This window comes from Pteronotus mesoamericanus, unplaced genomic scaffold, assembly GCF_021234165.1.
Source record: "Pteronotus mesoamericanus isolate MK-2021 breed Mesoamerican mustached bat unplaced genomic scaffold, CSHL_Meso_final contig_702, whole genome shotgun sequence".
Lineage (NCBI taxonomy): Eukaryota > Metazoa > Chordata > Mammalia > Chiroptera > Mormoopidae > Pteronotus > Pteronotus mesoamericanus.
The window spans coordinates 6756201-6825850 of NW_026555239.1; positions in this window are offsets into that span (position 1 = coordinate 6756201).

A 69650-nucleotide genomic window follows, 5' to 3' on the forward strand; every position below is an offset into this window, starting at 1 on the left:
CTCCGATCACGGCTCCCGTCGCACACGCGTGCACACGTGTGCACACACGGGGTTTCACCCCTAAGTGGAGACACTGGGAAGGCCGTCCTTGTCTCCCGCCTCCGGGGCGCAGCGCCCCGCTCCGGCGCCTGCCCGCAGATCCCAGCCCCCCAGTCCCGGCTGCTCACCTCTGGGCTCTTTCCGGCCGAGGGGAAGGGACGGGGCCGGAGCCTCTCCCCCGTGTCAGGCCCACGGAGCAGCCACGGGCCCTGACGCTGCCTCGTCTTCCCCGTGTCTGGGAGGGGGAGCCAGCCACGCACGGTGGATACCGCGGTCAGTATTTTCAGATCCGATTCTTTCGTTTTTGAAGACATTTTAGTGCTGGGTACATATCTGATACATATAAATCAATCCCGGGGCTGTGAAATAAGCTCTAAAACTCCCACGTTCTGTCTCTCAGGCCCCGGAAGCCCACGCATCCTGGGGAGAGGAGGAGGTGCTGCCACGGGCGAGCCAGACCCTGGCCGCAGCGGACGGCCCTCTCCGGCCCACAGGGCGGCCCCAGCCGCAAGGCGTCGGCGCCGGAGGAGGAGGCCGTGCTGAGACCGGCTGCCGCCGATGCGGGGGGTGGCCGGCCGGGCCTTTCTGAAGCCCCAGGCCGATGCCACGCCCTCCGCTCAGAGCCGAGGCCCCTCGGGCCTGGACAGGGTCTCCAGCCCAGAGCCACAGGCCTGGGGCGGTCCGTGCCGGCGCCGGCGCCGCCACCCGGGTTGCTCGGCCCCGCGGATGGGCGGTGCCGGGGGCTCCTGTCCTCGGGGACACAGGCTGGGGGCCGGACGCCTGGGCGGGTGCCCCGGGGAGTGATAAGTGCTGGGGGGGGTGCAGGGCAGGAACCAGGGGCCCCATCGGGACCCTGAGCCGTCGCTCTTGAGAGCAGAGCCCTGAGAGAGAGGGAGCCGGGGCGTGGGAGTGGGGAGCAGGCCCGGCAGAGAAAACGCGGCACGCCGGCGCCCTGCGGCTCGGGCCAGCCCTCGCGCCGCGTTCGCGAGCGGGAGGAGCGAGCCTCACATTCGCTGGGCGTCTGGTAGGTGGCGGGGGGCTGCGCGGGGGTGCCGGGCCAGGGCAGGCGGCCAGAAGCAGCGGGGGGCCACTGTAGGTTTACCCCCAGGTGGGGCTTTTCTGGAATAAGCTCCCGCCCGCCCTCCTGGGCCCTCCTGTCCCCCGGAGCCCCACGCCCCCTGCGGCCTGGGGGGAACCCAGGCCCCCAGGCCCCTCCCAGAGATACGGCCTTCCCACCCCTCCCGCCGTGGGCACTGCAACTTGGGTTCCGCTGGTTGGTGGTGGCACGTAGGTCCCACGAGCCCCTTTCCCCCCGGCTCCCCCACAGCCCAGCACAGTCGGCCTTCACTTCCCCCCAAATTTCTTTCCACAGAAAGTCATCCAAATGGTGTCAATAACGGTTTTTAGCTTATTTGGTTTTTCCTTTCGCATCTCTGTGTTCTGGGTGGTGTCCAATTTCATGCAGCAACGGGAGAGGCCACAGGGCCCGTAGAGTCGGACGGACCGTCCGGCGGCTGGGCCAGCGAGGCTGCCCCTCACCCCCGGTGCGCACCTCCGGCCTGGGGCCTGCGGGCAGGGACACCGGCCCTCCCCCGCCCTCAGACGGGCACTGAGCCTGCGCCGTCAGCCCTCCCAGGCCTGACGTCTCAGCCCAGGGCCACGCGAGCCGATTCCTTGTGATAAATCTCGTTTTACACGCGTGCGCGCACACTCCCCTCCTGTCAGCGCCGCCCCCCGGGGGACCGTGACAGTTAACACACTCTGTAAACAGGAAGAGTCAATACAGTCTGGCCCTGAGTGACAGAGAGGCGTAACCCCAACTTCAGGGGGAGAGAGACGCGCTGCCATCGGAAGACGCCGGAGACCGCGCCCGCTGGGGACCAGGCCTGCTCCGTGACCGTCGATCTGCGTTCGCTTTGTGCAGTCTGCATCCTGGAGAGTTTCCAGAGTGACTCTGCCTTTCTTTCCCAATTAATCTGTTTTCTTCAAAGGAAAGAATAAGCTCCGTATGAGGACGCATCGTACAAGCATTGCACAGAGCCCCGCCTGGGAGGCTGGCCGACCGCTGGCTGCTGGTTTGACCCCGAAGGGCGGCTGGATTCAGGGCAGCTGCTCACCCGCAGAGCCGTGCGCGGGCGCGGTCGCCCTGGGTGGGCGTCAGGGACCCCCACAAACCTCCCGTGCGCCAGGGCACGTGTGGCCCCCGCGCAGGCGGAGGCCTCCCCGGTGTTGCGTGTGGAGAGCGGGGATCTGGGGGTCTCTCCCGCCCCGCGTTTCAGCTCCGCGCTTTTCCCCGTCTGCACAGCTGACCTGGCCTCTGCGGGGGACGGGGGCGGGCAGTCCGAGCAGGCCAGGTCCCAGGTCCAGTTCTGCTGATCATTCGGAGCGACTTTCTGAGGCGCTGCCCCGCTCTCCACGGCGGCTGCTCCATCCCCACACCCCCAGCAGGGCGGAGGCTCCGTGCGCCCACATCGCGGGGGTCAGGGTCGCGGTGTCCCCTTAGGCGCAAAGCGCTGCTCCCTGGGAGGCGACGGTGCTTCCCCGGCAGCTGATCGCATCAGTTCGCCTCTTCCTGTGGCCGCCTGAGGACCTGCTTTGGGGAAGCCTCTCCAAGCCCTTCGCCCAGGTTCGAACTGGGTTCTTTGGCTTTTGTTGTTGAGTTACAGGAGCCCCTTATAGATCCCATTACCTTTATTTTCAAGACATTTTGTTCACTCGTAAGCAGACTGATTTCCTGCTTAGCGACCCGTGTGCGTGCGAGCCGGCCCGGCACGTCGCCGGACGAAGGAAGAGCGCGTGCACGGCAGGGCTTGGAAGAGTCGGAAGTGCCGGCGGCGGAGGCCGGGCCGCAGCCGGTCGCGAGCCCGGCCCCTTCCCTTTACCGTCTGTCCCCGGATTTCCAGTCACGGGGGTGCCTCAGCGGGCCTCCTGGGCAGCACCCCACGGGGATGCGGAAGCCGGGGGCTCGCGTTACTCCCGCCTGCCCCGGCAGGACGGACCCCGGCCGCCTCGGGGAAGGGGCGACACAGCCACAGACACCAGCCTCCTCCCGTCTCCAGGGCCCCGGCTCCCGGATTTCCGTGTGGCTCCCCCTCAGCCGTGCTCCCCGTTCCCCGGAAAGGCCTTCGCTTCGCAGGCGGTGTGACCGTCCCTGTTTCTGTGGGGGACTGAGGGTGGACCCTCCTCTTTCTCCACCCCACTGACGTCATCCTACCGCCCGAAACACTTTGCGGTCCCATCACCACCACCATCGTCTTCGCCTTCATCACCACCATCCTTCTGCCAATGAGGGAACCACGGTGGCTCCTTCCACGTGTCAGCCTGACTGGGCCGAGGGACGCTGAGACCTTCGCGTAAAGCTCCTCGCTGGGTGCGTCCGCGCGGGTGTGCCCAGATGCGACGGGAACCGGAGCCGGTGGGTGAGGCAGGCAGAGGGCCCGCCCCGGCGCTGGGGGCCTCCCGTCTGCGCGTGGGGGACCTGAGTAAGGAAGAAGGTGGGGGCCGCTCTCCTGCCCCGACCGCCGTGCCCTGCCCTCGCGCGGGGGCCTGCGGCGGGGGCCTGCTCGGCCTCCCGCGTGAACACGGCAGGCCACGGGCCGTCTCAGCCTCCCGGTCCCGTGAGCCGGTTCCTCGTAGCAGGCCGTTCTGTACACTGACTCTCTCTCTCTCTGTGTACACACGTCTCCCTCTCTCTACCACCCTATTGGTTCTGTTTTCTGCAGGTCACTGACGATAGTGACCGAGGTCCACTTTGGACAAAACCCCTGAGCAGGAGAGGGGTCCGGGGGAGGCGGGGGCTGCGACAAAAGCCTCCGTCCGCAGCCCAGCCCAGCCACAGACCAGCCGGTTGGGGCCCCAGGAGCGGGAACCCAGGGTTCTCCTCACAGCCCCATGTCCTTGGCCAGCTTGAAGCCAGCGTCATCCCAGCGGCCTCCTGGGGGGCTTCCACAGGAACCCCGGGCTCTCGCACACTGGGGGGCTCCTGTGGGGAGCGTTCTCGGGGTGAGACGGCAGCGCCGTGCTGCCTGGGACCCCTCAGAGCGACCTGTGGAGCCTGTGCAGAGGGTTAATCAAACACGTGCAGGAAGCGCCCGGCCCAGGTTAATAGCCGCTCTCGCCTGTAGGAAGAATCCGGCACACACGTCGCCCACCGTGTCCCCTTGCCGCTGGCGGTGCCTCACTTGGCATGGCAACCAGCTCACCGCTGCTAGAAACACGGGAGAGCGTGAGAGGGCACGAGGGGTGTGGACAGCGGGTCAGGGCGTGTTACCTCGTCCCTCCTAACCCCTTACATGGCAGAGGTCCCTGGGAGGGGGCGGAGGCGGCAGCAGCCATTCTGCAGGCCACAGCGAGGCCTCGGCGGGGCAGCCCAGCCTCGTGTCTCCGCCGCGGCGGGAGCAGCGTCCTGGAGGGCCCGTCCGCAGCAGGACCGGCCCCGGCCCCCGAGGACAGCGGCAGCGGCCCCTTTCCCTCACTTGGTTGTCTGGTGTTCTCGTGAAGGGCCACACTGGACCCCATCCGGTCCGTGACATGGGTGTCCCGTGAGGTGGGACAGGGTCGGCTGGGGGCCAGGCCAATGAGAACGCCTGGGACAGAGAAGGAGGGAGGCCCTTCCACACATCCGATCGCGTCATCTCTGCCATCGATCGGCATTCCAGGCCCGGAAAAGAACCCTAATTACTGTGCCGCTGGTGGCCAAAGTGACAAATCGAGGCCCGTTGAGGCTGCTGATGGGAAGGCCTTCCTTTTCAGAAGCCTCCGCGTGGGGCAGAGGCTGGGGGTCCTCCCAGGCCGTCGGTCGCCGAGGGCAACGCCAGCACCTCAGGCCCCTGCGGGAGCCGCTCGCCGCCCAGGCTCTCCCTGTTTCCGCCGCCGACCGATGGGTCCTCGGTGGGCGGCGCTCGCGTGGTGGCTCTTCCCCAACCGGAGACCTGCCTCCTGTTAACGCAGGGGGCGCCATTGGAACGGACTGGGGCCCCCGGTTCGGGACGCCCCTGGAGCCGGCATCTGCCGTCGGGGCCCTTGCCGTCCCGGCGCCTCAGAAGGGCTGGAGTGACAGCCAGACGCGGGAGCTGTCTGCGGGCACAATTGCGCAGGGAGCGCAGGTAACGCTTCGGCGGGCCGCTGGGGTAACGGTTTAATTTGTTACTGAAATCTGAATTTGCTCCCAGACTGTATATTTTTCTATCACATTAGATAATCAATCTGAGCAGAAAGCCAATTTTCACTCAATCAACACTTTTCTGGAGAAGGTTCCACCGATCAACGGCCCCTCCCCCAGCTGTGGGAGGCGGGGGAAGCATGGTGGCAGCAGGGTCGGCGGGGCCGGTTGGCGAGCGGTCCCCAGGCTGTCCCCCCGCCCCCACCGCTCTGGGACTAGCTGCGGGCTTGTGGGGCCCGCCCTCCCCGGGGCCGCGCTGGCTGCCCTCGGGCCGGTGTCCTCTTCCGGCTCCGCCTGCCGACCCAGGCCCCCGGGCTCAGGCACAGCCGCCCCAGCAGCCGCGGCATCCGCACCACTTCCCCTGGGGCACCGACGGCTCTCGGGGCAGCGCTGTCTCCTAACGGGGGGCACCGCAGCGCGACCCCTCCGCGGGCAGGCGACGCTGGGCGGCCGGGCGCCCCACCGGCTCGTGGCTCCTGCTCCGGGCTGTGCGTGCGTGTCCCCAGAGCTCTCGGTTCCCGGCGTGTACCCCCACACAGGGGAGGGGTCTCAGGCCCCCGGGCTAGGCGGCATCAGCGAGGAGCCGGGCAGCTCAGACCCTGGGCCGACGAGCCGCTCGGGCCGCAGCAGGAGCCTGGAGGAAAGCCCGGTGGCCTGGGGTCGCCACGTCCCCCCGCTTCCGTCTGGCGCTTTGACCTCAGAGGCCTGGCCACCCCGGGTGCTGCCCCTGCGGGGACCGCCCCTGTCGGGTGAGCGGGATCCTGGGGATCGCGACCCCCGGTCCTGAGAGCACACCTTCCACGTGCCCCGCAACCGACCCGGGCTCACAGCCCAGGCCCTGGTGCCCTAACTCCTTTGCGCCGAGGCTGTCAGCCAGGCCGGCCCAAAGCCCCACCCCACGCCCCACCCCCCGCCCCCACCCCCGCCCCCGCCTGCTGCCCGTGGCGCACTGACCAACCGTCACGATGGCCTGCGTCCTCCGTGGGGGCGCGGCGTGGCCCCTCCCAGGAGCTGGGAGGACCAGCCTCTCCTTCCAGCGGCCGCCGTCCACACCTGCTGGCCAGGCCCCTGAGGGCAGTGTGGGGCAGGGGTGCGGTGGGTGGGGGCGGGGTCCACGGGCGCACAGCGTGAGCCAGGCCAGGCTGGGGGGCTGCCAAGCTGCTGCCCGGAGGGAAATGGTCCCTTGCTGGCCTCTAGAGCACCGGGGGGGGGGGGGGGGCGGTGGCGATGGGGGGTGGTCCGGCCCAAGGCCCTGCCTCCGTCTGGGAGGACGTGGGCAGGCGAGGGCAGGCTCCCGAGCCCGGGTGGGGAGGGGCAGGCGGCAGCAGGAGGGTCCGGGCTGAGAGGGAGGCTGCGCGAGGACCCAGGGCAGCCTGCCCTCTGGCCCCGTCTCCCAGCCCCAGGCCCCTCCCCGGCCGGCTCAGCCCCCACTCCCTCCTCAGTGAAGTGGGGAGACGCAGGGGCGCCTGTGGAAGTGGGAACTCAGGGTTTCTGGCCCCTGCAGACCCTGGTCAGGGAGCAGCCCCTGCCCCCCGAGGCTCCAGAGAGCTCCCTGTTGGCACAGAGTGGCTCTGGGCATGGCCGGTGGCCCAGGGGCCCCCCTTGAGCCACGGTGCGCCCGGGTGCAGCACCGACTCGCCTGGCGTGGACCCCAGGGGCGGGGAGGCGGGGGCGGGGAGGCTCGTCGCAGGCCGGCTCTGGCCCGTGACCGGGCCGGTCTGCCCTCGGTCCAGGCAGGCTCCAGAAGCAAGCGTGGCTCCGCGGTCGCCCCGGGTTTTGATTGACGTTGCCAGGTGAGCAGACAGATGGATTCATTTCCCTTCATGCTTCAAAGCCTCCACCGCCAGACCCGCGCCGCCGCTGAGCTGCCCCCGCACCTGGGCCCGGCTCCCGAGGGGGCAGCTCTGGCTCGGACGCCGCGAGCCGGAGCCGGGGCGGGGGGAGGGCAGGGGGACTGGGGTGGACAGCTCTGAACGGCAGGGCCGGGGGTCAGGAGGCCGGGCTCCAGGCCGCCCCGTGGCAGAGGCCCGTGGGACCGGCCTCGCGCCTCAGTCACAGGTGCAGTGCGACCGTGGCCCCGTCCAGGCACCGCCTCGGCCACTTACTGCCCATCTGCCGCCCCCCGTGTCCACGGAGCAGCTACTCGGGGCCAGCAAGGGAGGGGCAGGCCGAGCAAAGCCCTCCCGTCCCCCGGACCCAGGTGACGGACAGAGGGACAGCCTTGCAGACGCCAAGCCCGGCGGGGTGGGAGGGACCAACTTCCTCTGTTCTCCTCCCCAAGCCCTGAGCACAGGGACAGAGGGCCCTGCAAGGACGGGGTGCAGCCGCATTCGCCACGCTTGCCTGACTCAGGACGCAGCTGCTGAGCGGGCGGGCGGGCGGGGCCTTCTCGGCCGCAGCCTGGGACTCCAGCCCCCCGGCTCCTGCCTCCAGCAGGGAATCCGGGACCCAGGCCAGGGGTCAGCCACCCGCTGCCCGGCCCAGGCCCTGGGGATCACCAGCCACTGTCACTTCCCAGGGCCCGGGCCCCCCGAGCCGGCACAGGGGCTCCTCTGTGCTGACCCTTCCGGTGGGGCAGGCCCGGCCCCACCTGCCCAGCTCTGTGCAGGTTGCAGCCACCGGGACACTCCACAGCGGCTCTGTGGCGTTTGCTTCCAGTGTTTGGTCCAGGTCACTTGGGAATGGATGTCCTCGGGGCGCAGCCTCTGCCGCCATCGAGGGGTCACCTGGGGCCGTTATGAGGCGAAGGGAGGCAGCACCCACGTGAGCCCCCCCGGGGACGGGCGCGGGAGTGGGCGGTAACGGGGGCGAGAAGGAGAGGCGGCCGCACGACCACGGAGCCGGCGAGGCCTCCCGACCCGGAACCGCGCATGGGCAAGTCATAAAGGAAACATGGCTACGTGCAAAAGTTCCCGCAACGTTACAACAAAAGCCACCGTAAATTCGGTGGGAAGACAGGTTCCTCGCAGAAGAAAGTATTGCAGCATATAAAACAGAAATCAGATTAACACTCGGAATAAATAAAGAACTGCTGTAAATCAATAGAGAAGAGACAAACAATAGGGAAGGTTTACGGGTGATTTACGGCGGGAGAAGCACGTGCCTGGCCGTAGGCACAGTCAAGCGCGTGGCCTCCCGCCACCGGGCAGTTCGCACACGGGGGGCGCCGCATGCTGGGGCATGCCGGCCGTCTCTTCCAACAACGCATAGTTACATCTGGGGGCCGTTTCCTAGAAACGTCTGGTGTCACCGAGATTGGCAACATCGTTTTGGAAGCTACCGCTCTGATGCTCCCAGGGGAGGGGCAGCGCCGGCCGGAGGGGCGGCGCCTGCCGGAGGGGCGGCGCCTGCCGGAGGGGCGGTGCCTGCCGGAGGGGCGGTGCCGGCCGGAGGGGCGGCGCCCGCCGGAGGGGCGGCGCCGGCCGGAGGGGCAGCACCTCTTGTTCTCAGGTCACTGGGGGCAGCTGCAGGACCTCTTCAGGCCGGTCAAGTCTTTGTCCCCAAGCCACCCTCTCGTGGAGTTTCCTGGCCACTCGAGGTGGCTCCTCCGTGCACGCCCTTTCCTGTGCCCTGCCTGGCCCCCCACCAGAAACCCTGGTCACACAGAGCCGAGCCCGCGATGCGAACCCTCCACGTCGCTGGCCGCGTGAGTAGGCCAGGGGGCCGCGCCTGGGGTTGTCGGGGGGAGTCCCTCACATGAACGTCCCGAGAAAGGACATGTTCGTCAAACCAGCCGGAACAGGGTGGGGAGGGGGCTGGGCAGGGGTCCCGGTGTGGAAAGGCCCCGGCGAGGAGTCCCTGGGCCGGGGGAGAGCGGGACACACTGGGGGGGCTAGAAGCGCCGAGGAGGGTGCGGTAAGAAGACTGTGGGAGGGCGGCAAGAAACGGGGCGAGACAGGCCGAGACGACCCGGGAAGAGCCTGGAAGGGAGGGCTGTGGTCACAGCCTGTCACTTGGCCCTGGGCCTGAAATCTGCATATTCATAAATGCCGCTGGCTCAGGCCTGAGTTTCCGCTGTCAGGAGCAGCTGAAAACCTAATAATACAGAACAGACTGCAACGCTACCACCTGGGCCAAGCCGACCAGGAGCCGGGGCCGAGGGAGGGGCCGGCGTGGGGGGCAGGGGGGAGCCCCAGCCGGCCTCCTGGGAGGACTGAGGCAGCGGGGCGGGGCGGGGGACCAGCTGGAGGAGGGGCAGGCCGTGGGGGGCAGCTGGGGCCGTGTCGGGGGGCGGGGGAGACGGGAGGCTCGGCCCACCACCCCGCCGCCACCGCGTCCAGGCTGGGCCTTTCTCTCTGCGCTGCACGTGCTGTGGAGGGTGGCTCCCCGAGCAGCCTGCGCTCCCACGGGCGGGCGGGTCGGCGCTTTCCTGATAGATGGCCAGGCCCCTCGGTTCCTGCGCGCCCCTCCCTTGCTTCCTCCTCAGAGAAGAAGTGAATTGTAAATACACATCTGCAAGCGCAGAACACCTGCCGTTGGAAGGCACCCTGTGCGCCTACTTGTGGAGATAGATTTCCTTGCTTCTGTGCCCGATGAGTAATGTCCCCTAACTGTATCGGCTTTGAAAATCCAGATTTTCATACATCATGTTCTCCGCAAGCAGGGCCTGAAGACAAGCCGTGTCCCCAGTCCTTTCTGAAGATAACATTCTCAGAAGGAATCTGTCTTCTGAAGAAGCAGGCGATTTATGGCGACTCAGACGCAGGCTCCACCTGTCCCGTTAAGACCGGACGCGGCTCGGCCCGGAGGCCTCGCTGAGACCACGGCGCCTCTCAGCTGGGCCGGGCATGCCAGTGACCTCCGGCTGCTTTATGTATAAGTCGGGCTCTCGTTTGTGACCCAGGACACTCCCTCCCTGGGGCCACGGGCCCCTCCAAGCACACGACCGCGGCTCTCAGGCCAGTCGCCGTATCCAACAGACATAGGCTCTCGCATGTCCGGACAACCCCGAGTGCTGGGGGCAAACCCGGGCCCTGGTCCCTGCGACCCAGAGCTTCAGCCTGCTCGGGTGGTGGGGGGAGGGGGATGAGAGACCGCGGGGAAGACCCCAGCAGCCGGGGGCTGGGTCCCGGCTGGGCCGAGCCTTCCAGCCGCGCTCCCTCCTCAAAACCCTGGGGTCATCGCAGCCCCACACCCGGAGGCGGCTGCCTGGCAGCGAGGAGACGCAAAGGGAACTGTCACAGCCAGGGGCTGTTCTGAAAGGAAGGGTTTCTCGAGCTCCTGGCAGCCAGAGAGGGCCAGGCCCTGGGACGGAGGCTGATGCCGCCCCCACGCTTACGGCGGGAGCCGCCCTGGCCCCACCCCAGAGCGGACGGGCACTTCTATACGCTGCTTTGGGGAAGATGTTGTGAGCTGTTTTGGAAAAAGCAAATAAGCTCCAGATGAGGCGTCAGGAGAGGGCAAAGCGGCAGGTCCTGGGGTCGGAGCCCAGCGTGTAAGGGAGGAGCCGCCGCCTCGTTGGCTGCGGGACACGGCCCGGAAGTCTCACGCGTCCGGTGGGCGCCACAGAAGTGGACCCGAAGCTCCGACCGACACGAGGCCCCTGCGGGCAGCACTTCGTCCTGGACGGCAGCCGCGATGGCGTTCCAAAGGGGGCTCGCGGGCCCCCGGCAGCGAGGGAGGTCGGGCCGCAGGGACGGCGCCGTCCCTGCCCCGAAGCACCGACGTGCGCGGTGCCGGCGTCACCCCGGAGCCCCTCAGAGGCCAGAAGTCCGCGTTGGAAGAAATCTCTTCACCGGGAGAAACACGAGAACCGCCCGCTTGCCCATGACAGATGGGACCCCGGAAGAGGGAGCTCGCGTCCCCCCCCAGGCCACGTGGTAATTAATAGCCAGCTGAGCGGGCTCGATTGCCGCGGCTGCCTGTAAAAATGGGCAAACAACGGCAACTGCCAGACAGGTCCGAGCATATTCATCACCATTACAGAGAGCGACACAGCCGCGCTTCCTGACCGGTCTCGCGGGGGCGCCGGCCCGCGGCCCCCGGACTGGACAGCGTGCCCGCCTGTCAGCTGCGGCCCGCGCACGACGCATGGCAGCTGCTCAGGCTCTGATCTGGACAGGACTGTCGGGGGGCAGGGATGGCTGCCCGCAACCCCCTCATGCATGACATGCAAACATGAGGGGGACAGAGGGCGGAAGGGGGGGCCGCGCAGACACACGCAGGGGAGCGCAGCGTCCAGTCCCTGCCCTGTGCACCGGCCTCAGCCAGGGCCCGGGAGGCCGGAGGGCGCTGCGGGGAGGGGCCAGCACTGCCAGAGGCCAACCCGCAGCGCCCCGCCCACCCGCCCATCCCACACACGAATGCGTCCTCCCACGTCCTCATCAGTGGGACATCTGCGGTCACCACAAGGACGCGGCGCCGGCAGAGAATGTGCCCTCGAAACGAACCAGCGGCCTCCACGTCCCAGCCAGGCCAGCCCCTCCCCCGCCCGGTCCGGTCCTGGGGTCGAAGAGCAAGAGGACAGACCCGCCAGCCTGCGAAGGGCACCTGGCAGAGGCAGCCTCCCCCCAGGGAACTGCCCCACGGGCAAGCCTTGTCCTGCTGTCCCCTCTGCGGGCGTCCCCAAGGGTGGGGCTCCCCTGCTGGGCCCCACAGGGCTGGATGTTGGGACAGCCCAGGGGCGGAGCCGGCCCCTCCCTGCTCCGTCTGCGGCCACGGGTTCCCTGCCCACCCCCCGGAGGTGCGCGCAGACCGCGGGTGTGGGGGGACGGCGAGAAGGTTCTGTGGGGGTGTCGCTGGAATGAACGCCGGCACGATGCGGGGCTAGCGTCCCTGTGAAGGGCATCCTTGGGTCCCCTGCAACGCGCTGAGCAGGGAGGACAGGGCAGCTGCGGCCGGGCCACCTGGGTCCCCGGCGCCTGCCCTCCCGGCCACCCCCCATCCCCACCTCCTCTGGTTGGTTGTCATCTTGGCTCCTTTGCTGACAGCGGCTTCGCCAAGGGCCTCCTTCATCACCGCCTCGTTCATCCCGCCGACAGGCCGGGCCGGCCCCAGGGACACAGGAGACACCGTGACAAGAACGAGTGTCCCGCGGGAGCGCCCCGGGCTGCCACACAGGCACTCGCACACGTGCACTCGCACTCGGACACACGTGTGCACACAGAGCGCGCCCAAACTGCCCCACGCTGTCTCGCGCAGCCGGGGAGGCCCCGACAGAGACGCCCGTGTGCACGGCGTGCTGCTCGTCCTGCGACTTGCGACGTCCGGCCCCGCTCCGGAGACCTGCCTGCGAACCAGGACTCACTCTCCTGCCGTGTGGCCGGAGAAAAAGCCGAAGGCAGGACTCCGATGCCCGCCTGCCCCGGGAAAGGCAAGTCTCAGAGGAGCCGCGCGCCGTCTTCCGCACGAGCGTGTCCACGATGCTGCGGGCACCGCGTGGGGCACACACCCCGCCTGCGGCTCGCAGCGCGTCTGAGGTCACAACGGCCTGGCGCCCGCTCTCTTCTCTGGGTCCCGCAGCCGGCTCCGGGCCAGCGCATGCGCCGGGCACGCCCCCGAGACCGGAAACCGCCGAGCAGGAGGCCGCCCTAGCTCCTCGGGTGCCGCCGAGCCCTTTGGGGTGTATTGGTTACCCCCGAATGTCCCCTAGCGCTTGCGGCTGGGTGGGCTGTGAAGTCCTGCGTTCCCTCCGCAGCCTTGCGCCGCCCGGACCTGGATCCCTGAGAACTTCCTGGGGAGCCCAGCCCGGGAGAGGGCGGAGCCAAGGGCGGGCCAGCGGTGCCTGGGTTACAGGCACACGACTCAGCAGGGCCCGCAGAACCGCGAGCTCCCCGCTGCGGGGGCGGGGGGGGGGGGCACGGGCCAAGGCCAAGCGGTGGCCCTGCCCCCGCCGCTGCCCGGAGTCCATGCACGGCCCCGCCCTCCCAGGCCAACTGACCTGCGGGGGTAGGGGGAGGGGCGCCGGAGCCAGAGCTCACTCTCAGGGTCGCAAACACTCCGCGTGCTGCGTCCTGCAGGGGCAAAGTCAGCGGGAACTGGGTCCAAGGGAGGGAGGGAGGGAGAAAGGGAGGGCAGCACCTGCGGGCCTCCCTCTGGCCGGGGCAGGGGTGACAGCGGCCCCTCCCGCCGCGGCTGCGGGTGGCCCAGCAGTGGCCTGGGCCCGGCTCTCCTGCTGGGACACAGTGGCCAAGGCCTCGGGCCCCAGGGCCCGGCCGAGACTCTGGGCTTGGGGCCGCGCCGCGGGCGCATCCGTCTCCCAGGCCTGAGTGACGTTAATTGAGTATTTCCATATTCGTGTCAGAAAGCGGAGGGCGCGCACCCCCATCGTTCCTGATTGAATTAGCCCAGAAGGGCTGCTCCGCGGCTCGGAGACATGAATACATTTTCAACTTTTTTTTTTTTCTGTTGAAGGTAATTTTCACGGCTGGTTTAACGCGTAAAGATGATAGAAAATATTAATAAAACATTTGATGTCTAAGTTTGGGTGGAAGTTTCATAAATTAGACGGGCAGAGTTCACTTTTGTCCACCTGACGTAATTGTTTTAAAAGGCACATTGTTCAAGGCACATTGTTCGAGAAAGAGCCGCGGCCGGTGAAGGGTTGGCGTCCCTGAGCGTCAGAGGGAGGGGCCCGGCCCCCTGCACGGGGGTCGCTGGGCCGCCTGGGCGGCTGGCGGGGCTCCCAGGTCCCAGGCCCGCGCTCCTGGCTCCTGTCCGAGGCCAGCGGGGCCGCCGTCGGCACCCACGGGCTGCCGGCCTCAGAGGCCGGACGGGGGCAGAACCCAGCAGGCGGCTCCCGGGGGTCGGCTAGAAGGAGCAGCTGACACATCTGCTCCCCGAGAAGCAGGGCCGGTCTGGGTGGCCCAGGTGACAAGACACAGTCACGGGGCCAAAGGGGTACAGGCCGGAAGGGAGCCCGCCTGACAGGAGATGACCTCAGTGGGGAAGACGTGGCTCTGCCAGCATGCACCCAGCTCATGTGGGCGCAGGCATGTAAACACACATGCGTGCACATGCCACAAACATACAAGCACACACACATGCAAATGCATGTACTCAAGCACGGCACATGTGCACACTCACAATGAACACAGACACGTGCATGCGTGTGCACACTTTCACAGACGTGTCTGTAATGAGGACACGTGGCCTCGTCACAGCGTGTGCGTGAGGTCCTGGGGCCGATTCTCCGCAGCGTGGTGACCAGAGCCCAGCCCGGCCACAGCCACCTTCGTGGGGGACCGAGCGTGCAGCGCGCCGGGCCCCCGCCCAGGAGGAGCCGCCGCGGGGGCGCTCTGCTGGCACCGATGGGACGGAGAGGCTCGGCAGCATTCGAGCCAGGGGCCCGGCCGCCCCGCGGTCCGCACCTCTCCAGGCGTGTGGCCGCTCATGCGGGTCACGAGGCACCGGTGGAGGTTCCCTCCCCAGCCCAGCCGCCCGGGCGGGAAGGATGTCGCTGCAGCGGCACGTCTGCTGCTCAGAGCCCCGGCCCGGCAGGCAGCCTCGCAGAGCTCGTCGCTCATCCGGAAATCGTCCGGCTGTCTATCGGGAGCGAGTCACAGGGCGATTAGCCTCCGTAGTTAAACAACCAGCCTTCCCCGTGCAGTTGGAATGTCACGATTTACAAACCACTTTTAATTATCTGAGACAATTACATGCTGGTTGGTACATTAATGCATCTAAAAATAAATCCCCGTACACTGAGCCGCGAGGTGGGCGCTCAGACTTCCCGCCCCACTGTCGGAGGTCACGGGGCGCCGCCGGGGGACGGGCGGCTCCGCCTCTGGCGGGCGCCCTCCCCGTGGGCCGAGGTCCGCTCTCCCTTCTCCAGCGGGGGCGCGGCCGGCTGTCCCTCCGGCGGGACGTCTGCCCCGGCGAGGGAGGCCACGTGGTGGGCGCCGGGCCCGGGGCCGAGCACACGGAGCTCCGGACCCCTGGGCTCCTCTGAGCGGATGAGGCGGGGGACGCACCAACGCCGGGCCCACCCCCGTCAGCGGGGCCATCTCACAGCGAAGGACGCGCGGCGCCGGCCCGCAGTCACAGCGCCCACAGGTCTCACCAGGTGCCCGCCGTCCCGAGGCAGCTGGCTTGGCGGACGCTGGAGCAGCCATCGGAGGGCGCGGTTACGGAGCACCAGGGCGACCCCCGCCCCCGCACGCTGAGCGACCCAGGGGCGCCTGCAGGGGGGCACACGCACCCCCGCCCCCGCCCGTGCCCACACCCGGTGCCGTCCTCACGCACAGCCTGGCTTCGGGCCCGTCTGTCGCACGCTCTGCGGGCAGGTGTACGGCCCAGGGACGAGATGCTCACAGCCCACAGAGAGCAGGCGGGTCGAGCGAGGCACCGAGCCGGCGGCAGGGGCCCTGGGCCAGCCTACGACCGGGTAACCCCCGCAGGCCGGCCGCCGCCCCGTCGGCTCTCAGACACGGAGCGTCCGCGGCAGGAGGGACGCCGGCTTCCCCCAGGCGCTCAGACGGTGGGCCCCGTGTTGGCCCACCTGTGGCGAACAGCTGGGAAAACGCACTGGCTCTTCGGTGCCTCCGGTGAGCTGGAGAACAAACGAACGCGCGAAGGAGCAGCGAAGGAGCGCGCGCGCTGGCTGTGCGGGGCGGGCTCGTGCCGTGGAGCCCGGCTTTGTGACCGGGGGGACGGAGGCTCAGCGGGATCTCGGGGGCCCCCCCGGGGTCCCTGGCCAGTGGCTCTCCAGTGGCCGCCCTGCGCGTGAGCTGGGGACCGGGCAGCGCGAGCTGCCGAGCGCGGAGTGGCCGGGCTGCAGGCTCCTGTCTCTCGGCTGCAGGGTGACCTGGGCCTCCTCAGGGCTCGGGCAGGCGGGATGCAGGGTCCCATGTCCCTCCAGAAGAGGCAGGGCGGCCCCAGCCCATCGGGGCCCCCACCCTCCGTCGGCTCCCTGCGAAGGGGAGCGGGGCCCAGGGTCTCGGGGCGGCCCTGGCCTAGGACGCCCTCCACCCTCCGGACGGCCCCACCGCGTGAGCGCCCCCTGCCCCCCCACCACGCGGTCACGCGGGGAGCCGTGGGGCCCCCTTAGCTGCCAATGCCCCCCCGGGCGTGTGGAGGCGAGGGACCAGGTGCCCCTCAGCCCATAATTTAACGGAGGGATTGATAATAGATTCAGTTAAGACGAAGGGAAAAAAAGGAAAATTGAATTAGAATGCATATTTGAGGCAAAATTAGAGTTTAATATAATTACAGTTAGAGATGAGACAGATCACAATTACCATGTTTCAGAGGTGGAATTTTTAATTGGATTATTTAACATCGAGGCTGGGTCCTTGCTCGGCACCCGGTCAGGGACGGGCCTGCAGGCCGGGAGGGCCCGCCCAGTCCCGCCGCCGCTGCTGCCTGCGCTGGCCACCGAGCAGCAGCGCCTCCTCCCCACCTGCTGGGGGACAGGGAACGGCTGCCGGGACAGCAGCACGTCGCTGGCCCCCCAGCCCAAAGCCCCCCGGAGGGAGGGATGGGCCCTTCTATTACTCCAACCTCAGGGACGCAGCAGCCCGGCAGGAAGGCAGCGCGGCCGGCTGACAAATATCCTCCACGGATTAGATTATCCCCAGAGCTGATCCAATCACCTGGGCAGAAATGGACTATTACAGCGGCCAAAACCTCAATTCCGCCCCAAATCAGGTTTCCCAGATGGTGCCCTCACTCCGCCGTCCTGAACCGCGGCGCTTCACAGCGCGGGCCCGCGTCGGCCGGCGGGGGCGCGCCGAGCCGCCTGCAGGCGACTGTGCCCTGCGGGGCAGCCGCGCTCCACGCCCACGGCGGCGTTTGCCCCGCGCGGTCCGTCCTGCGGGGGAGGGCCACTTAACACGCCTGTGCTCCTGGAAGAGGTGCTCAGGGTGCAGACACGCACAGGGGGACCGCACAAGGACACGCCAGGCGGGTGTCCCTGGCAGCCGGAGGAAGAGCCGGCCCTGCTGACTCCTGACCTCCGACCGCAGCCGCCGGACGGGGGACAATGCATCTGTGGTGTGAGCTGAGGGTCCGCAGACACAGGGCACTAATCCAGTCGCCTTTTACCCTGGTGAAGCAGAGTGCTTTCCAAAACAGGCTTCAGCGTCGCCAAGAAGCCGCGCCACGGGCCAGGGAGCCTGTGGGGAGATGCTCGCCGCTGTCGGCCCGCGAGGCTTGCCGATTCAAACCGAGAACAAAGCGTACCACGCCGGTTTGAATGGCAAAGACAAAACAGCCTGACCAGTCCAAGGGCTGGCACCGGCGGGGAGCCCAAAATCGGTGCCTCCGCTCCGCGCGGCGGCCTGGCCGGCTCACGCCGCAGCCCCCGTGGCCTGCCGTGCAACCCGGCCCTTCCCCGCCGGGCGGCCCCCGGGGCATCAGACGCCCGTGACCCACAAAGCCTCGTTCGGAAGTGGGCACGGCGGTGCGAGTCACAGAGAGGCCCCGTGTCCCCCACCGAGGGGGGGTGGGGCAGGGCTCGGCAGCAGGAGGGGCTTTCGGGGCGACAGGGAAGTCTCCCGTCCGGGGGGTGGCGAGGGGTGTGTGGGCGTGAATACGTGCCCAGCACCGTCACAGTGTCCCCTCGGAACGGGCGGGCGTGTCTGCGCGTGTGCGCGCGCCTTCTCTGGCATGATGACGGCTGACACCTCCCTTCTTCCCAATCCCCCCCCCGAAAATACAAAGGAGATTCTGAAAGAAGGAAGAGAGGACAGGCGGGCGCCTGGCGAGGAAGGCGGCCACCCCCCACCCCCCACCAGCCTCCTCCCTGCGCCGGCCCAGCTCCGCCCGGCCGGGCTCTGAGGTACCAGCCCGCGTCCCGCCCTGCAGCCTGGCCCTGAAAGGACAGGCGGCCGCAGCTTCCGGACCAGCGGCCCCTCGGAGCCCGGCTGCTGGCCTTCCTCTAGCCAGGGCCCCGCGGCTGGCCCCAGGGGTCAGTCCGTTGACACGCCCCCTGTCCTTCGCTCTCGGGGTCCCGGCTGGGCTGTTCAGGCAGGCTCCCCGCCGGCACGGTGGGATCTGAGCGCCCAGTTCCAAGGTGGCCTACGGCTCTGACCCGAAGGGCAGGTTCCACGCCGGAGGACACAGGCAGCGACGCCCAGGTGCGAGACCCCCCTCCCCGCCTCAGGTGCCCCTGCTGGGAGCCGGCGGGCTCCGCGGGCGCCGGGCAGGGGTGGGTGGCGCTGGGGTGCCGTGCGGCGGCCCCCACGCCCTGAGAGCACCGCGAGGCTCGGGCCCTGTGTCAGGGAGCCATGTGTCTTCAGGGACATTTTCGAATGTGATTTTCTCCCTGTGATTTAATTCCCGAGATGTGCTCGGCTTGTTAATCAATCAGTTGGCTCTAAAGGAATCGCCATAAACGGCAACTCGGGCACAATGTCAAAGCAAACCTCCCCCGCCCCGGAGAGAGGACAGGTCCCACGGCCCAGCGCAGAGAGGGAGAGAGAGGGGACCCCTGCGCGGGGGCGCTGGGCAGAAACGGCTGCAGGCCCCACGACACGCAGCAGTGGCGGGGCGGGGGCGCGGGGCAGAAGGCCGCAGCCAGACCTGCCCTGGGAGCCGCGCGGCAGGGAGCCTGTTCAGGAGGACCGCGCCCAGCCGCCCACCACTCCACTCCCGCGCTCCCTCCCGCTCGGCCAAAGGAGCGGGGACTGGCCTCGCCCCGCCCCGCCCCGCCCGGCCCCGCCCCGCCCCGCCGCGCAGCAGAGGCCTGCTCGACCCCCCTCGTTCCTGTGGCCACCCCCCGCACCAGCCACCTCCCCCCGCCAGGCGCTGCTGGGTGGGGTGCGGGCACAGGGGCCGGGGAGCTCTGGGTCTGGAGGCTGCCGGGTGAGGATGTAGGAGCCGATGGCCCCGGAGGGCACAGCCCCTTCCGGCGTGTTCCGATTTAAATAATGAAACATTGTGAAGGTACAGAAAGGGACGCCCATTTACTTGAACCAAGGTTAAGCCCTCGTGAACAGCCTGCCTTTTTTGTCCCAGGTCCCTCTTTTTCAAGAAAGAAGGCATCGCAGGCTAAGCCCGGATGCCCCTGCCTGCCCGGGGCCGCTGTCCGCACGCAGCAGCCGGCACGGGTCGCTCCAGCCCCCGGACCCTCGCGGCCGCGGGTGGGGCTGGGCGGCGGGCTCCCGCGGGCTCACCTGCTTTGGAACGGCCCCATCCACCGACGCGTCACTTCGCTCGCTTGCGTTCCAGCCCCGGGTGGTGACGTTCCACCGAGGAGGGCTGGGGTCGCCCGTCGCTGTTAGAGCTTGGACGCCGCGACTCCGAGCCGAAACAGAGCTTCTCGGCCACCCCCACGCCCCCCGGCCTCCTCCTCTGTCTGCGTCAATTCCGCCTTCCTCGGGGCTGTCCTGGGCCGGGCGCCTCCCTGACGTCGTCGATGCCGTGACAGCCCGATTACACGCCAAGCGGGAGGCACAGGCCGGCAGCTCTTCACGGGCTCCTGCGCGTTTCGGAACACGGCGACACCCTGCTTCTATTTTGTCGCAGAGCTCTTGTTTGGGCCGTAGCTCAATAGTTAGCAGTAGTTCAAGTGCAAGATAACTATGACCCTAAAAAGGCCGAACCGCGGCGAAGCAGATTGTCCAGGAGCTGAAGGGCACCTGCCAAACAACGAACCCCTCCTCGAGCCCCGACACCGACCCCCAGCTCCTCCTGCGTGGGCGCAGACACCGCGAGTGTGTGACGCCTTTCCTGCCCCAGTGTCTGGCGTGTGCCCTGGAAGACTGGTTTTATTTGGGCGCTGATGTTGCATCTGGCAACATTTTTTCATTAAATTCTCCATCCTAAGAATTCTTGCAGGTTTCCTAGGATTCTTCCAGTGCTCACTACCTCCAAACGGGGTTAGTGCGATGCTTTCCCTTCAGGTCTTAGGGCTTTTCTATGCACTTTCCTTGTCTTATTTCTGCAGCTAGGACCTCCCTGTTTCCAGCACAAGGTCAAGGTGAAGGGGCCCCAGCCAGCGGCCTTGCACAGCCCTTCACACCGGTGGACACGCTTCCGCAGGCTCACCTTTAAATAGGGCATTAAAGCGTGTTTCTGATTATGGCCACGTTTGCTGCGAGTTTCCGTGAGAGGGTGCAGGACTTTGTCGCCGGTTCTATCTGCGTGCGTGGGGAGGGGCCAACAACTGTTCAGTTCTGATTTTAACTGGGTTTTGGGTTCTGAACCAAATATAATATTTACTGGTCTAAAGTCATTCTCTGTGAGTTTTGAATGCCTCTACTATTTCAAGTGACCTTCACCTGTTCTTGTTAATGTCGTTTTTTTCTTTTCTTATCCATCATATTGGAAGTATTTTTTCTTAAGCTAAAAAAGCGCATGGGTTGAAAACCGTCTTGCTCCATGATGGGTTGTATTGACGCGGCTCCTGTTCCACCACCTTCTTCCGCCCTCGCCAGGGGGACTTGCTTCCCTTCGTTCCGCAGCTGAGCACCGTGCTGCTCGCTAGCAAACCCGGGCAGGCGGCCCCCGCCCCTGCGCCCGCGGCCAGGCCCTGTGCACGAGGCAGGCGCCCCGCGGCTCTCGGGGGCAGCGGGGAATGCGCATTTCCCTTGTGCTCACATCACTAAGAAGCACGTTTTTAAGTTTCCAAAATTACATTTATGTTGTATTTTATTGGTTGCATAGTAACCAAGGGGAAAAGGTCAATGAAAATATTAAGATGCCACCGGTGTTTATTGCAATGTTAATTTTATAAATGCCCCGTGCATCCCAGGAAAGAGTGTGTTAAATACATCCGTGCAGCACATACAGAAGCCTGCTGCTCTGCACTGGGTCTTCCTGCGTGTGTTTGGTCGAGTGCTGGTTTTGCTGCCCAGACCTTCGGAGGCACGGTTATTTTTCATTTGTTAACCCAAAAAATTCATGGACCTCAAACTCATTTTTATGATAGTGGGTACATCCATTTCTTCTTATAATTCTTTTAAGTTCTGTATCCGATGTGAAGGTTTTTAAAATAAGTATGGGTTTCTACGGCTTACATCTCCGTATACTCTGCACTCTTTCCCATTACCACGTGTCTGAAACCTGGGTTTGTCCAACCTCATTTTGCCCCTTCTGTATTTCCAGGGAGACCTTCCCATGCCTTAGTTTTCAGCCGCTGTGGCTTTGTTGGGCCCGGGCCCCGTACCGGTTCGAAGCCACACAGCTCCGTCGCGTGACCTGCTCCTGGTTCCGTTTGCTTACGTTCCCGGAGACGGCTGGGAAGACGTGCTTGTATTCGCCTCCTTATTTTGTATTTCCTGATGGCTGTTCTTTACATTCCCCTCATTTCTGTTTATCCTACCCCATTTCCCTTCTTCGTTCCCTTCTGCTTGTACTAAAGTGCATCCATTTGATGGTCATTTTAATGACGTTATGAACAAGTATTTTTTCTTAAATTAAATGATAGTAGACAGTAACTTCTTGAGTCCTGAATGACCCAAACTGGCCTCATTTTGCCTTAAATGAACACGGAGACTTGCACCAGTGTGGCTTTAGGGTGACAGTCACTTGCTCCCCGGGGGACAAGGGGGGCCCCGCCCCGGCCTGCAGGGCTATCCTCGGGCAGTTTCCGGGCCCCCCCAGGCCGGTTCCCCGGCCCTCGGGCTGCCCCCTGGGGGGGGCTCGCCTGCCCTCTCCCTCCCTCTGCTTCCTGGGGGCGCCCTCGCTCTGAGTGTGTGTCTGTCCAGCTGAGGACTCGCCCCGCAAACACGGCTGCTCGTTCTGGCCGTTCCGTTCCCCTGAACATGTCCCCTGGGAGCGCTGGGCCCCGCGCCCCCCGCCCGGCGCCCCAGCCATGGCCCCTGCAGTTCAGGCCCTGCCGTGCCCGTGCTGAGCGCTGACCCACAACACCTGCCACCTGCCACCGGCCACCTGCCCTTCGGGTGACTCCCCGACCCCGGCTGGTGCGCTGGCTTCTGACTTCTCCGCCCACGTCTCTATTCCTTTGCCAACAGTGCCCATTTCTAATGTTCCTAATACTTCTAACTGCAAGCGCTTCATAAGCTACCTTTTTAGTTTTCACGTGTTTCCATAAAAGCGATGCCTTTATTTATCTCTTTGAACCTCCTCAGGAGGTTTTATTTAAAAGATTTGACACATGGTTTTTGAAAATCGATTTCAGCTAAAGTCTTTTAATGTTTTCATCATTGCCTGTTGGTTTCTTCTCTTTCTTAATATTGGTTTCCTTTCCTGTTCTGGAATTTTAGGATGAAACTGCGTCCTGAGTGAAGGTGTTACTTCGTTTCCTCTTCTCACCCACAGCCTCCGGCCGGTGCCCCGCCCCCCACCCCGCCCCACGCTCAACCCGGCCCGCTGGGAAGATCAGAGCCGGCGGCGCGGGGCCGGGAAGCCTTCTCTCTAAAAGTCCAGAGACAGACGTCTTCTGCTGCGCGGTCCACGCGCATCGGGCGGCTGCCACTCGGCTCTGCCGCCGCGGCTCCAAGGAGCCTGAGCCCCTCATCACCTGCTGGCGAGGCTGCGCCCCCGGGGCTCCACCCACAAAACAGGCAGGGGCCGAGCGCCACCGCCTGCCAGCGGCCGCTCCGCGCACACGCGCGCGAGCTAACCTGTGAGCGAGACGCCGGGCCGACTGTGCGCGGAGCGCGTGCCCATGGGAGAAACGAGTGCTTCCGGCCACTTCGGGAATGTCTCAAAAACTCGGCCATCGGTTCGGTTAGTTTTGTAGAGTCAAGCCAAGATGAGAGAGTAGAAACCAAAACGCTAATCTTTCTATTTCTATTTTACTTACATATATACACATACATACTTTTTATTTTAATGAGTCCATGGCAATTACTTTTGGAAGGATTTCGAGGGAAATCTGTCATGTAATGGGTGTATCGTCATCTCACTCAGCGTTATGGAAATCGACAGTTTTTAATTAAATGTTTATAGTGTGATGATTGTAGATTGACATGCAATGCCGCAGAGAGAGCCCATGTAAATTTTATAGTTCCCCACAAGGCCAGCCTCCCGCAAAACGGTAACATAGTATCACAGCCGGGACATGACGCGGATTTGCTCTACCCCGACCCTGTAACATAGTATCGCAGCCGGGCCCCCCTGCAGACTCTCCCAGACCTCCTTGCGCCGCGTGTTTCTCCTTGCGCGGAGTGTTTCTTTGGTCCCGTGTCTGCGTTTTGTTTTTAAGCCAAGAAGATGCAGAAGGATGTCCAGGGACCGAGAAGAACGAGGCGCAGGAGAAAGTCCACATGTCACAGCCGGTTCCCAGCCAACATCGCATCGCTTTTATCTCTAGGACGCAATTATAAAAAAACAAACTCACTTAACCTGGGCTAATGACAGCAGGCAAATTGCTCCAATTCTGTATTAATGGAAGTCAAGCGGCGGTGAGCGGGCTCGATGGTAATTATACGGAGGTTAAAAGCTTTCCGAGCAAGCCTTTCAATAACTGACTTTTTCAAAGACCTCGGGGACCTAAACAGACTCCCGATGTTTATTCAGGCTGAAATCCGGCCTCCCGCTCAGACTGCCAAATTAACACGCGCGGAGACCTCTTCCCTTCCCAGCTCCGCTGCGCCGTTCCCTCACCCCAGCCCCGCGCTGCGTTCCGGAACGCCGTGCGCTATTTGGGATTATTAGTCCGTCAGTGACTCAGCTGCAAAATCTGATGAGTCAATAGGGCGAGTTGTAGGGAAAGCGTAAGCCCCGCCCCTGCAGTGAAAAATCAGCAGACAGCTTAGGAAATAAAAGTCAGGGAAGGCTAATTAACAAAGAGATTCCTTATAACGACATCGAAGGTGATTAAGCTCAGAGTCCTCCCGGAAGCCCCTCGTGAGGCAGGGCCCCGCACGGAGAGCCCGGGGCGGGGGGCGCGGATGTGGCGGCCAGGGTCCTCTGTCACGGCTTGGCTGGCGCCACGCAGGCAGGGCCTGGGTGTTACGGAGTCCACGTGTCCTCCCAGTCCGTGAACTCGCTTGTGACTCAGCTCGGGCCCGCCTCCTCCCAGAACCCTTGGCAGGAGGGGTCGCCTTCCCGCCCCCGCCGCCCACAGCGGATCCCGCAGGTGGTGCTGTGGCTCAGGGCAGGGGGTGGGGTGGGCGTCCGCGGGGACTCCTGGGCAGGCAGTAGGGAGCGCGGCGTGCGCAGCCGGCGGGAGGACACCGGGGCGCCCGGGCCATTCTCGGCTCTGGGCCCCACCAGGCGTGGGGGCGGGCAGAACGTGGGAGGAAGGACCCGCAGACCCCGCCCTCACAGGCCCGGCAGGCGTGCCGGCCCCACGGCCACCGAGACGGCAGACCACCGGAGGGTTTGGGCGGGGTGCCCCGGCCCATCCGAACGGCTCCACGCGGCTGGGCGGCTGGACGGTCGGCGGGCGGCCGAGGCGGGGGCTGCTGGAGGGGTGCGCCCGCCCGAGTGGCGGCGAGGCTGGCTTGGCTGGAGGCGGCGGGGTGCAGGAAGCGCTGGGTGCCGAGGGGCAGAGCGGAGCCCGGGCGACGCGTGTCCAGGACGTCAGGACAAGCCCGTGGGGTGGGGGCCTCAGGGGGGCGGGTTGCTGTCTCTGGACTCGGAAGCAGCAGCAGCCCCGTGGGCCAGGACCCCGGACCCTGGCCTTACACGTCCCCGCACCGGCCGCCCCCTGGGCAGGCCGGGCAGCTTGCCAGGGACACGTCCGGGGTCCGGGCCTGGAGGTGCGCACAGGCAGGGGCATTGGGGCGCGTCTGCTGAAGGTCCCCGGCGAGTGCCTGTGCCCCGCAGCCTGCCCACCGCCTCGCTTGCCGGGAGCCTGGGTGCCCCGTGCTCAGCACGGCGGTGGCGGGGGGAGGGGTCTTATCACGAGCGACATGCGCAGCACCTCTGCCTGGTCGCTGCGGTGGCAGCTGCGTCCCCAGGCAGCGTGGGCCCCTGGGGGCGGCTGGACTTTGGAACTGGTCGTTCCACTGCTTCAGGGCCGGCCGAGCCGCCTGCGGGGGCCAGGAGCCTAACGCCCCAGGGAGCGCAAGCGTCCCCCTCGCGGGGAGAATCCCAGCGCCATCCGCCGCTTCCTAGAGAGGATGCCAGTGGCAGGTGGGGGCACCCAGGCGGGGGGCATTGACCGGCGGCCTCCCAGGCAGCCCCCACTCGCTGGGGGAAGCACTGGATAATTAATTATGACTCAGCGCAGAGTCGCAGCTCCATCCGGGGGCGGGGGGCCCAGTGGGCTCGGCGGCACCAGGCGACCCCAGGCGACCCGGGGGAGCCCCGGAGGCCCAGGCGTGGCCCACGGACCTGGGACCTGGCTCAGGTCCCTTGCTGCCCCGCCCAGAGCTGACAGACCGGCGCTCCGTCTGCTCCCTCGCCACCCACAGGGGCCCTCTGCAGAGACACCTGTGTGCAAACAGCTGCTGCCCTGCGCTGCAGCTGCCGGGTGAGGAGCGCGGCGCCAACCGGAGCTGGAGAGCGGAAAGCTAGCCCCGCCCCCGCCCCCGCGGCCTGCCCAGGCACAGGCGGCAGGGGGCGGGGGTGTCTTTCTTTGCCCCTTCGCCCCATCCCGGCCCAAATGGGTTGGGGTCCTGGTGGCAGGGGCCCTGTCCCTCTGGTCCCCACTGTGGCCGGGAGGGCTGAGCTGGTCGCAGCCCCCACCCCATGACCCCGGCCCCGCCTTTCCAGGGGCTCAGGGCACAGGGCCCAGCCCACGCTTTCTCGGGTCCCGCCCCAGTGCCGACCTGCTCTGAGTGACAACGGGGACCTGCTCTGTCCTGAACGCTGGCGGGGCGCACGGGAGCCGAGAAGGCCGGGCTCCGGGTGCGTGGGGTGTGGGGCGGTGCCTGCCCCTCCAGGTGGATACCAGTAACAGGTTTTAAAGCTGCTTTTAAACAGTAGTCTGAGCAGAACATGTGGGGCAACATCCCAAACCTGCCGGCCCTGCACCCGCCTCCCCTCCCTGGAGCCCCGTCCGGGCCGGGCGGGGGATGGGTGGGCTTTGCGGAGGGGCTGGGTGGGCGCGGGTGTCGGGCGCAGTGACTTGCACGGGCGTCTGCGCTGCTCAGCATCGGGGCCCCGCGCCCCCACCCAGCGTCTGCCCAAGCGCCTTGCGTCTGCGGGGAGCGAGGTAAGGGGCACGTGCCCCCCACACCTGTGTCTGGGGAACAGGAAGGGGAGCGGGTTTCTCACTAGATCTACACTCTGACCTTGCTGAAGGCAGTCCCGGGGCGTCGTGGGGGGTTTGCTTGTGTTTTGTTTTTGTAGATTCCTTGGGATTTTCCACTAGACAATTCTATGGTCTGAAGACAGGGAGAATTTTCCTCCCTCCCTCCCTCCCTGCCCTGTGTTTACTTTTCCGAGGCGAGTGCCGATGGAGATGACCCCGCCTGGGCCCAGCTTCCCCACTCACAAGGGCGGGGCCTCTTCGCCCAGTGCGGGCAGTGGCCCCTCCCTCCTAATCTGCTGAAAGCTTTTATCAGAATGGCTGGTGCACTGTGTCAGGCGCATTTTCTGCATCAACTGATATGACCATGCGATTTTTTTCTCCTTTTGTCTATGGACCAGGCGGATTACGTGCATTGATTTCGTTAAGATCGAACGGGCCGGGCCTGCCTGGAATTCACGGCCTGCGGTCCCAGCGCGCAGTCCTCCCTGACGGCGTGGGCGCGACTCGCCCACGCTCTGTGGGAGCTGCCTGGGCGACGCGGTCCGCGGCTGCTCTCTCTCTCTCTCTCTCTCTCTCTCAGGCTGTCTCTGCCGGGCTGGGCACCGGCGAACGCCGACGGGCTCCCGTTCCAATCTAATCGTCTCCGAGAGCATCGGGACCGCAGGCTGGTGTGTCGGAAGTTCGTCAAGAGGGACCAACCCAGCTTTAATAATGTCTTAACTGGCTCGATGTGACGGACACACAATCGCGTCTTCCGGCAGCACACGCAGGACCGCACAAAGGGTGCCGCCGCCGCTGCCCTCGCCGCCCCCGCGTGCCTCCTCGGCGACGCCCGCCGCGCCCCGCCTCCCCCCGCCGAGCCCACGCCGCAGCGGCGTGGGATCCGGAGTGGTGCCTCGGGGAAGAATCGGCTCCCCTCCCGACCCCCAGGAGGCCGCTGTCTCGTGTTGGGTGCCGAGTTAACCCCCGCTCTCCCGGGACGGACGAGCCGCAATTCCCTGCAGGGCGCCAGCTACTGTCCTTCACAGCAGCGGCAGGCGCGCGGGGGGAGCGGGACACGCCGCCGCCCTGCCACCTCAGAGACGCCGGCCAGGGATGGGCGCGCTGCACGGGAGCCTCAGCTGCAGCTGGACAGCTGGGCTCCCGCATCCCTGAGGGCAAGGCGCAGCCACACACGCGTTTCCGAGTGCGAAGCCCCTGGAAGGGCCGGGGAGATCTGCTCACGTGCGAGCAGGGAGGGACTGTCCCCCATCGACAGAGCGAAGCCCTTGGGTGCAGGGAGCTGAGCGCTGCGTCAGGGCGGACCCCGGCCAAGCACGCCCCTGCCCGCCGCGCGGCCTGCTCTCCCTACTGCCCCGGGCTGCCCTGGGGAGACAGTGAGCTCTCCCGGAAGGAAGCCTGGGGCCCTGCCGCGTGGCCGGTTTGTCCCCAATGCCGTCAGCCGCTGACCAGGGACGGCGGCCAAGGCAGGTCCGGCTGCAGACGGAGGACCCTGCCCAGCTGCCCGAGGGGAGTGAGCTCCACGTTTATTTCCTTATGTTTCACGAGAACAGCTCCAGGTGATGCCGCAGATGCGCTCTGGGCGCAGCTGATTCTTGGCCGATTCACGTGCGGCGGCCGAGGGTGGCGGGGCCGGGCCTGACCCCACCTGGGTCTCCCAAACGACATCTCCGGGGAGACGGGGCTGGCGGATGCCCTGGTCAGTCCAGGGGACGCGGAGGCGGAGGAGGCCCCTCCCCCGCGCCACAGCCCCCTGCCGGCCTGTGCCGCCTGCCTCCGCTCCGCTGCGGCAAAGACCCAGCGAGACCCGGGCTGCCGAGGCTCTTTCTTTAAAATGACCTTCGATGGACTCACTTTGCCGCTACGCTCGTCTTAAGCGACAATTACTGTGGCATTGTGTGCGGGGTTGTATTTAGATTTGTACGACGTGGTTCAAATGATGGGAACGTTGACATTAAAAACGAACCACCATTAGAATGTGGGACGCGGTCGCTGCCGGCCGCTCTCCCCTGGGCCCGTCCGGGGTGGGCACACCGGGCCTGGGTGTCCTCCCTGCGGCCAAAGACGGGCCTCGTAGTCCCACTCTCTGACCGGATGACGGGAGGAGCCCCAGCGCCCAGGGGCGTGGCAGGAGCGCGGGCACAGCGGCCGAGGGGCACACTGGCAAGGCGGGCGGTCGTGCACCCGGAGAGCAGGACGCATCCACCCCCCCAAACGGGCCCTGGTCTCCCGGAGCCCTCGGAGGTGACGAGGACAGTGAGGATTCCGAGTCCTCAGGCCCCGCCTTCCGGGCCACGGCCGCCGGGCCCTCCGTGGTCTCTCCCGGGAGTCCGGAGGTCGTGCTGAAGGAGACGGTGCAAGGCGGCCTGAGGGCACTCCCGCCAGACCTGCAGCAGCCAGTGGGGTGGAGGAGCCTGCCCGCTACCCAGACAGCCTCGGGGGAAGGACGGCTGAAAGTCCATGAGGAGCCCGGCTGGCGTGGCTCAGTGGATTGGGCACCGGCCTGCGAACCAGAGGGTCGCCGGTTCCATTCCCAGTCAGGGCACGTGGCTGGGTTGCGGGCCAGGTCCCCAGCAGGGGGCGCATGAGAGGCCACCACACATGGATGCTTCCTTCCCTTGTTCTCCCGCCCTTCCTCTCTGTCTAAAAATAAATAAAATCTTTAAAAAAAGAAAAAGCCCGCGAGAAGCTTATTCTCTGCTCTCGAACGTGAGAGCTTCTGATAAAGTAATGCTTCACCTCACTTCCCTGCTAATGGAACGCTGGCTTCGGACGCACGTGGCCCCGCACCCACAGCCGTTCTCCGGGGGGCCGCTCGGTGTCCCGGAGTCCCTGGGCGTCATCTCGACGTTATCTGCCTCACCTCTGACCCCATGGCCCCCCCAGACCGGGCCACTGGCGTCTGTCGCCTGTGGTGCTACGGCCGCGGCCCCTCTGTGGCCCCTCGCCCACCTCAGCGCCGCCCGCGCGGGATGCCCGGTGCGCCTGCCCCTTCCGCCAGCACCCCCCGGGGCCGGGCCCCCCACCGGGAGAGGGGGAGGGGGAGGCCCCCAGGGCAATGGCTCCAAACGGCAGAAACTCACGCGGTGACCAGAGGGAGTCGTTGCAGCGCGTCCTCACGGGCGCTGCGATCTCCTGACCCACCCTCCGAGCGTCCTGGACGGCGCGCTGCACGTTTCATAATACAATTTAATGTTTATGTGCAGATTTTCCTGAAGGGCACAAATGCAGTCTCACTTTCCGCCCCAGTAATTCGGTTCTGAGCCAGGCATAAAAACTCGATAAACACCAGAGCGCCCACGGCGCGCCGGCCCGCGACCTCTCATCGCCGTTTGTGAATAAACAAGGACGTGGCTGGCAGTCCCGTGTGAGGCCCCCCGAGGGTTTTCCATTGTCTCTGGGAACCAGCTGGGGGACCGTGATTTGATAGTTCACGCTTGAGCGACGCCGACTGGGGCCGGGAGGCCCCGAGGGTGGCTCCCGGCGACCGACGCGGGGCGCGGGCCTGCGGGCCGCCTGACCTTGAAGGCCCCGCCTCGGCCACGACGCGGAATGAGGGCGCCTCTGCGCCGCATGGCGAATGAGCGCGGCGGAAAGGAGGCGCCTGCCCGAGGCTTTTCCCAGCGGCGCCTCCGAGGCCTGAGGCTGGGCGGCCACGGAACAAAGCACGTCCCGCAGGGATCTGCGCAAAGCCTGGCACAGCCCCGAGGGCTGACTTCCGGTGACCCCTTTCCTGGGTGATCTGAGCTGGGTCTTTCTTAGCCCCACCCCCACCAGAGAACGGGCCCCTCCGATTTGGACCAGACTCGGAAACTGCCCTCCGGGCCCGGCCCCCCAACCCAGCGGGCGGCTGGAGCTGTCAGCCGGCCTGGGAACCCCCCTCCCCAAAGGCACGCTGCCCCCTTTGCCACAGACGATTAGAAAAGGGCTTCTCCTGCAGCGCAAAACGGCTCCCTGCCGTTCCCGGGGTCCCCCAGCCGCAGGAGACACCTCTGCCGCCCGCCCCCCCCCGCCCCGTCGTCCCTGCCCCAGGCTCTCGAGGCTGCCTGGACTCCCGTCATTCTGTCCCTCGGTGGACAGGAGCCGAGCTCCTGGCCCTTTTCTCTCGTCTGTCCCTCCCCTCCTCCGGGCGCACCCGGGGGCTCCGCGCTCTGCGGCCGCCCCGCCCCGCCCCCTGCGTCACACCTGTGAGGGACACCGGCACAGACTAGCTGGGCAGGGCCTGAGGGGAGGGGAGCGAACAGGCAAACAGGCCGAGGCTGAGCCTGGGCCCCGCGGAAACCACAAGCCAGGGGCTCCGGGCTGGACGGGGGATGGCGCGGCGGCCAGGCGGCCCCAGGGCCGGAGAGGGAGAGAGCAGGGAGTGGGGTGGGGAAAGGGGGGCCCGGGCCTGGGGCCAGGGCTGGGCAAGGCAGGCGGGCGCTCCCTCGGGTCCAACAAGTGTGGGGCGGCCCTCCCACCCTCTAAAGCCCCGGCTCCCCCCACCCACCCAGCGCTGCCCCGCCGTCTCCCCCGGCCCATCCCCCGTGGGCTCCACCTTGACCGCACGTGGCACCTGGCCCGGCGCGGGGCCGGTGGGCGCGCACAGGCATGTGCGTGTGTGCGCGCGCACTCGTACGCTTGGGGGAGGGGCTGGAACCCAGGCGGTCCGGCATCGGCGCCGGGCGGGGGTTGGGGCGGCCCCAGCTCTGGCCCTTCAGGGCGGGCGGGGTGGGGCCGCCGTGGTGGCGACTCCCCCAGCCGGCCCCTCCGCGGGACACTTCGTAGCTGGTCGTTCCGTCCTCGGACAGGGCACTCGGAAGAGCGAAAGGCTTTGGTCTCGAAGAGTCTGATTCGCCGGTTTTTCCCTTCCTGGCTTGTCTTTGGTGTCAGTCAAAGGCCTCTCTGCCTCCAGCTCTCGGCTCCCAAGACTTTCTCCTCCTTTGCCTAAAAGTTTCACATTTTGCATTTCGCATCCAAACCCGTGGTGCACTTTGCGTTGGTTCTGTGCGGGCCGTAGTTGAGGTCAGAGGCCATTGCTGCGCAGAGGCGCCCCTTCCCTCCAGCCCCCCTGGTATTCACGTCCCCTCCTCCGTGTTGCTTGGCGCCTTCGTCTAAACGCGCCCGGCGCGTCCGCGGGGGCTCCTCCCAGGTCCGCTCGTCTGTCCCTCTGCCCTGGTGGCTGTGACTCTGGCTTTGAAACTGGCCTCATTCCTGCCCCTTAATTCTCCTGTTTCTAAACTGCTGGTAGCTATTTTAGTTCCCCTGCTTGTCCTTACAAATTTTAAGATAACCTTCTCTGCATCTATTTAGAAACACTTGCTGGGATTTTAATACAAATCGCGTTAGCCCTGCTCATCGGTTTGGGGAGAATCGACAGCTGGCCGGGCGGCCCCTTCCCGTCCATGAACACGGTCTGTCCCTCCGTGTCTTCAGGCGGCTTCCATCTCTGGCGTCGCTGTCTTGTAGTTTGCAGCGCGAGTGCTATACATTTTGTTAGATTTACAACAGTTGCCTCTTTGCGGGGGACGGTAAAGGGTACTGAGATTTTTACTTTGGTGTCCGTGGATGCATTGCTCCCAAACAGAAAGGCTGTAGACTCCGTACGTTTACTTCATATCCTGTGAGCGCACCGAACTCATGATCTACTCTAGTTCTAGGAGGTCGGTTTATTTTTATGTGCTTTTTTTGTATATTCCCGGCACCTTCCCAAACAGTCAGTTCCCCTCCCTGAGAGGAACAGCGGTCTTTCTTTCTCCCTGGTCTGTGTGTCTGTTATTCCCTTTTCAAGGATCTACGAAAAAGCAGAGCAAAGTGATCCCGAAGCGCACAGAAGGGCAAAGTAATCGAGATAAAAAAGAAGAGTTTCAGTGGAGCCGGAACCAGGAAAGCACTAGAGAAAACCGACAGGACAGAGAGCTGCCTTGTGAAGGAACCGCGTGACCGCCGACGCCCTGGCGGGGCCGGCCCGGCGTGGGAGACCAGCCGGCGGCACCAGCACTGGCAGCAAACAAGGGCCACCCCCCGAGCCGTGGGCCTGCAGACGTAAAAGTGCGAAAGCTCCCAAAGGCAGGTGACGCGCAGGCCTCCGCACACAAGCCTGGTAGCGCAGGCGCCCGGGCCGCGCCCTGGAAACGCCACAGCCAGGACAGGGACGTCGTCAGAATGTTAAAACGCCCTGAAAGGAAATCTCAGGGCCTGGACGGTTGCCCGGGAGGACGGTGCCCGCGGTTTCTGCCGAATCTCCTCCGGACGAAGGAAGCAGAAACAGCAGCCCCGACACACGAGGCCCGCGTGGCCCGGGGGCCGAGCCGCGGAGGCAGCAGGAGGAAGGGACGTGTGCGGCCACGCCCCTCGGTCCCAGAGACTGAAACCCTCTCTCAGGCCCCTGCCACAGGCCCGTCGGGACCGTGCAGGAGGGGCTGTGCACCGTGAGCGCGCGGCCTTGCCTTCAAATACAGGGCCAGCCGTGGGGGCCGCCCCGCCCCGGCGCTTTGGCTAAAGGAGGCGAACCCCGGGGGCCTTCGGCTGCCCCGGTGGGCCTTTCTGGGCGGCCGGCTTCTGCGTCTCTGGCCTGGGGCGCCCGCGAGAGGCGGAACCCCGGGAACCCCAGGGACGCGCCCCCGTGTCGTTCCCGGCTCCCGGGTCCCTGGCTGCCCGCCTTTCTCTCTCCACCTTCAGAATCCCCCCGAGGCCGTCGCACACGTAACACCCCGTGCGCTTCGTTGTGCTGAGCGGGGGCGATGGGGAAAATACGCCTTCTTCCCTGAACCACATTCCAAACGCAGCCCACACGAGACCCTCGGCCCCCCGGCCCTGCCGGCTGGGGGTGGAGGAGGAGGTCGTGCGAGCCCCTCCCCGCGGGAGACCTGCGCGCGGCCCTGGGGCTCCTTTGTCCTGGTGCCCATCTCGGCGCCGGCCTCCCGCTCCACGGGGGAAGGCGGCCCCTCGTGCACGGGGCCCTGCCGTCTCCCACGGGGCCGGGCGCGCGGCGGGGCGGGCCCTGGCTGCCGGGAACGCCCGGGAAGGGCGAGGGGACGGGCGGGTGGCCCTGGCTCCCGCTCACGCGCGTCACGGGGAGGCTTGCAGGGCGCTGTGCGAAGACTCAAGCCCTGGGGACCGGAAGGACAAGGCGTTTGAAGAGCAGCAACGTGGAAGGGCCCCCACAAGGCCGCGGGCAGGAGGGCTTATTGCAGAAACGGTGGCCAGAAGCCCAACTGGACACAGTCCAAAGAGAAGGTCACCAAAGGCCGTGTGTCGACACGTGAGGACGTGGTCCCTGTCCAACCGAGGGCTAAGTCACCTGTTCAATGACCTTGAGTGAAGAGGCGAGCTCCAGGGAGGCCGCGTTGCACTTTACAAGGCAAGGCACTGAAATATAGTATCGATTCTGTGACAGACGCAGCAACACGCGCGACGCGGACAGGAGCTTCCCGCCCACCCGGTTGCCAACACCGGGGGAGCCACCTCCCGCCGTGCGAGGCTCGCGCGGCTCCGGCCCATTTCTCCTGGTTCTTCTGGGTGCGCCCGAAGGAGATGGTAATGTCCCGCCGGACCCCGGCGGGGTCTGCAAACAACGCCATGAATTCAATCACTGTTTCTAGAGGTTTAGGCGCCTGTTTTCTCTGGTCTCCTTCCCTTCCCTGAGGTCAGGCCAAGTATCAGGACCATCATTTTTTTTCTCATCTGTTTTGAAATTGGTTTTCTTGAACCGCGGGACACCGGCACCGGGCGACTGTGAGTGAGCAGAGACATCGGCGGGCGGGCGGGCGGGCGGGCGCCCACAGGGAGGGGCGCGTCGCCTTGCGCAGGGGCGTCCTCGAGAGGTCGTTGAATAATATTCAAGGACGCTGACCCTGGGCCAGGCACCGCGTGCAGCCAGGGACGCAGGATGACAGGGTCCCCCCTCCCGTCTGTCCCTGCAGGAGCTCGAAGTCACGCAGGCCTCAGGCGCCTGCCCACGGGGTACGCCGGCCCCCGCCTGCTCCCCACGACGCCTGCAGGACCAGCCTCCGCCCCGCGGCCCCGGCCGGACGCCCAGGGGGCGGGTGGGTGCCAGGGCGGCCCGTTTTATCTTTAACGCACAGACACGCGTGCACACACGCCCACGCTGCTGGAGAAGTGCCGTGGGAAACAGCAACAGAGTCTTCTCCGGACGCAGGAGGTGCTCGTCCGGCCGCAGGGAGAGGGAGCGGGTTCATCCCCGAATCTGTGGCAAAATCGCAGGGACGAGACAGACTGTCACCCGAGGGCGGCAGAGCGGCCCCAGCCGCCCCGCCCACATCGCCAGGAAAGCGCGAGGGGCCGTGGCCCCGGCCCCAGCCCCCGCCCCACCTCTGCCCGCGGGTCAGTCTCCGCTTGACTGCGGCTCCGGGGCCCCTCGGGGGCGGCTCCGCACCTCGCTAGGGCGGGAGGCAGCTTGGCAGCCTGGACCCACGCACCCACCATCCCTTGGGGGCGGCTGACAGGCACCGCCTCCCTGGACGTCTGCCTTTGAGAAGGATGATCCCTCCCCCCTAGGTTCTCGGGGACCCTTCCAAGGCCTGAGCAGCGAGAGACTCACGCAGCCGATTCCGACAAGGAGAACGAAGACTCTCGTCTTTACTGTGCATCTGTACTTACCGTGTAAGGGAGGGCACGTGCAGTGCTCACACGCACACACGCACATGTGTACGCTGGCACACAGGTACACGTGCACCTGGGCACACATGTATGCAGGCACAGATGCACACACAAGTGCACCCAGGCACACACATGTACACAGGCACACACATCCATATAGGCATGCACACACATGGATGTACACAGGCACACACATGGATGTACATGGGCACACGCGCACAGGGATGCACACGGCCTCACGGGCACAGGGATGCACACGGCCTCGCGGGCACAGGGATGCACATGGGCACACGCGCACAGGGATGCACACGGCCTCGCGGGCACAGGGATGCACATGGGTACACGCGCACAGGGATGCACACGGGCACACGCGCACAGGGATGCACACGGCCTCGCGGGCACAGGGATGCACACGGGTACACGCGCACAGGGATGCACACGGGCACACGCGCACAGGGATGCCCACGGCCTCGCGGGCACAGGGATGCCCACGGCCTCGCGGGCACGGGGATGCACACGGCCTCGCGGGCACTCCCTGGCTTGCCGGCTCCCCCTCATGCCCTGCACACGCCCTGCTCTGGGGCCCCTGTACGTGCGCCGCAGCCAGGACGCGCCTGCGAGACGGGGTGACAGGAAGCATCGGGCTCTGAAGACAAACAGGCCATGGTCTGTCCTCGGCCCTGGTGGCCCGGGGGGCCGGGTGCTGCCTTGGCCTCCGCCCTCTCACGAGGTGTCACAGGCAAACCCGACCATGTCCCTCGGCCTTCCCGTTCCCGGGGGCCCCGCGGACGCCCTCTGCGTGTCTCCCGCACGACCTCCCCCGGCCGCAGAACCAAGATGACAGCCCGTACGGCCCTGACGAAATCCGCGCCGCCTCTGCGCAGGGCCGTCCTTGTCACGCGCTGGTCACAGGGCGATTCTCGAAAGCGCTTCCAGGAGGTTCTGTGTGGGCGGCCGCTTCCCGGCTGCCGACCGAGCCAGGGCTCTGGCTCTCCCGGGGGGCGGCGGGCAGAGCCGCGCTCCGGTTCCTCACGATGGGCCGGGCGCTGCGCGCTGCGTCCTGCACACACCCATTTGCGATTCATCTCCGTCGGCCCCTTTCAGGAAGATGGATGGATCGGGGCCGGGACAGGCCGCAGCGGCAGCGGTTCGGTAGTGGCGGGGCTGCCTCAGCGGCTGGAACGAAATCCCGGCTCTGAATGCGCTTTGCATGTCTAATGCGCCTTCCCTCGTGGCAGCCCAGGGACCGGCGGCCACGCGGCAGGTGTGCTCAGCAACTGCTCGGTGGGCTGTGAATTTGCGTGGGGCGGCGGGTGTGGGGTCACCGTCCTGGGAACCGGGACGCAGCCCTGCCCTGCCCCTGGCTCAGCCCCGGCCCTCCCCGCTCCCAGCACGCTCCCCCCGCTGCCAAACACTGTCTTCTCTCTGAAACTCGCCTGGGACACGGGCCACGGGCCACGTGGCCAAGAGGCTCATTTTAAGGCGCGTAGTAAGGACAATAACAAGACCAACGCACGCCCACCAGCTGGCAGGGGACGGAACGCCCTCCCCGCTTCCTGCTTCCCAGGTGACCCTCCATGACCGTAAGCTGCGTCCTATGTACAAAGTTAAAATCTGTCCTACACTTTGTGACCATCATTCCCTGCTTTTCCGGTAAGACGGTTTGACACGTCCAACTGCCATCCGCCGCCGACGACGTGGGATTTAGACCTGCCTTGTTTTGAACTTCCCACAAAGGATGGACACCGCACGTGCCGCCTGACGTTTTCCCTCCACGGCCCCTGTTTCCGGGACCCGTCATGTCTGCTACGTGTGGCCGAGCCCATTACGTTGCCATCGTACGGCATCACATCCCGCACGCGGCGTCCCGGGCGCGGCCCACCTCCCGCTGGGGGACGCGGAGAGGGTTTCAGTTGTCGTTCCCGGGAACGTCGCTGCCGCGTCCGGTCCTGCACGCGTCTCTCGTGGTACGCCCGGGTCTGCACCCGCGAGGTGCTCCGCAGCGTCGGCCAGAGGCGGGCCCGCGGGGCGCGCAGGTGTCTGGGCGCTCAGAGCGGGGCCCGCGCCCCGTGGCAGCCCCGTGCAGCCGCGGCGTGGGCCCCGCCGCCCCATTCCGCGTGCATTCCCCGCCTGGAAGAGCAGGGCCGGCAGTGCCCAACGACTCCTCGCCATCCGGCTCCTGTCCTGCGGGTCCCTCGCCCGTCGCCGCACGGCCGTGCCTCGCCCCCCCGGGACGCACGGAAGTCCCCGCCTCTGCCCCTTGTCCCTGCCTGGCTCGCTGTCCCCCATGCACCCTGCAGCCGCCCCTCTGCCCCCGCGTCTCACGGCCTCCCCGTCCTGGCGGTGGCCGCGGCTCAGCAGCCCCACAGAGCTCCCCTCCCAGGGACAGGCATGGCCCGCCGGGGTCACCTTGGCACGAGGGGTGAGATTTCAGTCAAGGTTGGCTTGTGTGTAAGTGGACGTCGAATTTCTCCGACGCCCTTCGTTAAAAGACGGCTCCCCTCACCGACCGGCCTTTGTCCTGAAAGGTGCTGACCACCCCGCGTGGGTCCATTTCCCAGCTCCCCACGGCTCCGTGGGTCGCGCGTCGATCCATCAAGAACATGGGGGAGGCGAGGCCGAGGGGCTGGAAACGGGGCTCTACAAGGAGGTGGTACAATCTCTCCAGATTCGCTGCTTTTTCTTCAAAATCATGTAGGCTTTTCTAGAGTCTTTGTCTTTCTAGACACACCTTAGAATCAGCTCATACATTGTCTACAGGAAACCGTGTTGGGATTTTACCTGGACTTCATTTGACTCTGTTAAAAAAAAAAAAAAAAAAAAAAAAAAAAACAGGAGGGAAATTGGCATTTTTCCTTTTTGATTGGGCGATGCTGCTTACCCAAACGGTCCGGGGTTCAGTGCGCAACTCCCCGGCAGGGCACCGGCACGCGGTGCGGCACACTCGCCACCCCAAGGCCCGCCCGTCACCCCCACGCCCTCCTCGCCTCTCCCCCTTCGCGACAGCGCGGCGGGGGGCCCGGGGTGCATCAGGCTGAGTGCAACGAGATACCCAGCACCGCGCGGTTCCCCTCGAAAGCGGAACCGAATCGCCTCAAAGACATTTTTCTTATGCTGCCTCTTCTGATCCTTTAACAGGGTATGTCTCACAATTTATTAGATCTTCTCTGATTATTTTCATCAGCATTCTGTAATTTTCTGCAGAAAGATTCCGCATGTGTTTTGTTAGCTTTATCCCTAACGATCTCATTTTTAAGCTGTCGTTAGCGGCGCCGTTTTATTAATTTCCGACTTCAACTGTGCCTTGCCAGTCTGTGGAAACATGACTTACCCTCACCCTTATTGTTCACTTTGTTTTATTTGCTTTCACTTGATTTGTTCATTTTCTTCTAATTTCTTCAAGTGGAAGCTTAGTGATTTTCAGCCCTTTTTCTTCGTATTTCAAGGGATTAATTTCATAAATTTCCCTCTCCGACCCCTTCGGCTACAGTCTACAATTGCAACATAATGCACTTCCCTCTTCGTTCTGTTCAGAGTACTTTTAAATTTCCGCGGAAACTGTCTGTTGACCCATGACTTGCCGGGGAGCGTGCTGTTTAGTTTCCGAGGTTCAGGCCCTTCCCTGTCACTGGACGCTTTGGTCCATCCCGGGTGGAGAAGGCGCCCCGCGCAGCCTTGTGCTGCGAACGGCACCGAGGCCTGCGTTCTAAGCCCGGGCCCGGGCCCTGCTGGCGGACCGCCACGTGCCCGCGGGGGACACGCGTGTGCCACGCATTGGGCGGCCTGGTTCCGCGCCCGCCGCGAGGTCCGGTCGGGGGACGGTGCCGCCCGGCCTCCTCCAGGCCTTCTGACCTCCTGGCGCGAGTCTGCGCTCGCCCGGGGACGTTGAAGTGGGCGATCGCAGTTGTGTCCTTCGTCCCCACGGTTCTATTTGTTTTGAAGCTACGTTTTTAGGTGCAGACAGGTTTCTCCTGCATGTCCTCTGGCTGACCTGGCCTGGTCGTCGTGGGGGGCCCCCGCGGCCTCCCAGCGCCCGGCGGGCCATGCCGCCTGCCCGCGTGACGCGTGACGCGGCGGGGCTCTCCGTGCCGCTCCCCCCGGGTGTCTCAGGGTCGTGTCTCAGGGTCAGGCCTTGCCCCCTGACCTAGAGTTGCACCTGCCCCGAGTCTCTGTGGCTGCACAGGGGTTCGCCCGACAGCCCTCGGTCTCGAGCATCTGAGGTCGTGCGGGAAGCCCCCCGTCGCTCGGCGCCCGTGGGTGCCCGTCACCTCTGCCACATCCGTTACTGCTGTTGTCCCTGCTTTTCTGACCCGGTCTGGCCGGGGGCTTGCGGTAGCGGGAGAGGTAAAGAATCCCCACACTTCTGAACGCCAGGGCCCCTTCTCGGCCCCGAAGCAGGACAAGAGGCTCCCCCTGGACCTGCTGTCCCCACCGTCCCAGGCCTGTGTTTTGGGCCGTGCAGGGCCAGGAGCGGGGACACTGGCGGCGTGGGGGGTGGGCGGCTCGCTGCCGTTGCTGTTGTCCTGTGAGTTCTGGGTTTTCCGCAGTCTGCCCGCTCCCAGGGGCTCCCAGAGCCTTCAAATGGCGGCCCCACACGCCAACGGGACAGACAGGGCGCGGCGTGCCTACCCCGCTGCCCAGGAGCCCGCAGCCCCGGCTGTCCCTTTTGTGTCATTGAACAAAAATGTGAACTTCGCTTATACAGACCCTGTGACATTCTTTCCGAACAGATTCCTAAGGAGCCTTTGGCTTCCGTCATCATCTGGAATCAGACGTGCTCTCTTCGTCCGCCGACGCGTGTGGGGTGTGGCACCACGTCACGCCCTCGGCTTATCGCAGTCCCGGGGGGCGCGTCCGTGCCTGGGTTTTCTGGACGGGCCGCTGCGGGACCAGCGCGATCGTTGCCGTGCAGCACCTCGCCTCGCTAGTGCCTGAGCCGCTCCTGCAGCCGGCTCGCTGGGCGGGCTCTCCGGGTGTGGCCCGCAGGGTGGGCGGCCGGGCCCTGATGGCGCTTCCCTGTTAAAATCGTATGTGCTGTAGCCTTTGGTAAATAGCCCTCACTGCATTCAGAACACTGCTTCGTGTTCCCACTTTCCGCGTCGTGGGGCACGCACGCAGGGGGACAGAGGGTCCTGCCTCTGGCCAGCACGCCCCCGACCGTCGTCACAGGCGCCGGGGGACCGGGCAGGGGGACAGCACATGGCCTGGCGTGTCGGTGGCAGAAGCACGGGACACGCTCCTCGAGTCCCGCCCCCCGTGGATTTCTGTCCCCCGTCCGGGGGTGTCGGATGGCCCGGGCCTCGCTCGGGGGGTGGGGGGCCGAGCCCCGAGGACAGGCCCCACGGTGGGACCCATCGCGGCCCCAGCGCAGTGCGGCGTCTTCACGGTCCGGGGACGCGATGCGTTTTTGTTTTTTTTTTTTCTGTTTAATCTGCCCAGTGTGGTTCATAAAAGAAAGAACTATTGTTCTGCGCTGGAAGTCCCGGTTGAGTTTGCTGCCTGGGATCCACTCTGGAAGGAAAATAGACTTCGGCTCCGGCGTCTCTGTGGGCGGCACAGCTCCAAAATGATGTAATTAACTTTCCCATTCTCCAAGGTGGTTTGATTCCAGCGCAATTTTATTATATATCAGAATTCCCTCTTAGGTTTCTCTTTAATTCCTCAGCGCTGTTCAAAAATAGTGCAGCGACGCACGTCTTGACAGAAGAAGATGTATCATTTGTGTCTCTGTGATGCCTTCATTTATATTGAGCAGCGCTCCTGGCCCCGGCCCAGCCCCGCGGGGCGTCTCGGTGGAGGTACAGACGCCGCCCGTCTCCAGTGCGTCCGATCTACACCTCGTCCCCGGGCGCAGCAGCCGCGCGTCTCCCCCGCACACGGGGGCGCTGTTTGCGGGCGTACCCGCCGGAGGATCGGGGGCTGTTCCTGCGGTGCCGACCCCTCCAGCGGGCTCCAGAGCTGCTCTGGGCCGGTGGCAACGCCCTGCCATCGTTCACAGCAAAGACAGAGGGCGGGCCGGGGCGCCGGCAGCCCCTGCCATCTCTGCTGAACTGGGGGACAGGCGAGCGTGAGCGGGTGTCCTGTGAGCCTGCGGCCCAGCCGAGCCCTGGGGCGGCCACCGGGGGGCCCGGCTGGCTGGGTGGCACAGACTCCCGTCCCTGGCGGCCTCGGCAAAGCTCAGCACCTGCTCGCATGTCCTCGTCCATGCTCCGAGGACATCGCTGTCCTTCCCCACGATACCTCAACGTCACGTGTTTGTTCCCTCCAGTAGGAAGAGTCAGGGTCAAGGAAACAGGACGTGAAGAAATGGTCGGAAGACATGAAAATGTAAACTCGGTGTGTGTGAGCAGCACAGATCGTGAGCGGGGAAAGCCGATGAGGGAGCTGAGGGCCCCCTGGAGCGCGAGTCCAGCGCCAGCGCTGCCTCACGGCCGCGGGCCATGCACACCAGGCGCGACCGCGCCGGGGCCGAGCCTCGCGTGAACCTGCACGCAGAGCCCGCCCCTGCGCGGACCGGGGAGCGGGGCGACGGACAAAGACAGGGGTTTGTTTCTCCATGGGGAGGGCAGGGGGGTGTGTGTTTATTATATTTTTTGCCTGTGATACAGGAACGCTTTTTTGCCTAAACGCACCCAGTTCCGGACCCATTCCGGTTAGAGGAGCAGTTCACGTGGTGCTGGGCGGAGGGAAACCAGCGTGAGTTTCCAGAACTTCCTGCATTTTGCCTCGGTAATTTTACTCTATCCCACAGGCGCTGCACTCTGAGCGTAAATACTGAGGCTACCGTTCCGAGCGGGGCGAGCCTTTATTCCAAGCTCTGGTTAAATATGAAATGGAAAGACTTCCCGTGCCCACACGTTATAGGAAGGCTACGTGATTAACCTCCTGATTATTGATTCTCAGCTTCTGGGACTTGCCCTTTTATGTCCCTTGGCTTCCAGTGTCCACAGCCCTGAGGATTTGAGGAGACACGCCCCGCAGGCGCTGGTGAGAACCAAATGCCGCCTGGTCATCTGGAAGTGCTGCCAGGGCCCCCGCCTCCGAGCAGGCGGCCGGGGCTCCCCGCGGAGCCGGGCCGGGAGGGGTGCCGAGGGGCCGCGGTCCTGCACGTCCGTGGGATGTAAACGGGCAACAGGCCTTGGCTGCGCTAGGTTTACCCCAGAAACAAGAGATGAGCTTAATTTTTTAAAAAATCTACCAATCTAATTCACCACCTGACAAAATAAAAAAGAAAGCCCATGATCGACCCAGGGTTTCACAGAAACCGGTCAATGAAATTCAAAATCTGTGTAAGAGAAAACTCACAGCAAACGAGGGGCAGACGGAGCTTCCTTGGTGGCCCCGAGGGCAGGCGCAGGGACGAGGCCGCATGACCCCCCGGTGCAGCCCGGGGGTCCTCCGGCAGCCCCGAGGCTCATGCCCTTCCCGGGCCCTCAGGGGCGCCAGCAGTGAGCGAGAGTCCCCCTGCAGGCTCCGGGAGGGGGGTGCGGAGCGTTTCTGACAGCGGAGCCCCGGAGTGCTTCTGCACCCCAGGGTGGGAGAGGCTGGAGGGACGGCCCGTCACGGTCAGCCCCACGGAGTCGGCCGGCAGGCTGCTCAGGGCGTGCGCCCCGGGGGCGGGCACAGGAACCCGAGGGGCCGTCCTAGAAGCTGCCTGTCGCGGACCGCAGGTCCAAAGTGCCCGCCTTCCCTGCGTGCACACTCTCGGAGTGTGGCAGCCCCGCAACCTGCCCGCGCCAGGAGGCGAGCACCCAGGGTAGGACCCCGGCCACGCCGCGGAGCCCCTCCCCGCGGGCAGCGCTGACTCCGAGGCCGATCTGCCCGTTGTCTGCAGGTGCACGCGCCCGGAGGTGTGCGTCCCCGCCAGATGTGAGAGGGAGGCTGCCCCATCTGAGCAGGAAGAGGCTGTCTGAGGTCCAGGGAGAGGAAGCGGGGACTGCAGGGCGTGAGGTCACCGGGGGCCGCCTGCCGGCCACCTCGCCGGGCACGGATGTCCACTGTCCCAAGCAAACCCTCATGGACAGGAGCTCATGGTACGAGAGGGACTTGATTTGGAAGCTGAACGCCGTTTTGTTGCAGAAGATGAGGTGGGAGCGTCGGGGCGTCTGGGCCGCGGCCCCGCTGGGCAGGGCACAGATTGTGCCAGCGCCTGGGACAATGATCGGTGTCCCCTGCTCGTATCAGACTGACGCAGACTGTGGGCCCGACCCCGAATCTGAGGAAAGGACCCAGCAAGACGCTGGCCTGGAGGCCTGGAGGCCTGGAGGCCACGGTCCAGACCGGACCCACCGCACACGCATGCGCAAAACGAAGGGGCGTTGCTTTAGGAAGACGGAGCGGAAAGCTGGGGTCTAAGATGGACACACCTGTCCCCTGAGCCCCAGACACGCAGGCCCTGGGGAGAGGGAGCGGCATCCCCCAGGAGCTTGCGATGCAGGGCACAGCCGCCCCAGAGCCAGGGCCAGGGCCCCACCCAACTGCCCGGAGCCCGGCTCAGCGTCCCGGGTCCCCGGGCGGCACCGGGTGGTCCCCGAGGACGGAGCCGCCACGTGTCAGCCGGGCTTGGTCCCGTCCCAGCGTGAGAAGCCCATGAGGCCGAGAGGGGCCCAGGCTGCATCCCTGGCCTGTGCCCCGTGACCGCCCCCGAAACGTGTCGGAGCCCAGGGGCCCGGGAGAGCTGCCCGGGCTGGTGGGTGCGGCTGCCGCGGGAGAAGGTGCTCTTGGGGCCTCTGCGCCTCCCCCGCCCCGAGGGGAGAGAGAGGTCAGGTGCGCCCCGTCCGTCCGGGGGCGGAGGCCAGATGAGCCAGGAGGGCGTTCTCCCCCGAGTCCCCCGAGACTGCCCTGGGGGCCACGCTGGGCCGGACCCTGGGGCCCATTGGCTGGACGCTCGGAACCCCGGGCGCTCGGGGGGGCTTCAGGAGCAAGCCCTGCAGGACGGCCTGGCGGGCAGAGCTCGCGGGGGGCCCGCTGTCCCCACACCGTCACCTCCCCGTCTCCGGGCTGCCACCTGCTCCCCCGTCTGTTCTGGAAAAGGGGAGAGGCTCCCACCCAGGCCCTCACCGTGGTGCCCAGAGGGCGGCTCCCCTCCGGCCCTGGCATCCTCGCCCGCCGGGGGCTCCCGGCAGACCCGGCGCGGGACGGCGTTGCACGCGGCAGGCGGCCGAGCAGGTGCCACGTGGCGCCGCTCATCCCCGGCCACGGACGCACAGCGGCAGAGGGAGAAATGCTGGGAAGGGTCCGTGAATCCCTCCAAGCCTTGTTCACACCACCAGCAGCCTGGGTGCTGGAGGGGGATGTGCCACGCGGGAGAAGCCACACCTGCCGCCGCCGCCGCCGGCCCTGCCGCTGGGGGCGGGCCCACGGCGGGCGATCGGACAGCCGCGGCCTTCTCCCGCCGCGTGGCCACGGGGACCTCTTAAGAAGGAGGCCAGATCGAGTCCTGTGTCGCCTTGGAGAGTCGTGTGGCGCTGGGGCGGGGGGGCGGCCGCCGGGAAGACCAGTCGCAGCGGGTCCCGGCCACACAGTCGGCCCCTGGGGACCCCCGGGCTCTGCGGGCACCGTGACTGCCGACCCACAGGGCCCGGTGGGCTGGGGAGACCCCGCTCCGGCCGGCTCTGCCGTCCGCCGCTCCTCAGTGTTGACAAGCATGGAACTCCCTGCTCAGCCCCCCAGGGACCGAGGGGGGCCGGGCTCAGCCATTGTCCCTGCTCAGTCCTGTGCCTGGAATAGGCTCAGGTGGTCGGGCGGGCGGTGGGGCGGCTGGGGCTGTGGGTGCCCGAGGCTCCGACACCCCACCCCGCATGCCTGTCCACAGGGCGCGCCCTGCCCACGCGCCACCCGCTTCCGACTCCCGCACTGTCCTGGCTGGTTGCGCACCAGGAGCCGCTGCGTGGGTGGAGGGTTGGCCAAGGCTCAGGGAAAGGCGGCCTGGGGGCCCGCAGGCCGTCTGTGAAGGAGCAGGGGCCGCCACCGCAGTTTCGGGCCAGGAACGGCCGAAACGTATCCCTCGCAGACGTCGCCGGGCAGCGGACAGGCGGAGCCGCCCGCCGGGACCCGAGGCAGGTCCCTGTGTGGGGGGCTGCAGCGGCCCGTTGGCGGTGAGAAGCGGGGGTCTGTGACACGCTAGAGTGGCCTGGGAGGCGGCGCCATACGGGGGCGGCAGCGGGGACCTCCCCAGAGCCACGGGGGCCCCGTCACAACCAGCCCCCCGGGCGCGGGGCCGGGCCCGCTCCGCCCTGAGCCCGCGGCCTCCCAGGCAGGGCCCAGGCGCCGCTCCTCGGGCTCCCGGCCGCCGAGGGCGCCTCCTTCCCTCCAGTCCCCAGACCCAGCCCGGCCCCCTCGAGACTGTGAGAGGTCACCCCGTCCCGGCGCCCCCACGGGGCGCCCTGCTGCTGCCTGCCTCCCCGCTGGGCCTGCGGGACCCGCCCCCCCACCCCGCAGGGCAGGCCCTTCCTTGGGCCGCCAGAGAAACCAAGGGACGCGTCCTCCCCCCGCCCCGAGGTCCAGCCGCGCTCAGGTCGAGGGGCTGCCACATGTCCGGGGGCAGAGCCACCCCCGGCCCCGGGCGGGGCGGCCCCGGCTGTGGGGACCTGCGCGTCTCTCGGGGCCCTGTGCCCCCACCGCAGGTGCGGGGCGCCGGCGGGGCGGCGTTAGCATTCCAGGCGACCAGCCCGCGGCTGACAGCGCGGCCACCGCAGGATTTACAGCTTTATTTCCTGTGGCAAGCCTGAGCTCAGCGATGACAGATGGGGCTGCAGAGCCCACGCCGGCAGCACGGCCACGCGGGAGGACGCAGCGTCCGCAGCCCTGCGGCCACCCGCCGCCCAGCGGCCCCGGCACGTGGGCCCGGCTGCCCGGCCCACTCCCAGGCAGCACCCCGGGTCCCGTCACCAGCCGGGGCCCAGCCCAGCACTAAGGACGTTTCTAGAGCAACTCCACAGACGCCTGCAGGTCCCCTGGCAGCCTCGTGGCCGTCACCCCGTCTGAGCGCAGTCCGGTGCGGCCCTGAGGTGGGCCCTGGGGGGCGGAGACAAAGCTCAGGGGGACGGGAGGGTCTCCCGAGGTCGCAGCTGGCCCGCGAGGCTCCGGCAAGGAGCGTAACCGCGGTGACAGCCTGTCCCCTGTCAATCTGAGCCAGACCAATGCTGGCACACAGTAGGTCTTCAAAGACAGCTCCTCATCACAGTCGAGGGGGTTCCTGGCGATGGTGGAGTCTCGCAGCAGCAAGCGCCCACTTTTCACACTGAGACAGGAGAGCAACCGCCCCGCCCCCACACCCCGCCCAGGCCTGCGCCGGCTGCCGGTGTGTGTGGCCCTGAGCCAGGCCGCCAGGGTGAACGCAGGCCCCCACGGTGTCTGCTCCGTGCGTGGGGGCCAGAGCTACGCCCCACGTCCGCGAGGTCGGGAGGCACACCCCGGGGGCTCAGGGAGGCTTGGGAACCAGGCACGGGAATGCACTGGGGCTCGGGGGACCAGAGGGAGGGGTCTGAGTCGGGGGCAGGCAGGTGTGCGGGAAGCCGGGTGTGGGGAGTCAGCTGGGTGTTGGGGAGGAGCCCCGGGAAACGCTCAGCAGGGCGGGGGATGGGAGGACCGGGCGGGCAGGAGAGGTGAGCAGGCTGCCACCTGCAGGTCCGGTCTGACGAGGTCCTGCAGCCTGGACCCAGGCAGGGCCCGCCCAGCCGCGGGGTGGAAACGAGAGGCTCGCCCGCCCCGCGCCCGGCCAGGTGCCGCCCCCCGGCCCTGACGGGTCAGCCATGGGGTGGTTAGTCGCGCCCGGCTTCCCGCCCCACGCAGCATCCTCTGCTCCCACCTGATCGGGGCCGGCGTGCGGGGGCGATGGCTGGGCAGGGAGCCAGGGGTCCCTGACCTCTCAGACCGTGGACACCGGCCTGCCCTGCAGCCCAGACCCGGCTGCTGGCCTCAGGGGCACCACACCGACTGCAGGGACCCAGGGCTGCGCCCCGAAGCCCGGGGGCTCTCCACTCCTGCCGGGCGCTGCCGGGGCCACCTCGCCTTTGGCAGCGCAGGGGAGGACGGGCGTGCCTGCTGCCCCGTGTCCCCTCCCCCTCCGCAGGCAGGGTCACGGTCACGGAGGGGACTGCGGGGCACCGGGGCGCTCGGGACTGGGCCGCCGGGGTGACCCCGTGACCGCGGGGCTCCGGGAGGGTGAGCCGCAGGCCCTGGAGGCCGGCCCAGCCGAGCCGTCAGCCGTGGCGGCTTCCCAGCCCCTCGGGCGCGCAGGCCGCCCGCCCACGCCGGCAGGAGCAGGCCAGGCCATCCGTCTGGGCTTTAATTTGGGAATGAGACGGTGTCCACATTCCATTATGTGGCAGGATTAGTTGCCAAAGCCGGGCAGGCGGCGGCGGCGTGGAAAGGGAGCTGCGGCCTCATTTGTCAGGGAGACGGGGCGGGGGCTGCAGGCCAGCCAGGTCGCCGGGCGGGGGCAGGGCCGCAGCAGGCGCCTGGGCCCCGCGGGGGCTGGGGCTCGGCCCCCAGCCTCCGCCGTCCGACCCGCTCCCCGCTGTCCTGTGCCCGCTGGCTGGACTCTCCGGGGGCCCTGGATTCCAGGGTCTCCTGTGAAAGGTGCAGGTGGACCGTCGGGGGGGTTGGGGGTCCTAACAAAGGGCGACACCTTCCGGGCCCCGCCCGTGCTGGGTCTCAGACTTGCTCAGATGTGCCCCCCCCCCCGCCGGCTGGCCCCGCGGATGGAGGGGCTGAGCCCACAGGACGGCTCCCCTCCCCCGAAGCCAGGCCCTGGGGTGGGGCGGCCGCCTGAGGGGCAGGCGGACCCGGGTCCGGCACAGCAGGGGGGCTGGCTCCACCCCGCGGGCCCCCCCTCTTTCCCTTTCCCTTTGCACAACCAGGCAGGGCAGAGGGACCAGAAGGCGGCCTCGGGGGTCTAACCTCCTGGGGGGCATCCTCCCTGGGAAGGGGCTCCCCCTCCCTCAGCAGGGACACGGCGCTCTCCGTGATGGGGGGACACACAGGTGGGGGGGCAGCTGTGACAGACCGGAGCCTCAGACGCCTCCTTTGCTCGTCTGGGGACAGAGCTGAGGGTCCAGAGCTGCAGGCAGAGCAGGGTGGGCACCGGAGCTTCGGGGGACCGTCCCGAGCGCTCGCGGGGCCGGGGTGCGGGGCGCCCGCGCCTCCGAGGTGGCGGCCGGGGCCCAGGACCCCGCTGTGCTCAGGAGCCGCCCAGGCGGCGCAGGCCACGTCGCGTCCCATTACTCTTGGAGAAAAGGCCAGAGGTTCCTCGCCGTTCAGCACAGAGACTCCTCTAATGCGACTCTATCTTACACAAATTATTTCAGACAAGGATTCGGTCCCTAACAACATTGATCTTCATAAAATCGTCCCGGAGCATCTTGTCTCCGGTCCCCGTGCCAAGGCTCCAGGCTGCAAATCAACGTGGACAACGGGCTCCAGGTGACCTTGTGGCCCGAGCCCCCGGGGGCAGCGGCGGGGTCAGGGCTCCAGGGTGGTCACCCGGGAGAGCTTCCGGAAGCCACGGCCGGAGGTCGCCTGCGGCCCTCGTCGCCCTGGGCGGGACAGGCGGGGGCCTCTGCGGCGCAGCTCGCGGACCGTCCGGTCCCCAGGACACTATGGGGATGGGCTGACAGCCGTCCCGAGAGGCCAGGGGACCTGTGGGCGCCATGGACGGGCGCCCGCCGGCGTTTGACGGGAGATTGATCACATGACTCCGCCGCTGGGCACGGCCATCGCCTAATGCGTTGTCAGGCTTGTTGAAATATCAATTTTGCACACGGCTTCACACGGCTGCCCGCGGCCCTGCTCAAGCCTATTACTTAATTCTTCTGTCATTAAGAAATCCAATCTCTGATTCTAGTGGCTCTGGAGGGGCGGGGGGCGCCGCTAACAGACCTCAAACGGGCTGCTAATTGCGATTCCCAGGGCCCCGAGTGAAGGCGAAGGGGCTGGCGTCCGCGTCGGGAGGCGCTGCCGCGGGGGCCGCGCCGACGTTTTAGGGAGTCGGCGGCCGTGACCGCCCCCCGCCGCCCGAGCTCCCGAGAGGCACGCGTGGCCCACACGTGCCCGCGGCCCCCCGCCCCCGCGGCTCCCCCCCCCCCCCCAGGGTCCCCGGGCCTGCCGTCCTCCTCGGTGGGTCGTGGGCGCCCCCGAGCCCGGGGCAGCCTCAGGGCCTCCCCCCGCCCCACCCCGCCCCGCCCCGCCCAGCAGGATGCCCTGGGAGTGATGGATGACTTTGTAAAGTCCCCGCCCTTGTCCCCCTCGGGGGAGGTCTGTTGACAACACTCCCCTCCAGCACAAGCCCCTTCGTAATTGAGGACATTAATTTATTTCTCCATCCTGCGAGCTCCGTGCTGCGCGGCCCGTCCTCCCGCGCGGAGCGGGTGTCTGCCGGCCATTAATCACTCCCCTCTCCCGCGGCCCGGCCGAGGGAGGGCCGCATGCGTCCAGCACACCTTCCGGGCGCCGCCCGCCCGCCCGCCGCCGGCGCCCGTTCACAGCCGCGCGAGCAAGGGCAGAGCTTCTCAAAGAATAATTTCCAGCCTAAATGGCCGTAAACAACTCGTTTTCTCCGCGACCCGGCACCAGCTCCCACGGCGCCCGGGCAGGGACGGCCGCCAGCTCCTGCAACCCCGGCCCTTTGTTCCCAGCTGTTGCTCATCAGCAGGTCGGCCCCGTCCGAGCCCGCACACCTGCGCTGGCTCGGGCTCCCATTCCTACGGCGGGCGATTTTCAACCACGCGCCCCGGACGAGGAGGGGAGAGCCGGCCGGAATGCCTGCCCGGGGCCGCCATGTCCCTCCGTGGGGCCCGGCCCCGCTGCCGGGTCTCAGGGATGCTGAGGGAGCCGGAGGCACGAGCCCCTCGCCCCCGCCAGCACCCAGGGCCCCGACAAGCTGCTGCTTCTCAACAAGGCGCGTGCCCAGGCCGCCCAGATGCGCCGGGACCGTGACCGCCCCTGAGCACGCCTTCCCGCAGCAGAGGCAGCGGGAGCCCCGGGACCGCAGGACCCCGGCCCCAGAAGCTGAAGGGCCCAGTGCACGGCCCCCCCGACACCTGCCTGGCCGCAGAGTCAGGAGGCCCAGGAAAAACCATGGAAAAGACTGCTCGCTGAGAACGTCTCACTGAGAAAGTCTACCAATTGCTCTTTGCAATATCAAGAGAACGGGAGGGGATGATGTGAAAGCATTTAACTTGGGTTGTGGGAAAATACGGCAGGACAGGCAAAGTCCGTGCGGGGGAGGTGGGCTGTGCGGCTGGTCCCCTTCCATTTCTCCCCTTCAGCTCGCCTGCCCATCCGTCCGTCCACCCACCTTCCCTCCGTCCATCCCCGCCTCCCCCCCCCCCGCCCCCCCGGGCCAGGCCTGTGCTGGGCCTGTGAACAGCCGCCGGAGGGGCATGGGGCTGGGTGGGCTCTGGCTCTCCCTGGCTGTCTCTGAACTTCACAATTTTAGTGGCTGCCTTTTCGGGTTTGGAGACCCAGAGAGGCCAATCAGCTGCCTCCACCCTGCGCCCCCCATGGCTGCGTGTGGGTGGAGCTCTCTGGGGTGCTGGAGAGAACTGGCTGGGACCGGTTAGGAGGCCACGGCTGGAGCCCAGGCGAGGGACGCACAGAGTCTTCGGCGGCGGCAGCGTCGGGCAGAGCGAGGATGGAGCGGACGCAGGAACAGCAGCGTGGGGTGGGGCGGCCCCTGCTCGGCGCAGGCCTGGAGCAACGGCGGACATGCCGCCTTTGGCTGGGATGCGGAGCAGAAAGATGGATCCGCTTCACGGGGGAGGGGACTGTGAGTTCACGAGGTCAGGGACACGTCCGTCATGTTTCCCGTGCAGTCTGGCGCTGGCACAGGACAGCTGGGGGTGGGGACGGAGCGGACACTGTGTCCTCCACTGTCCCATCCGGTCACTGCCAATTAAGCAACACGGTAACCTGACAAGACGCCGCCATCTGCACAGGCGGGGGCCTGGGGTCCCCGAGTGTGGGGGGCCCTGCCAGGCCATCCGTGAGCCGGGACTGTCTGACCTCGAGGCCCGGGCAGGTCTCGAGAAGGTCAAGGACGTCTGGGGGTCCCAGGCCTCCACGGTGCCCCAGGAACGGGGGTGTCCCAGAGGGATTGGGCGGCTCCCAACCCCTGTGGCCGCCAGCGTTGCTCATCCCCCGCGCCCCTCCTTCCCCAGGGCCACCGGTGGGCACACAGGCCCCTTCTCCCAAACCTGGACCCCTCCCAGGGCGGCCATCCGAGCACGCTGACCTGGCCGGCGGGGCGAGGGGGCCGTTCGGACTTGGCTGGAGTTTCAGACGCGCCCGAGCCGCGGTGGGCGGGGCCGAGCCGGAGCTCCGAGGCGCAGCCTGCGTTTGTGCGGCAGAACCCGGAGGGCCCTGCAGGGTAGGGAGCAGCCTCCGCCTGGAGGCTGACCTCGGGGGAGGGGCTGGACGCGGAGCCTGCAGGGCCCCGGGCCGGCCGGGCGGACCCCCCCTGCAGCTCCAGGCCTCTTCAGAGACCTGCCCCGAAGAATTTCTGTTTGTCCTGACTGCAGCCTCCGCAAATTAGCTCGTTTCACGTATGTGCGTTGACCTTGTATTTTAAAAAGCAGCGCTGTTCTCGCCCCCCAACTGGTTTTATTTTAACGAGATGGTACGTCCCCACGACCTCCCGGGCCGTGGGGTTGCTGCTCGTGGGGCTCCCGGCAGCCTCTCTGCGGCGGGGGCCACGAGGCGTGCGGTCCCACAGCCCTGCCTGCCCCCCATCCAGCCCCCCCACTCAGGGGCCGCAGCGGGGCGGTGGGTCACCCCCAGGCGCTGTGCCTTTGCATCCGGGGGAGCCCAGGTTTCAGGTGGCGGCGAGGCCATTCCCACGGCCTGGGCAGCCCTGCGCGGACACCCCCGGGGCGGCCCGCAGGCCTGGGGCTCCCAGCCCCGGGGCCGGACCTCCGCCGGCCTGCGGTCCGGAGGCACGGAAAGGGCCCTGGCCCGTCCCTTCTCTCCAGCCCCCAGGATGGGACGCGGGTCGTCACCGGGCATGGGGAGTCGTGCCCGCAGCCCAGAATAAAACCCCAAACTGCCCGGGTTTCCCGGCCCCCGCAGCCCAGCAGACGCCCCCTGCTGCCCGACGCCCCTCCGCCTGCCCAGCTCCCCGGCCCACGGGGGTCCGCAGAGCGGGGTGGGGGGCAGCACTGCTCCTGCGCCCGAGCCGCCCTCGGTGCCCCCGCCGTCCTGCGCCGTCGTCAGCCCTCCGGCCGACCGGGCTGCACGCGACACCTCGCAGCCGTGCACCTGCAGCGGAGCAGCCGTGCCCGCGGCCCGGGAGCGAGGCCGGGATCCAACACGGCACCACACGCCGCCGCCCTTTGCCGCCAAGCCCGGAGGAGGCGGCGACCGCATTGGCCAGCAGCGGCGGCCGCGTGCCCGGCTCGTCAGGTGGCGTCGGCCTCGTCGGCTCTGCAGATTAAAAATTTCGGGAGTGAATCCAGGTCTTGTCTGACATGACGTTTTGGAAGCAAACACTCAGAAACTTTTGTGCTCCGTGGTAATAGGATCACATGCTACAGTAGTTACAGTAATTGCCGGCTCTTCCCTCCTGGCTGCGCACGGCTCCTCGCCAACGGCACACGCGTGTCCCCGCGCCACCACCCCTCAGGAACCGGGATGGCCTTGGAGGAGCGAGCGCAGGGACGGGGACGCTGCTCAGAGCCTCCTTGTTCCGGGGGCTTGGCTGGCGGAGCAGGGGTGGGGGGGAGAGGAAGGGGAGGGAGAGCGGGGGAGGGGAGAAACAAGACCCCTGCTCAAGGGGCGGAGTCAGGCTTCACGGAAAGGCCCCAGGGGACTCATCCATCGAGCGGCCACGCGGTGCAGAGGCAGCTCTCGGCTCCTGGAAGGACACGGACCCGCGCTCGCCCTCCCGGCCTCCCAGGCCGCGCTGCGCCCGCTGCCCGGCCGTTCCTGAAGCGCCCACGCCCAGCCCCCCCGACGAGGACCTGGTCCCTCGGGCCTGGAGCCCACCCCCAGGCCCAGCCCCGGCCTTGCGGCAGCCGAGCCTGCGCCCTGCGTGAAACCTCGTGCTTCCGTCCAGAGGACACAGGGAGAGCTGCCCGGGGCCGTCGGAGAAAACCAGATGCACGTTTTTGTCAACGTGGTGCTCCTTGCATGCCTCCCCCTGTCCTTTTTTGCCCCTCAGGGAGTGGACAGTGGTGCTGTTTGACGTTTTAACCCGCGTTCCTGCTGCCTGCCCGCGTGGTTGAAGGAATAACCCACATTCGGGCGTTCAGACACGCCGGCCTGGGAAGGATGTCCCGCGGGCGTGGGGTGCGGGGGCCCCGTGTGTTCTGCAGGGGCGTCCCAGGCGGAGCACTCGTGCTGAGAGGGGGGGCCTCCCGCCCCGGGGGCTGGCTTCTCACTGCCCGAGGGCGTCTTCCGACAGACAGGGGTCCTTCGCACTGAGAGAGCCCAACCCATCAGGCGTTCGCTCTGTGCACAGACCTCGCTATGACGCTTCAAAGTCGCCTTTGCCTGCTCCAAGGTCACAGCTTCCTTCCTCCACCACAATCGCCCTCCCTTTTCCCTTCACCCCAAAATCCATCCGAGGCGCGGTTGGCCTGGCTCCACGCCGGGCGCAGGACGGTCCGTGCCCCAGGCGGCCCTCACCGAAGACCTCGCGTCCCACGGCAGCGGAGTTCCCGTTGCCGCGGACAAGGTGACCGCGAGCCCGTGGGCCCCCCCCCGCTGGTCCGGGCCGACGCTGTTCCCACAGACCCGTCGCGACAGTGACGTAGGCGCATGGATCTCACATCTGCCGCGTCCTGAGGCCGTGTCCTTCCTCAGGACGGTGACGTATCCGGCCCCCTCCAGCTGCCGCGTGGAACTCAGAGTCAGCCTGTCAATTTCCAAGGGAAAAGCTACCAGGGTTGGGACTGAGGTTCCACGGGCCACTTTGCTTGGCTGAGGGGGAGCCGGCACCTGCAAAGGACAGCGTGAGCGTGGCGGGAACGCGGTGTCCCGTCCCCGCACGCGGGCGCTCCTGATGCCCCTCCGCGTGCTCAGCTCGGTACGGCCACACGCGCAGTCATTCCTAGGTATAGATGTTCCGATGTCAATGCCGGGTATTTTAATTTTTTCCTGTTTGTTGCTTTTCCAGAGACATCTGCTTGATTTTTGCACATCGGCCTTGCACCCGGGGGCTCGGGGAGACTCTCGTGTTAGGCAGCTTGGGGGCGTTTCTGGCCCTTCTCTGCGGACGCCCGCGTCCTCCGTCCCTCTCCGACCTCCCGCCCGCCTTAGGTTCCCTGCCGCGTGGCTTGCCAGCCTGTCGCTGCAGTGTGTCCCTGGGAGGCGCGGCAACGGCGGGCGGCCCGGCGCCGCGGCGCCTCTGGCCAAACCGGAAGCCGTTTCGGAGGCAGCTGTTTACTCAGCACCACTTTTTCCATTTTTAACGGTGCGTTTCATTTCCTTCTGGGCCCCCTGACGTCCTGCCCAGCTGCCCAAGCTGCAACGTGACCCGCAGGGCTCCGTGACCCGCGTCGGCCGGTCTCCTCCAAGTCCCTTTGCCCGGGCCCCACGCGGCCTGGGCACGGCCGGCCCCCGAGGTCAGTGGGCAGCCACCCTCCTCACCCGCAGCGACCGCAGCCCCCGCTCTGGGCGGCCCAGCGCCGCCCCCCCACCCCGAGATGGCTCGTGTGTTCGCTGGGACGCCGGGCGGCGTCCGGGGCGGGGTGGCCACCGGCCAAGGGGTGAGGAGGACGCGGGGCGCCCGGGGGTCCGCGCCCCCGGGGACGCCCCCTGCAGGAGCCGGCGTCTCTGCTCCATGAAGAGGACAAGCCTGGTTTTCAGCTATTTAGTAAATTATTAAAAAATTAGCCTTCCATTTCAAAAGGGGTATAAAACGATGCGCTCAGTGGGGGGGAAATGGTGCCAAATGGTTTCTTATTAAAACCCACGATGTTAAAAAAAAAAGGGAGCGCCGTAATAGCTTGACAGAGAGCCGAGGGGCTCCAACCGGCCCTGTGGGGCGATCTCCGTGAAAGGCTTCCTGTGATTTCAGACTTTTATTTGCTACCGTTTCAGTCACCGCGGAAGCCCAGCATGGTTTTCGGTTCGGGGATTTCACGAGTGTGTTTAATGCTCACTGCCTGAGCGCCTCCATCCATTAACTCGGCCGAGCTGAGCGGCCGCCCTCGCCCGCCGGCGCCACGGCCCCCGGCAGCCCGCACCGCGCCCCACGCCTCACCGGGGACCCCACAGTGGATGCAGGGGACCTGGCCTGGCCTTGCCCCAGACATGCGTCCCCCTCCCGGCCCCCGGGCCCCCCGGGTCCCCCAGCCCCCCACCTCCCAGGGGTCAGCGCCCAGCCCAGCCCTGGGCGCCCCCCTCCCCGGGCTCCCGTTGGGACCCTGAGGCTCTCTGTGCCGCCTTCGCTGTTGGATGAAGCTCAGGGCGCCCCATGGCAGGAGCTGGGGGCCGGGGCCTCGGGCCCTCAGGGGCTCTGGGGCCGTGATGCGCCCACGGGCAGCCCCTGCCACTCTGGCTGAGCCCCCACAGCAGCCACCCGCCCGGGCGCCTGCAGGGCACAGGCAGCACCTGTCCTCCGAGAGGCCCGGGGCGGGGCCAGAGGTGTCCTCGTTCAAACGGCGCATCACCAACCCGTGCAGATGGGACCTGGGAGCATTTATCCTTCAAGAGGAGCGTCCACCCCAACAGTGTCCCCTGTGGGGTTGGGGGGCTCCGGCCCAGGTCACGCAGCCTCCCACGTCTGCAAGGCCGTCCCTCTGACCCACAGCCGACCCCGTCGGACAGGCCGGGCTGGCGAGGAGCGAGCTGCATTCTCTCACCTTCATTCCCCGGCCGGCCCCGCCCGCGGAAGGCTGACCCCCGGGAGCCCGCGGCCCGGGCTCAGGCCGGCCACACACAGGAGGCCCCGCCACCTCCGGGCCAGCTCCGCGGGCGCCGGTCACCCCTCCAAGGACAGTGGCCCCCGCTTAATGTCACACCTGGGCGGGATTCCGTCCAGGAAACATCACAAGCAAGAAACAATTTTAAAATAAACACTCTTTGCTGGTTCCAAAGACAGTTGACCAAGCCCAGCGGTGACTATGAAAGGCATTGCTCATCATGGTTGTTGCTGTTGCTCTTTTTATTGCCATGGGACAAAACGGGGTCCCCGCAGCTCCGGCACCCTGCCTTCGCCCGTCCGTCCCCAGGGAGGGCCTGCGGGCTCCGTGCGGGCCGGCCGAGCAGGCTCCACCTCAGCGCGCTCCGCCTGCCCCGTCCTCCGCAGCACGGCCTGCGTGGTGGCCACTCGCTGCTCCGAATAAAAATCCCCCGCCCCCGATGCTCTCTGGGGGGGGCGCGGGCGGGGGCAGGTCACTCACAGACGCCATGTTGGAACAACCCGAAGCGCTTTCCACGCAAGCTCACCGCCACGTTGCCCACGGGGAAACCCGGCCACAACAGGGTCATTTTATCATTTTTACCTTCTTGCTTCCAGAAACAGGTCCCACCGGGTTTGAAGGACAGAAGCCGTTCGATCCATCAAAACAGAGAAAAGGACTGGGGAGGAAGTCGGGTGTGGGGAGACCTACGAGGATGCGTTCCCAAAGCGGTGGGGCGGCGGCAGGTCCCCACAGCACCGAGGGTCCGGCCCAAGTCGGGACCGCAGCCGCGCCCTGGGCGTGGAGAGGGGAGGGCCCTGCCGGCGGGCGGGGCAGGGGGGTGTCCTGGCCACCTCGGGGTCACGGGAAGCTACCCCGGGTGGCGGGGGCTCCGTGGTGCCGACGGCAGGCACTGCCTCCCCCAGTGACCCCGCCCGGGGGAAGTGGAAGACACAGAGATAATTAGGGTTCTTTCATAGAATCAGAATTTCGACCCGACAGCGTTTATCAGAAATCAAAGACCGCGGATCCCGCACCGTCTAAATGGGCTGCGGTCAGAGAACTAAAACATAAAAGACCATTGGTCCCCACAGCCCCCCGGCAAAAGCAATTAAACTGTTCACCAAAGGACTGTGGGGTCAGGGCCACGTGCCTCCGGGGCTCACCCGCGCGCAGGCGCCTGCCCCAGGCAGGGACGCGGAGATTTGAGGGCCGCGCCACCGCCGCGCAACGGCCGAGCCCGGGCGAGTCTCCCGGGCCGCCGACGTGATCGTAAAGCGGGAGGAAGCGGCGTTTCGCTTTTCGGCGCTTCCCAGGGTCTGCACGACTGCAAAGGGGAGCCAAGGAGCGGGGGCGCGGAGGCGCTCACTCCGCAGGGGAGGAGTTTAAGGAAACGCTGCGACGGTGGGTTTAAGTCGGAGGTGCCATCATGGGACTGTATTTAACAAGCCTCAGCTCTGTCCCCTGGGGAGAAAGAGGGAGACCGGCAGCAAGGAGCACCCCACCCTCCGCCACGTTTCCACCCGTCCTGGGGAGCAGTGGGGTCCCCGAGAAGGGGAGGTGCCAGCCAGCCTGGGCTGCGGAGCCTGAGCCTGAGGACTTGCTCCCCGGGGGGGGCAGGCCCTCCCCCCATGTTTCCTGGAGCCTCGGACACACGTGCCCGGAGCCCACAGCCCACCTCAGGGGGGGCGCCCTCGGCGGCCAGTCTGTGGGAGCAGAGGCCTGGGGACAGCGAGAAGTCACGGTGAGGGGGGCCGTCCCACCTTCCTGCCACTGGGAGGCTGGCAGTTTCCAGATCATTTCCAGCTCAAAAGGATGGATGCGTCCGTGCTCCTCGTGAATTCCGATCATTCAGGGAAAGGGGGGCTCCGTGCTGTAACCCCAAAAGGGACCCCGCGCCCAGCTGCGTCCCCCGCCCTCCTATTCCTGTGCTTCCCATCGCTGGCCGAGGGAGACACCGTGGGACCCGCCGCCCGAGAAGGCCCAGCGCCGACCGTCCCTGCTTGCGCTCACGCTGTGCGTGTCCGCTTGCGGTGAGCCCGAGGGCCTGGCTACCCCGGGCCTCACGCCCCAGCTGGGGGCTGACTTTTCCCACCCAGATGCCCCACGGGCTGACCTGCCTGGCAGCGTCTGGCCCCTCCCACACTTGGAGCAGCAGGCTCCCCGGCAGGAGGCTCATCCTCCCTGCGCGGACGAGAAACAGCCAGACGCCTGAACGCCCGGGGTCCGCCGGTGTTCGAGGACCAGGCGCGCGGGGGCCGCAGGGGCCAGCGTGTGAGCCCTGGGCTCCTGTCCTGCGACCCCCGAGCAGCTGGAAGGTGAGACGGGCGCGGGGCTGCCACGGAGCCGGGCCTGGGTCCGGGCAGGGCAGTGCCGAGGGCGCAGCCGGGAGCGAAGGCGGTGCTGAGGGCCTCGGGCCAGAACGGCACCACGGCCTGGGCCCCCCGAGGCCGAGGTTCCTTCTCCAGCATCACCTTTCTTTCCGCGCCTGGCAGAGAGGCCAGCTTCCTGCCCACGTTCGGTGGCCTGCAGAGGGTGGACTCGGAGGGGCAGCCTGGCCTGGCCGCGGCAGGGGCACCCGCGGGGCTGCTGCAGGGCCTACGCAACGCGGGCGGGGACCCCGAAGGCAGCAGGCGCCTGAACGGTGACGAGTGTTCCCCAGAGCAGGCACACACTGCTTTCTTCTGTTCCAAAGGAGGGCTCAGACCCTGCGCGCCTCACCGAGACCCCCGGTCCGCCTGCCGGCGCAGGGGGCGCCGCCAACAGCGGGGACACGGAGGGAGCGGGAGGAGAGGCGCGGCCCGGCCCCGCGCAGCCTGGCACTGGCTCGGTGACCCGGCAGCATCGTACGCAGCCGCGGCGGCCGCTCATCAGCCCGAGGTCAGGGTGTCCGGCCCCGCGGGCGCGGGGAGGCGAGGCGGCAGCGTCCCGCAGACGGCCCATCTGGACTGTCACAGCATCTGTGCCACCCCTGCCCGCGGCCTCCCCGGCCCGGCCTCGGAGCCAGGAGGTGACACGCCTGTCCCCAGCAGTCCCCCGGCAGAGGCGCGCGCTTGGACTCACGGCGCCTGCCCCGAGGCCACGCCCCCCCAACCCCGACGCCTCTTGCTGTGCCCGGTCCTGGGCGGCCACAGCCTCAGACGGAGGGGGAGGGGCGTGGCTCTGGTCCTCCGCTGTCGGGCGTGGGAGGTCCTGCTTGCGCCCGAGGGCGACGCCCACTCTACGAGGGGCCCCTGAGGGGCGCCCGGGCGTCCCCAACGGCACAGGGAGGCGGGCGGTTTCAATCTAAGGTACCTCCTTTGGGTCTTGTGCTGCGGGTGTTACAGGCCTGTTGGTTGTCACCAAGATAAAGTTTGACCACACAGTGTCATCCAGTGGGAAGGGCGCCGGCTGTCCCCGTCGGGGCACCAACTGCACTGTGTGTGCCGGCCTCACGCGCCAGCCCGGCTTCAACGGCAGGGGCGCGGGGCACTACCCGCCTCCGCCCCGCCGCCGCGCTCCCCAGCCACGGTCACGGCACAGGAGCACAGTTTGGATCGCTATCCGTTCCCGACGGTTGCTCCGGCCTCTGCTCTCTCCCCAGAGAGAAGCCATGGTGTCCCATCCAGCCTGTCCGTGCCAGAGAGCGGAGGCCGCGGTGGGGCTCCGGGGCCCCTCCTTGGGATGAAACGCACAGGCCTGCACGCGTCCCGTTTCAGACGCACGCAGCCCTGCACCCAGCCCGGCGGCCTCAGCGCGGGCCTGGGCGGGCCTGGGTCCTGGCCAGCCGGGTCCTTAACGGTGGCCGCCGGGGGCAGAGGCCGGGGTGGGCCCAGAGCGCCTGCCCCCTCGCTCATGGGCAAGTTTCCCCTGCAGAGCGCGGGGCTCTGTGAGGGTCTGGTCCGCTGCATCAGCCCGGGGTCCCCACACCCCACGCCGTAGAGCGGGGAGGGGCGCCCAGCACACAGCCATCTGGGCTGCGAATCCACTGCACCACCACCCCGCGCATCCTCTCCCCTCCCAGCGGGAACGCGCCGCCGCCAGCCAGCCGAGCAGGACAGCGGCTGCCCGCGACCTCGGCCCCACCACGCCCCTGGTCGGGACTCAATTTCCTCGCCGGCTCAATGAAGGGGCGGGGCCAGCGACCTCTGGCCGCCCGTGCTCACACGTTATTATCTTAATTGTGTGCTATCCACTGTCGGCGCGGCCAGTCACCCCGGCGCGGCGTGAGCGGCTTTGTGCATCGATCACGGCGTTGCTTCAGCGGCTGTCAGAGTGGACTCCCAAAGCGACTTTCGTTTGCCGTGAAGCGAGCCGCACCTTGGTGTTTGAAATTGTTTTAACTGGGGAATTGCTGTCCTGACAGGTGGTAACTTTACAGGAGCCTGGACAGGCGTTGGGAGCCAGGGGCCACGCCCACGCCCCGCCCAGCGCCCGGGATGGGCAGCCCCTTCCCCTCCTTGCTCCTCTGGTCTGTGCGGGCTGTGAAGGTCGGTGCTTCGGCGGGGTGGGGAGCGGGGGAGGGAGACACACCATGCAACCGGCCATCACCACAGAACAGACCCATGCGCTTTCCCAGGTCTTTTCCTCAGGCATGTTCACAAACAAGCACGTTGCTCACAGCACAGCTGCAACACAGGAACTTGGGGGCACAGTCTGCCAGCGACACAGGGCCCACAAGGTGGGGCGGAGGGTGGCGGGCCCGGGCCGGGCGGGGCGCCGAGCCAGGAGGCCAGGAGCGGCGGTTTGAAAGAATGCCGTTTCTGCAGCAAGGCCGTGTCCTGGGCCCTGGAGTCAGGGAATAAGGCAGAGCCGACAGAGGCCATCGGGCAGGACGGCAGGGGACTGGGCCCCCGGGGGGAGGGGCCCGCCATGCAGGGTGGGGGGACCCCAGGGACGACCGGGTGGGGAAGGGGGGCACCTCGGCCTGCGCTGTGTCCCCCAAGCCCACAGGTGGCCGTCCTCACCGCCACCAGGACCTGGGACGCGGCTGTATTTGGAGGTGGGTCTTTGAGGGGGGATTAAGGTAAAACAGGGCCGTGGGTGGGGCCCCGATCCACAGCGACGGGTGTCCTCATAGGAACAGGACATCATGACGCAGACCCACACAGGGGGTGGCCGTGTGGGGGCACAGGGCGAAGGTCGCCGTCCGTCCGCCCAGGAGTGGGGCCGCCCCGAATCACCGCAGCCGAGCGCCCGCGAGCTGTGAGCGGCCGCCCCTGCCGGGGCGGGGCGGACGGGGGCGGCGGGGCCCGCGGCCGGGGTGGTCCTTCCTCTTCCTGAGGAGGCAAGGGAGCGGGGGGCACCACAGGGACAGCCCGCGCCCCCAGAAGCGAAGCCACGGTCAGAGGCCGCAGCCGCGGGCGCTGTCCGGTCCGGGATGCAGGCCTCCTGGCAGCCCCGCCCCTGGGGCGCGGCCGCCGGGCCCACTGGCAGCGGCTGGACTGTGGCCCGAGAGGGTCTCATCTCCCCCAACCCCCGACCCCACGCCCCCTTCCTCTCAGCTGTGTCCCTTGGGTCTGGCTTAACTCCAGGGACCCAAGTTCACAGGCCAGGCCTGGGGGTCCGATGCGCACATGGGCACGTGGGAGCTGCCTCGCTACCTGATGAATTCATCACGGGTGGCGTTGTGCTTGCCGGTTGTGAAACGTCAGCTGTTGCCTGGTTACCGGAGTCGTCCGTCCGTCAGCTCCCAACGCCCGGGCTGCAGCGCCGGCTCGCTGGGTCTCAGGGCTGCAGCCCGGGCTCGGGCCGCGCTGAGCGGCCTGGGGACCAGGGCCGGGGGCCAGAGGCGCCCCTCGCCGAGCTGTGGTCTGCGGCCGCTCTCAGCTCCGCAAGCGTGCGCGCGGGGGCGAGGGCCCATCTCGGGCTCACGGTCGAGTGAGCCGCCCCCAGGGGCAGAGAGACACACGTGGGCGGCAGCCACCGTCCCGGGCACGCGGGAGCATCCTGCGTCCATTCCCGCCGCCAGACCCCTGCCTGTCCCGCAGTCGGCGAGCTCTGCCCCGGGCTCCGGGCTCCGGGCGGGTCTGCCCCCCAGGCATGTGCAGGCGCCCGCTTCCCGGTGTCCTGCCCCCACCGAGGGCCCGTCCGCCATCCCGTGCACCTGTCCCGGCTATGAAACCAGGACTGAGGGAAGGACATGGAAAACTCCCCGAGGGGGGCCCGCGCCCAGCTCTGCGAGGCGCCCTCGGCCCATGTGACCACGCTGGTTCCCACCTGTCCAGCCCGTCGTGGGCTCCCGGGGGGGAAGTCTTCGGCCCTCTTCCCACGGCGCATCCACAAAGCAGGTCCCGGCCGGCGGGCGGGACCGGGCACCGGACTCCCAGCAGGCGCCGCTGGAGTCCGTGGCTACCTCGGCGCAACCCCAGGCAGCAGGGGGTGGTAGAGGCAAGTTTCACATAAGACTCTGTTTCCCTTCCCCAAAATCATAACAAAACGCAACAGGCATGCTCCCAACTTCTGTCCATGAAATGTTTACTGCTTGTGTTCTCCTCCCTTCCAGAAAGTGGCTCGTAGGAAATGATGTATAAAACGAAATGTGTGCACAAACCAACGTGCATAGTCATGTGTCCACGGAGGAATGTCGCTGGCCTCTCGAGGTCGCGGTGAGGGCTGAGTGAACTAAGGTTGTGCGGGAGACTTTTGTGACGAGGACAGAAACGTGAGCTGTTTGCTGTTTCTTTCACGCAGTCCATACATGGGCCGCTGCCGCCCCCAGCGCCGGAAACCGTCCCAGGAGGTGAAGGCTCCGCGGAGCAGAGCAGGCGCGGGCTCCCGCCAGAGTCCGCAGGGCCGGGCACCGCCTCATCGTCTGTTTCGTAGGCTCCCAGGGATTCGCATTGTATGTTTTCGTCCATCCCTCCACCCACCCACACCCATCCACCCCCTCCCACCCGCCCGTCCCCAGCCCCAGCCACCGGGACCCGCTCTCCGGCCCTCCAGGCCGTGCTGCGCCCTCACCTCCCGGGGCTGCGGGGACGCCCAGCGCCCCGTCCCTGCCGTGAGCGCCACGACGCCGCATCAGACAGTGTTCCCACCTTTGTTCCCTCTCTGAATTCCTGCTGCGGCCGGAGCGTGAACTGTGGAGCCTGACATTTGGGCCCCGGCCTGGGCCACTCCCAGCAGGGATGCGGGGGCCGTCACGTGGACACCTGCCCCGTGACTCGGTCTCTCTGGCGTGACGTGGCGCGGTCCCATGTGATGACCGCGAGGGGCAAATGAACTAACGGACACAATCACTGGAAAGCTGGGCCTGGCCCGTGCTGGGCTTGATAGGCACTATTTACCCTGGTCCTGACCCCGCCCCCCATGGCTGGCTGGCGAGGGTCCCCGGCCCGCTCTCCCCTTCCGCCCCCGCGGCCGGCCCCGGGAGGGACCCTGGGCACCTCCTCTCTCACCCACTGCACTTGGCTCAATTCGTGATTGTCAGGTAACGTCTTTACTCCCCCACTAACGCACTGGGGCCTTGGCGGTCTCACAGGGGTCCCAGCCCCAGAACAGCAAGCCCAACACAGCACGCGCTCGGCACGCGGCTGCGGCAGGACTCGCGGGCTCCGCCCCTCAGCTCTGCACCGGCTCCGCCAGGCCCAGGGCAGCAAGCCTGCCCGCCCCCCACCCCCGCCGCCCCCTGCCTTCTTCCATAATAGTTTTACTTCCAGAAAACTCACCTGTCTGGGAAGGCAGGTTTGCTTCTTCCCAGGAATTACTTCCACCCCTGTTTTTACTTTTAAGCTTCTACACTTCGGAAGGAAACCAGCACCCGGCAGAAGGGCTGCCGACCCCCGCTGTGTGATTCAATTATAATTAATAAATTACTGGAACAGCGCAGCATCTGAAACGCTCACCTGCTTGGAGCCACTGGATAGGGCCGCACGATTCCGGGCTGGATGCCAGCGGCCGCCGGGCGGCCCCGGCGCCACGAGGGGGGCCGGGGGCTGCCGTGGGGGCCCTGGCTTTCTTCTTGGGAAAGTGCCATGTGCCTGCTGCTCCGCCCCTCTCCTCCGGAATCTTCTGTCTCCCCTCGCATCTTCCTAGAGCGAACCGAGCGGCAGAGCCTTCAAACATGTTCCCAGAGGAGGACTACACCCCGACACATCCGTGCAACGTAGTTTTTTAACCTAATGGGGTCTTGTCTGCATTTTGTCTGCACCAGGCGCTCCGGGCTTCCGAGAGCACTCATGGGGAGGGAGCGCCTGAGCCACGGGCCTCTCTCTGTGGCGGCCGGCAGGCCGTCCCCGTGTCCCCAGGGATCTGAGCCCTGGGGACCCTCTTCAGAAAACCCAGCTTCGGTGCCAGGTGGGAGAGGGCAGTCCAAGGCCCAGCCCTGCGGCTGCTGCTGGTCAGACGGGGTCACCCCCCTATGGTCAGACCCTAAGAGGGCGCTGGGCACAAACTGGACTGTGCAGAGGGCGGGCCTGAGCTGGGGCCCCCACTGCGTGTCCAGCCAGCATTTTCTCAGCACCATCAAAGCAGAGGCTGAGTTTAGTGTGGCCCCAACTCCCGTCGTTAGAGGCAGCCAAAGGGTTTGGGCCCAGATGGTGTGTAGCTGTGGGAAGAAATCACATTAAATGTTGCCCCCCCCAAGGACAGACATGGCCTTCGGGTAGACAAACAGCAAGCACATGCAGGACAGCACCTAGAGCGCGCCTGGCAAAGGAGCAAATAAACCAGACAATGTAGTTTAAAGAAGCAGTTGTGGAGATCACCAAGATGGCGGAGGAGTGAACGGAAGTCACACGGACCTCCTCCCAGGAAAACTCTGGAATTACAACTAAATTGCAGAGAAATCACCCTGAACAAACCACTGAATGACAGCAAGAGAGAAGCCTCATAACCCCGGACAGACAGAAGAACCAGCTTCAGCACAGCCTGACTGGTAAGGAGTGTGGTAGAGACTCGAGAAGGCAGGCAGGGTGCCCATGAGTGGCAGCAACAGAAGGATATTGAAACGACCGGTTGGATCCCCCTGAGAAGAGCTGGGTCTAAACCCTAAGCTGGGATCCCCAGCCTACAGCACCAGAGCCCAAGAAGTACACAGATAACCACCAGCTGCGAAAAGGGGCAGGGTTGCTCTCTGCCAGAGACAGGCAGCTGGAGACACAAAGAGCTGTTTAAAGGGCCAACGCATAGATTTTTGTTTGCAGCCACTTACCCTGGGCTCTGGCAAAGGTGGAGGCAGAGTGGGCTGGGGACGCCTGAGGTGAGACTAGGGATGGAGGCTTTGGGAAGAGGACTGAGGGAGTAGCCAGCGGGATCCTGGTGCTGACTCATCCTCCATGCAGCAGCAGCCATCTTGCTCAGGCGGACCACTCCCCTCAGCGGCAACAGCATAAGAGGACCCAATAGCCTTCCCCCAACCAGGAGGGACTCTGCCCTGGCCCAGTGGTGCTTAGGCCTGACTGCTGAGTACAGAGTAGCAGCCACAGGCAGTAGATTGCTAGAAGTCTCGAACAGACTTCCTAAGGTCAGACAGGGTCAACATCTGACATCACCAGAGGCATAGCCAGAAAGAAACAACAGTGCTATATACTAGAGGCTACTGAGACAAAATCCTCTGTGGTCTTCTCCATGACTTGCGATATTTTCTTTCCTGCATAGTTTTTTAATGTTCATTTCTTGTCCATCAAGTTTGTGCATATTAAGTCATATGTTATACTATAATTTATTTGTCTCCTTTCTTATAATAATTTTAATCTCTTTATGGTCTTATTAATACTGGTTCCTTTTCTGTTGATAGAGGGACTGAAGGGAGGAGTTATTTTTGCAGGTGTGGGTTTGTTTTCTGGGCTTTGTGGTTTTGTTCTGACAGCACCCACACGAAAACACGCAAGACGTGGTGGGCAGAGTGACTCTCAGTCAACCAGCTGGAGGGAAGGACCCACCAAAGAACGACCCAACAAAAAACAAAACCCAATTGCTTTGAGAGAGCCAACATAAATGGCGTAAAAGGCATCCCAAGAGCATCGAGCTCAGGAGACTGAGGAGACTCCACCGCTGGATCTCACAGGTCTCCTGCCATACGAGTCCACACCACAAAGTCAGGAAGTCAGAATATCAGTTTAAGAAGCAGAGGCAAAAAAGAAGAGTCTCACAAATAATGGGGTGACAAAGAAACGACCCCCAATCAAGGGGAAAGGAGGAATCCCCAAAAAAGAGAACCAAATGAAATAGAGGCAAAGGAAACTATCAGATATGGAGTTCCAAACAACGGTTCTAAGGACTCTCAATGAGCTCAGTGAGCTCAGAGAGAATTACCAAAAACTACAGGGATACTACGAGGAACTTACTACAAACTATATCAGTATGAAAAAGGACATAGAAGCTATCAACAAGAGTCAAGAGGACATGAATAATACAATTTCTGAACTGAAGAACACAATAGAAGGAATCTAAGCAGGCTCGATGAAGCAGAGGAACAAATCAGCAAGCTGGAGGATAAGGTAGATAAAAGCCCCCAGAAAGAGCAAGAAAATGAAAAAAAGACTCAAAAAGAATGAAGAGGCTTTTAGGGAAATGCAGGACAACATGAAATGTAATAATATCCATATAATAGGGATACCAGAAGGAGAAGAAGAGGAAGGGATAGAGAACTTGTTTGAATAAGTAATGGTAGAAAACTTCCCTAATTTGAGGAGAGAAAAACTCATATAAGTCCAGGAAGAACAGAGGGTCCCAATCAAGAGGAACCCAAAGAGGCCCACTCCAAGGCACATCATAATTGAAATGGCAAATACCAAAGACAAAGAGAGAATCCTAAAGGCTTCAAGGGAGAAACAAGAAATAACATAAAGGAGCCTCGGTAAGTCTAGCAGCTGACTTCTCAACAGAAACACTACAAGCCAGAAGGGAATGGCAAGAAATATTCCAAGTCATGAAAAGCAAAGGCCTGCAACCAAGACTGCTCTACCCAGCAAGGCTCTCAATTAAAATGGAACGGGAAATAAGGAGTTTCCCAGACAAAAGAAGGCTCAAAGAATACATCTCCACCAAACCAGCACTGCAAGATATGCTTAAGGGACTGCTTTAAGAAGAAGAAAAACAGTGAGGATGAGAGGAACACAGGTAAAAAGGGAAAAAAATGAATAAGTACCTATCAATAATAACTTTAAACGTAAATGAATTAAATGCTCCCATCAAAGACATAGGGTAGCTGATTGGATAAGAAAACATAACCCGCACACATGCTGCCTACAAGAGACCCACCTCAGAACAAAGGACCTACACAGACTGAAAGTAAAGGGATGGAAAAAAGTATTCCAAGCAAATGGATAGGAAAAAAGAGCCAGGGTAGCAATACTTATATCAGACAAAATAGGTTTCAAAACAAAGGCCATAAAAAGAGGCCCAGAAGGACACTTCATAATACTCAAAGGAAGAATCCATCAGGAAGACATAAACATTGTAAACCTATAGGCACCCAACATAGGAGCACCCAAAAATACAAGGAAAATCCTGGAGGGCTTCAGGAAAGATACAGACAGCAACAGGCTGATAGCAGGGGATTTTAACATCCCACTGGCGGCAATGGGTAGCTCTTCCAAACAAAACATCAACAAGGATCTTGTGGAACTGAATGATGCATTAGATCAAATGAACTTAACTGACATATATAGAACCTTTCATCCCAAAGAAGCAAAATACACATTCTTTTCAAATGCGCATGGAACTTTTTCAAAGATAGACCACATGATAGGACACAAAACAAGCCTCAACAAGTTCAAGAAAACTGAAATCACATCAAGCATGTTCTTGGACCACAGGGGCCTAAAACTAGAAACCAACCTCAAGGAAAAAACTCAAACCTGTTCAAACTCATGGACACTGAATAGCATGCTATTTAACAAAGAATGGGTCAGTAATGAGATCAAAGAAAAAAAGTCAAAAAGTTTCTGGAAACAAATGAAAATGAACACACAACAGTCTAAAACCTATGGGACACAGCAAAGGCGGCCCTGAGAGGGAAGTCCGGAGCAATACAGGCCTCCCTAAAAAAGGTAGAAACATTTCAAATAAACGATCTAACCCTACAGCTTCAATAACTGGAGAAACAACAACAAACAAAGCCCAGAGAGAGTAGAAGGAAGGATATAATCAAGATCAGAGCAGAACTGAATGACATAGAGACTAAAAGAAAAATTCAAAGGATCAATAAACCCAGGAGCTGATTCTTTGAAAAGATAAACAAAATTGACAAGCCTTTAAGCGGACACATCAAGAAAAAAAGGGCGAGGAGCCAAATTAATAACATCAGAAACGAAAGGGGAGAAATAACAACGGATACCACAGAAATACAAAGGATCGTCAGAAATTACTACAAACAACTATATGCCAAGAAATTTGAACACCTGGGTGAAATGGACAAATTTCTAGAAAAATATAACCTTCCAAAACTGAATGAAGAAGGAGAAAGCCTGAACAGACCGATAACAGCTGGGGAAATTGAAGCCGTCATCAGAAAACTCCCGCCACACAAAAGCCCTGGGTTGGATGGCTTCACCGGAGAATTTTACAAAGCATTTAAGGAAGAGTTAACCCCTGTCCTTCTCAGACTATTCCAAAAATCCAAGAAGAGGGAAGGCGCCCAAACTCTTTTGATGAGGCCAGCATCACCCTAATCCCAGAACCAGATAAAGACGCTACAGAGAAAGAAAACTACAGGCCAATATCGCTGATGAACACAGATGCTAAAAGTCCTCAACAAAATAGTGGCAAACCGCATCCAGCAATACATTAACAAGATCATCCACCATGATCAAGTGGGATTCATCTCAGGGATGCAAGGATGGTTCAATATTCACAAATCAATAAACATAATAGCTCACATAAACAGAAGGAAAGACAAAAATCACATGATCATGTCAATAGATGCAGGAAAAACATTTGGTAAGGTACAGCACCCATTTATGACAAAAACACTCAGCCAAGTGGGAGTAAAGGCGGCATTCCTCAACGTAATACAGGCCTCGTACGAGAAATCTACAGCCAACCTCATACTCAACGGGCGACAACTAAAAGTCTTCCCACAAAGATCGGGAATAAGACAAGGTTGCCCACTTTCACCTCTTCTATACAACACAGTATAGGAAGTCCTAGTCACAGCAGTCAGACAAGGAAAAGAAATAAAAGGCATCCACATTGGAAAGGAGGAAGTAAAACAGTCATTGTTTGCAGATGACATGATAGTGTACATAGGAAACCCCATAGACTCCTCCAAAAAACTACTCGACCTAATAAGTGAATTTGGCAAAACAGCAGGATACAAAGCCAATATTCAGAAATTGAAGGATTTTTGTACACCAACAATGAAATATCAGAATTGGAAATCAGGAAAAAAAAATCCCATTTGCTATAGCAACAAGAAAAATAAAGTACCTAGAAATAAACCTAACCAAGGAAGTAAAAGACCTGTACTCAGAAAACTACACAACACTGAAGAAAGAAATTAAGGAAGACACAAATAAATGGAAGCACATACCGTGTTCATGGACTAGAATAATTAACATCATCAAAATGTCCATACTACCCAAAGCAATCTATAGATTCAACACGATCCTTAGTAAAATACTAATGACAAATTTCACAGATATAGAACAAACATTTCAAAAATTTATACAGAACCATAAACCACCCAAAATGGCTGCGGCAATTTTGAGAAAGAACAAAGTAGGAAGGATCACAATACCTGGCATCAAACTATATTACAAGGCCACTGTATTCAAAACAGTCTGGTATTGGCATAAGAACAGACACATAGATCAATGGAACCGAACAGAGAGCCCAGAAATAAGCCCATGTCTCTAAGGTCAATTAATATTTGACAAAGGGGGCAGAAGCAAAATACGGAGTAAAAATAGCCTCCTCAACAAATGATGTTAATTTTGGACAGCTATATGCAAAACATTGAAATTCGACTACCAACTTACACCACACACAAAAATAAATTCCAGAGGGATAAAAGACTTACATGTAAGTTGAGACACCATAAAAGTCCTAGGGGAAAACATAGGCAGGAAACTCGCAGATGTCCCACACA